This window comes from Schistosoma haematobium, chromosome ZW (assembly GCF_000699445.3).
Source record: "Schistosoma haematobium chromosome ZW, whole genome shotgun sequence".
Classification (NCBI taxonomy): domain Eukaryota; kingdom Metazoa; phylum Platyhelminthes; class Trematoda; order Strigeidida; family Schistosomatidae; genus Schistosoma; species Schistosoma haematobium.
Genome location: NC_067195.1, coordinates 75,149,477 through 75,221,565, shown reverse-complemented (window position 1 = coordinate 75,221,565; position 72,089 = coordinate 75,149,477). Strand labels below are relative to the sequence as shown.

At 35.1% G+C, this 72,089-nt stretch overlaps 5 protein-coding genes across 7 annotated transcripts; 3 read left to right on the top strand and 2 right to left on the bottom strand.

Annotated features, from left to right (window-relative positions):
• Positions 1 to 14,910: 14,910 nt before the first annotated feature.
• MS3_00004396 (uncharacterized protein) lies at positions 14,911 to 24,907 on the bottom strand (the record flags this gene model as incomplete). 3 transcript variants are annotated; one of them, XM_051212306.1, is made up of 4 exons in its annotated part: positions 14,911 to 15,278; positions 20,129 to 20,236; positions 24,100 to 24,390; positions 24,869 to 24,907. In XM_051212306.1, 3 exons carry the CDS (start codon positions 24,337 to 24,339, stop codon positions 15,054 to 15,056), a joined length of 573 nt encoding a protein of 190 aa, XP_051072478.1. In that variant the 3' UTR covers positions 14,911 to 15,053. The 3 variants fall into 3 exon arrangements, with proteins under 3 accessions (XP_051072478.1, XP_012797862.2, XP_051072477.1); XM_012942408.3 differs by having other exon boundaries at positions 24,100 to 24,381; positions 24,869 to 24,892; XM_051212305.1 differs by lacking the exon at positions 20,129 to 20,236 and having other exon boundaries at positions 24,100 to 24,381.
• Positions 24,908 to 26,921: 2,014 nt separating this feature from the next.
• MS3_00004395 (uncharacterized protein) lies at positions 26,922 to 28,365 on the top strand. The gene has a single exon (XM_035729684.2). The coding sequence runs from the start codon at positions 27,250 to 27,252 to the stop codon at positions 28,033 to 28,035; it is 786 nt and encodes a 261-aa protein (XP_035586220.2). The 5' UTR covers positions 26,922 to 27,249; the 3' UTR covers positions 28,036 to 28,365.
• A 1,686-nt stretch (positions 28,366 to 30,051) lies between these two features.
• NPDC1 (neural proliferation, differentiation and control, 1) lies at positions 30,052 to 55,675 on the bottom strand. Its single transcript, XM_051212304.1, has 7 exons — positions 55,213 to 55,675; positions 52,741 to 52,857; positions 49,512 to 49,628; positions 47,925 to 47,991; positions 46,829 to 47,002; positions 39,407 to 39,503; positions 30,052 to 31,122 (listed from the first exon to the last, which is right to left on the bottom strand). The coding sequence occupies exons 1-7, from the start codon at positions 55,391 to 55,393 to the stop codon at positions 30,808 to 30,810; spliced, it is 1,068 nt and encodes a 355-aa protein (XP_051072476.1). The 5' UTR covers positions 55,394 to 55,675; the 3' UTR covers positions 30,052 to 30,807.
• Positions 55,676 to 63,568: 7,893 nt separating this feature from the next.
• MS3_00010492 (uncharacterized protein) lies at positions 63,569 to 64,651 on the top strand. Its single transcript, XM_035734343.2, has one exon. The coding sequence runs from the start codon at positions 63,576 to 63,578 to the stop codon at positions 64,452 to 64,454; it is 879 nt and encodes a 292-aa protein (XP_035587873.2). The 5' UTR covers positions 63,569 to 63,575; the 3' UTR covers positions 64,455 to 64,651.
• A 1,787-nt stretch (positions 64,652 to 66,438) lies between these two features.
• Positions 66,439 to 67,754, top strand: MS3_00004392 (uncharacterized protein). The gene has a single exon (XM_051212303.1). It carries the CDS (start codon positions 66,582 to 66,584, stop codon positions 67,383 to 67,385), a length of 804 nt encoding a protein of 267 aa, XP_051072475.1. The 5' UTR covers positions 66,439 to 66,581; the 3' UTR covers positions 67,386 to 67,754.
• Positions 67,755 to 72,089: the final 4,335 nt, after the last annotated feature.

The following is a 72,089-nucleotide window of genomic DNA, read 5'->3' as shown; positions in this document are numbered from 1 at the left end:
TGCTCCATAACGGGGGTAACACGCGTAATTATCGTAGTAAATCGTTACATAAGTCGAATAATTGAGCTAAAATGTAAACTAAGCATAACATGTTTGGAAATGCTCGTTTTTACCTGACTCTCACAACGAACGTGTGAGATAAATAAAGTCTTGAAAACCCACGTTCACTCTTGAACTTGTGTTTATGTCTACGGGAATTGATTTATAGACATTTTAACTGAACGTTTATCTGATAAATCATGCTAACTACATGTTTTTGTATCCAAAAAAACCATCTACACTATACTTTTCTAAACAATATAATATACAAATTACGGTTTATCTGTCTTGATTTAAAATGCGCTGATTCCAAGATGAAAATTAAATATCTTACAAGAGGTTATTTGTATCTCGTGAGTTTGTGGCGGTCAATATTCGAAATAATTCTTAAACCTCGTGTACTGCTCGTCCTGATAACCGTTACTAGATAACGTTCAACGGTGTATAAATCAGAAGACGAACACCAAGTATTGATTACGTTTATTATCGCACCACACCACCACCACAGATCACTAAAGCCAAATGCACACGATACAAGAATGATATGCTAGTACCGTAGGTCAAGTGAGCAAGTGAGTCAATGATCAGGATTAAAATATACATACACATATACATTATATACATAGAAAAATGAACCATTTAAGCGACTAACGCTAAAGCTAGCAGAATGAATATGTGCTTAGGCTGTAGACAATGCTCAAGCATACATGTTCGTGCAAGTGCAACAATAACAAACGTGCAATGATATAGATAAGTTGTTTCTGTTGTACGAATGACTCTGTCTGTTAAATAAGTTAATGAACGCGCTTAACCAAATTAAATGTGAAAAAACTCAAATGTATGTGAGCTGCTATAAGAGTTATATTATAAAAATGATTACACCGTTTCATTGTTAATATTCTGTCTTCACACGGAATTACTCATAAAAGTATTTGTGAACGATGTATTGATAGAATTCATATTTTAAAAACTGATTTCCTACTTCAGAATTTAATAATAATTTCTATCAACATGAAATGAAGTGACTTTATGAAACTTAATCATGATACTTTTAAAAATCATTCAACTAGGTCACAATCATAATAAGTCAATCTACATTTGATATTTCCACAATAAACATACAAGCAAAGAACATCAAATAAACTTATACTTCACCCCATTGCACAAGCAGGTGGCTATCAGGACTCAGTAGCCAAGTAGATAACGCGATCTCGTTGAAACGAACAGTACTGGGTCCGTGTCCCGCATTGAACATCATATCTGGGATGCAGGTACATCGAAATGCCGAGTCCCAAATAGGACGAAACGCACATTCTGGATTCCACTGTCAGCCACCATCCATCTTCGCTTCTAAACAAATCTCAGTTAATAAATGCTTTAGAAAATATTCGACTAAAATAAAACTATCATTCGGACAGTTGATTTTAATGCTAATACCAAACAGTATAGCTATTTCACTTCGAGACTGAAGTTTAACGAATATTTGGTCAGACTTTTCAAACAGAATATTCGTTTAAACAAAAAAATTATAAAACACTGGATAATTGAGACGATAAATTTCGAATACAAACATACTGATGACTCAAATGTAACATGGAAATAATCACCTCTCAATATTGATAAACAGAATTTTAAAGTTATTTTACAGTATGTGATCAAGAATGATTATTCAGATTCAATAGAATCAAGTATCCATTCAATGTTTTCATTAGGAAGGAATGAACAATAATAATCTAATAATCTAGACTAACAATAATTAAGAATAGTGTTTTATTTCATAACCCTTAAACTATAAATATCATTGATGCAGTCGAACACTAAATAGACAAATTTCACATTTTAAAGTGAGAAATTTGTTATTCAGCAACCATATCACATCATATTCAATTGAGACATGAATTTTTAAAAGTCAATTCATTCAAGGAGTTACTATAGAGGAGTTACTATTAAATAAGAACTTTCGTCTAAATTTGAACGAATGGTTTCACATTATTTGGGCGTCGAGTTGACGTGAGACATTAAAGAGGAAGAATGTACTTGTTAAATATCAGCGAAACAATTCGAAGTAAATCCAACGTTTTGCCTGGCAATCTGGTCCAAGCTTTTTCAACGAAAATATAATCAAACAACAAAATTATTAATAGGAGTTACTATTATGTATTAATAATTATTATCAATGATAATCTGTATTTACTTCATGTTTATCTGATTCCCACCTCTTTGATTTTCACTAGTATTCAAGATAATGATAATCTATGAAAAGAATTATTATTTTTTAAATGGAAAAGAAATCGCCATAAATTTACTCATTAAAAGATTCCACAAACTTTCAATCGATCAAAAATGTTTGATCGTTAACTGTGTTTAAAAATGTGTCGATACAAATTGACATTTTTTGCTAAAGACAAATTTCCACAATATACCATTTGTCTCCAACTGAAAATATCTATCACCTAACTCTCGTGTACCAGTTTGACTGTGAATTGACAAAAAGAATATCAGAAGTTTTCAAAACTGAGATTTTTCACGGTAAAAGTGAAATACTACTGATACCTCTTAGTTTACAACACGTTAGTCAAAAGTATAAGCTTGTTGTGAAAATATGTTTTCAATTGATGACATTTGTTTTATCATTGCAGTTGTTGTGATTAATCACTTAAATCACAAAATAAACCACTCTGATAGCACAGTAGTAATTGTAGGAAAGCCTTTTCCTACAGACAAAAATCTAAACTGAACCCTGTGATCGACGCAAGTCAGAACAAGTAAGCTATTTGGCTTGATACATGTGAGTCTTTCCAATATCCCTTTTATCTGCACACCCCTTTGTTTGGTTCGCTGTCTATCTATCTAGTAGTCGTATTCCGTTTTTATATTAATTTATAAATATCTTAAAACACACTGACGAATAGACACTGTACAGTTTGATCTCATTGCAGTACGATACGGATTAGACCATTCTAATCTAACCTTGGATTTAATCCACTAGGAAAAAAATTGCTGGACATCCTATTGCCAATGCAATGAATATTCTTAAACAATTTCTGGTGATTCCAAGTGCAAGTGTTTATATAAATGCAATTCCATTACAAAGAGGTTGTAGTGGCTGTGCTTCGTCAACCAATCACCCTCGTAACCGTTACCATATAATCCTCAACGGTGTTTAAAATCAGAAGGCAAAGAGAAGCAGCGACTACAGTTTTATTAGCGGATAACTCAGAACACAAAGCAGTGAGGCGAATGAGTGAGTCAGAGAACCGAGAGTGTAGAGTGTAAATGTACATGTATGTATAGGGAAATGAACTGATCATCGAATCAATTAAGCAACTAATAATAAAGCTAGCAGAATGAATATATGCGTAGGCGGTAAACAATGTTCGAGCATACACATTTCATACAAGCATAACAATAATAAAGGTACAATAAGTTGTTATGGTAAGGATGACTTTGTCCGCTAAATAAGTTAACAAAAGGGCTTAACTGAGTTAAATGAGAATAAACTCAATTGCATATGAGTCGCTATAAGGTCTGATCCTGATGTCAATTTCAAAACTCCTATTAATCCAGTGCAGTTGTGTTCATTCACTCCAGTTGTATTTCATTTCAACCGTGAATCAATTTATGTTTGACGACTAGTAAAAACCTGGAAGCACTAGACGACCGTTTTGTCCTAGTATGGGACTTTTTAACAGTATGCATCCATAATCCCGCACGTGGAATACGAACCCAGGACCTTCGATCTCATTGTTGTAATTGTTTATTAATACTATCCATGTTAGTTAATACAAGTACTTAAACATGTATTCAGGAACATTTGTATTCTAATACTTACTTGACTCTATTTTTGATTATCAATTGATTAATGTGAATTATTCAATCCATTGATAAATTTCACTTCATCAACAACTTTGTGTAGGGTTAGTTATTTTCACTAAAATAAGTTTATCTACCAAATAAATTCAATGAATAAATAAACCATCAATTTGATCTATAAGAAAAAAATAGTAATTTTTATTTCTTTTAAAACGTTGGATTTTTTGTTAAGAACAATTTACCTCATTGGAAATTAATTTCTAATTTATGATGATGATAATAACAATGACCAAGGAAAACATAAATTAACTAGAAGGAAGAAAAAATCAATTTAGTTTATTGAATATATAAATAAACACTAATTAATTGCATAAATAGTGTAAACTTAAATGTTACTTCAATGATTTAATTTTAACGGAAATTTAACTATTCGAAATTGGATTTACTGATAATTCACAGTTCCTAAAGATTGTTTAAATGGTTTGAATTATTTTTTCTGGTTAGCGTTTGTTTTTAGCGAGTTCGTTTTCTACGAGATGGGGTCGCTAACCTCATGCCCAACCCTCCTCCTTTACCCGGGCTTAGGACCGGCAGTAACTCTAGAAGAGCTACAGGCGGATTTCCTAAATATTGTACTCACATTAAAAAATTAACGTAATTGATAGAATATGAACTGACTTTCAGGTTATGGCCTGAATAGTATTATTATTATTATTATTATTATTATTATTATTATCATGGCATTTGTTCCATCCAGTTATTGTAAAAGAATAAAAGGTTATTGTTACTTTAATACATGAAATCGTATATTTCTGTGTAAGGGTAATGACTGGTTAAGCAAATATAAACGCGTTACTTATTAACAATATTTTCTGTAGATTAACTCCGTAGAAAATTAGATATCCTAAATCGTTGAAACAATGAACTGTTAACTAATAAGTTGGGCGAGACTCTAATTTATGGACGAGCCAATCAGAAGCGTTTTAGAGATTTCAAGGTGATGGCACCAACTTCAGTGCTTAATGCTAACGTACGTACAAAACGTGATAATTGAGCGGCTATAATAAATAAAACGGCGAGACTGTAATTTGTGGACGAATCAATCAGGTATAAGATAATAAATCTCGGATTTTAACGCGAAAGCCTTTCATCGATTTGGCTAAATAAATTTCTGACATTATAGCTGATGTCAGTTCGTTATGAAAACCCCACATATAATTACTAAGGCAAATTACGATAATTATTGCGATAAAGAGAACACTGTCTGCAGCCATGTACTACAATATATACGGATGTTTGGAGAGCGTACAGACTCTTACATAGGCTTGGTTATGTGCATCGTGTGGTTATCCACAAGCAGCATTTTGTGCACTCAACAACCGGAGTGCACATAAACAATATTGAAAGTAAGTGGTCGAAACTGAAAGTGTTTTTGAGACTTTATCATGGCTCTAGAGGCCGACTATACCGTAGCCGTATGGATGGTAACCTCTACTGCATGCATTACGATTTTAGAACCTCTGAACCTCTTTCTAACCTTGACAAGTTTTTGAACCACGTAAAAGAAGGGTATTCACTTTATTTCCATGGTTTCGTATAATATATTTTTACTCTATACTGACTGTTTGCTGATTGGCTAATATTTCTCAAGGTCACTTAAGATTAGTTCAAAGGTCGTCCACAAACTATCCTTCAAATTGAACCACCTCTGGATTAGATGGCAGATCAATGAATGTCAAGATGTTTGCCGAGCCTGGTCAGAATTAGAGATAACCAACTTGTATCAGTCACTTGTACACCATAGACAGGTGCATTTCTTAGTGGCCCTATTATTTATTTTCTAGTCTTATAAGAACGCCCTCCTAATTTATGGACATATTAGTCATTTAACCTCTTTTCGTTATTTTTGTACACATATATATGAGCAGTATTAAAATAAGATATGGGGCACAAGACCTTAGTTTTCTAGACATAACTACAATTTTATTGGTTATTCTGTATACATTTTTATAAATACTTCTCAACGTTTATTCGTATAAATATAGACGTTTATGAGTATATGTGCATATTTGTTGGGCTACATTGTAACATCGAAGTAGGTACCTTATTTTTTATTCAGGATATTTTTAATGTACATGTACGACGACACATATATGAACATGCTTCCATTCATTTATGTACACACACATCCCTGTGTCTGACTGTTCGATTTTGACTGCAGAATAAGTTTGTTTGAAATAAACTTTATCCAATCTGCAGCGAATAGCATTAGCAACAACCTAACATGGGAGAGAACAAATCAAATTCTAGCTGAGGATGAAATTAGGAAAAGATGTTGGAAGTGAACAAGACATGCGTTTCGGAAATCATTAAATTGCATTACGAGGTAACTTGGAATCCTGAAGGGGAACGAAAAAGAGAAAGATCAAGCAATACATTTAGCCGGAAATTGGAAGCAGACATGAAAAGGATGAATAGTAACTGGAAAGGATTGTCCAGGACAGTGTTGGATGGAGAATGCTGGTGGGCGGCCTATGCTCCCGTAAGATGGGTAACTGGCGTAAGTAAGCAAGTACTCACTCTACAGGGCTAATTGTAATAGTGGTATTTAAGTGAACGGTACGAAGTAATAAGGACAAGTTAGTAATAAGAATCTTTCAGGTAAAAACTACCGAGGTCTTTTTCCATAATATATATTTAGTAATATTATTTATTCCTCACAGTTACCAAGGGAATCGATCCATATGGTTATCACGATAGGATAAGCCAGGCCAAATATTAGTCTCGAAGTTTAATTCCGACATAATCTAGGTCACATTATTTCCGTTCAACCTCAATAAACTGACCATGCATGTAAGTCACTCACATCGGTGAATTACAATAGGAATAAAGGCCAAATAAAGCAACCTACACTGGGTGAGCGAGCTGTATTATTCTGAAGGAATGAAAACTTTAAAAACTGTATGCATTTTTAGTACATAGTTTCATTCAATTAGTTCCCTTTATGAATTCAAATAAAGTCAGAATAAACATGGATGCAGTACATAGTTATATAGTTGAAAAAAGATAAATTATGGATAATAATTTTGGTTATAAATCAAGTGGCACATGACTTGTTTTTTCACCGTTTCAAACTGACAATCAGTACTTACATATAACCTCACCAAGGGTTAAACCCAGGATCTTCAAGTTCTACACTTGACACACGTCTAATGATCCATATTTCAAAATTCAGTCAGTTCGTTGTATAACTGTCAACAGTGATATTTGTCTCGACATCACCATCATTGAACTGAACTGATCATGACCACTCATCGAAAATTTGAAAATTTTATTCGAACCTAGTCATTAATAACTGCATAATTGTTTTGAATGGCTGGAGCTCTTGAAGGATTTTCAGTAAGTACTCAGATTTCATCACGCACTAAGATCACACTTGTAAAACGTCTCAGAGAACTCTCAAATAACCTTAATTTTAACCTTAATTTCGATAAAGAAGTTAGGTTAGTGAACTCGTAAATAATTTTTTCAGACTGGCTACTTAAGTTACAGAGCATCAATAAAAACTCAGACCGGATGTTTAAAACCAGTTATACTAGCATCGGATCACTAAAGAATTCCCTGCCACAAGAGAATTACGGTAGTAAAAAAACACCACAATATGTCTACCTTATATTGGGAAGTCATGAGAAATAACAGCTGTTTTTTTAAGCTTAAAAATATGCATAAATGTAGAATACTTCATTTGAAAACCATTAAAACTTGTAAGATATACATTGTGAACAAGAAAGAACAGTTGTTTATTTTAGATGGACTGCAATAAAGTAACAAAAACGTTATTCAACCAGTTAGTAGTTCACTCAAGTAATCAGTCAAATTTGCACTGTATCAAATAATGTACTATCGACGTGTGGAAAATGTACGCGTTTCACTGTTTATGAAATTCATAATGAAAAGCCTACAATCAAACATTTCAATGTAATGAACTTTGAGAACTTCCTCTTCAACTGTTCTGTGATTTGGTGATGATCACGACATAAACACGAACCAGACACATGGTTTCATTACATCTTACATCCATGTTCACAATTCCCAAACACTCATTCGACTATTTGATTATGATCTATATTTTCAATATGTGTGAAATATTGGTATGAGAGTTTTTGGTTAGCGCTGGATGAGTATTAACATGTAGGACTACTTTGGCTTCCTTGCTTTTCACTAACTGTTCTGGTTTACAATAATTTCCAGCGAGCTTCTTTGTTGTATCATACAATTGTTTCATGTTCCCTTTTCTTGCAGCCTTTTCCGCCGTCATTGCTAGATCTTCCACATACTTATTTTTGTCGATTCTGATGCTCCCCATCACTTGCTTGTTTACTTCTGTGTATTCAGCTTGTGCCTTGGCTTTTTCTGCTCTTGTTCGGCTGATATTGATTGCTGCCTCCCTGTTCCGTATTTCTTTGGTCTTATCCAGTGTATCAACAGCGGTCCATTCCTTGTGATGGTGCTTCTTGTGGCCCAGAACCTCATGACATGTTGAAGTGTGTAGCGTCGGTTACTATGTTAAGCCCATATACCTTATTCTAGCTTTCGGATAGCCCATTCTATTCATTCTACTGGAGTCACATTCTGACCTTGTTAATTATTCGCTTATCAATTTTGATTGTTTTTATATAGGCGCGTAGGTGTGTGTACACTTCTTATCCCATTACTCATCACATGTCTGTGACTTACTTTTGTGTAACTATAAATATTGATTAACGCTTGGTTAAAGGGGAGTTGGCTTACCCGCCATCTCCACTGCGCGTCGTTTTGCTTCGTTCTATTCCATTCGCTGTACATACAAAATATATGTATTCAAAAGTCCATTCTCGTTATTTGAGTTATTTAATTCCATTATTGACTAACGCGATTTAAGTCGACGATTATATACGTAGATAGGCGATATATATATTTCAACAACAATCATCATTACGATCACCTTGGAGCCAGATCCACGGGCCACTAAAAAGGAGAGCCCTTTGGACAACATCGTTCGATCTAAATGACGATTAAATAACGGGCTTCCACAAGTGATTGTTTCCTTCATTCCTTTCCCGTTGTTCTCCATAATAGTTATATCTCCATTGAGCAAATCATGGAAGGCCTGGAACCTATTGCTGAGGATTATCTTGAGTTCTCTGAGTTTGTCAGTATCCCGAAGAAAAGCCGTACCAAACTTTTGTGTTGTTGTCCGCCCCGTAGGCCAGTGCTTCTTGAGTTTCAGTTTCATCTTGGCGACCAGCAAGTGATGATCTAAGGCAATATCATCTCCTCTCTTGGTTCTCTCATCCTCCATCGTCCTTCTAAACTTTTTATTGATGCAGATATGGCCGATCTAGTTCTGTGTAGTGTGGTCCGGTGAAATCCTTGTGGCTTTGTGTATGTGTTTATATGGGAATATGGTTTTGTAAATCTCTCACCATTTTCGTTCTTATTTCCCAATCCATGTCGTCCCATGGTGTTGTCCAATCCAACCTTGACATTTAGGTCTCCCATCAGAATGGTGAGGTCCTTTGTTGGACATTTCTTAATAACTGACTGGAGCCTATCATAGAATTGATCTTTAACACCCTTATTGTAGTCGTTGGTAGGCGTATAGCATTGGATGACTCTCATTGTAATACCCTCTTTCTTTGTTTTGAAAGAAGCTTTGATGATCCTGGGTCCACGAGATTCCCATCCTGTCCTATTTTGTGCTTGCTTGGATAGCATCAATGCAACTCCTTGTGTATATGGAGCATTTCTTCTTCATAGACGGAGTATAACAGCTCCCACTTCCATGAGACAGCTATTATTAATTCTTCCATTTCTGTCTGTCATGTATTTAAAAACACATTAATTTTCTGACGGCTAACTAATGACTGCAACCGATAAACTTGACCAATTAGTCCCACCCCAGAGTGAAATCTTGAAACTTGATTCTCAATACACTTTAGGAATTCAGGTGTCAGACACGATGTTTTCTACCAAAACTGGAGTACAGGTTTTTCGTCTGACGAATCCCATGTAGGACGAAACACGGGTGATCGAGTTTAGTGCTGACCACATTATATTGGTGCTAACATCTGTTAGGCCACTAACTTGTACTAGTTAACCTGCCTGTTTTCCCTTCAGACATGTTGATACTTAGGTATGTGCTTACATAAAAGGAGAATCCAGTATAGAATGTCACAAGAACAACAAGTATTATCGAGATGTAACGTTTATTACATGAAATTTGAAACCGAAAAACGAACAATCAACATAATTAATGATTGATAGTAATCAAAAACCAAAATTATTGGGTCGAACATTTCTTCACAACAATTCTTTACTCTAACTCTTCCCCACTTCCCACGATTACTAATGCATGAATTCGTCGTAGCAATACACAGCATATCAGTACAAATGAATGATAATTTAAGAGAAAGAACCGAAGAGTATTTATGTATAGGTGATATTTGTAAATGATGATTCTTAATATAATGGATGTATTTTGTTTCGCTTTAAAAAGGTATCGACAATTAAAGCAATATTGTATTCTTAAGTATAGTAGTCTATATTGAAATAATTTGTTGTGTTATTTCGCAAATTCATCAACATAAAATTTGTTTTCAACTATACACTGTCAAAGCTATTCAATTGAGCAGTATATAATTATGATAAGAAAACTACGCGTATGCAGTAATGTAAATCAATTATTGTGCTTGGGAAGTATTCGGTTGGGTTTATTTTATGTAATGTCAGTAGCAAATATTTTGTAAGTATACAGTCAGACGAAATAATTATCTTAATTTTCCAATTTGATTTCATAATGACAACGCAAACATTTTTAATATTTGAAATATAAGAAATTAAATTTCGCCAATTCATTACTGTCTACTTTATGCCTTATAGTTCACCGTAAAGTAACTTAATCAACTTATTAGTGGCATGTGCTGTACTTCTTAATTTTTTAATTAATCACATCAGAAATCATTTTCCAAATAATTTGATTTATATGTTAAACGCATTAGAGGGACACTAACAGATTTTACACACAGATTCGCAATAGGTGAATATGTCAATATCAAAGCCGAAACAGGTAAACGTTTCAATAACTATTATCTTCGAAAAGTAATTAAGATATAAGTAGTATTAAGTGCTAATTAACAGGCTCATTTTTGACATATTAATTTTTTCGGTCGACTAGACTGCTAAAAGTGAACGAGGTCAACTGTATTAGCTGATAGTTAGCTGTAACAACGTTTAATTTCGATGTAATAATTAAAGGTAATGAAAATGAGTTATGGACGTTTGCATATACTATTATTAAACAGATCAGTATTCAATAAGAACTTTCGTCTAAATTTAAACGAATAGTTTCACAATATTTGGGCGCCGAGTTCATTTGAGACATTAAAAAGAAGAATATATTTGTAAAATCTCAGCGAATGAATTTTAAGTAAATCCAACGTTTCGCTTGGCAATCTGGTCCAAGCTTTTTCAGTATTCATTAGATGAACCATAAAAAAGTATTACTAATATATGGGCTATAATCACATTATGATTATTATTTAAAACAATTAGTCCCTTTAATAAATTTCGATAATGCAATGAGAAGACGAAGTTTATCAGCATTTGTAGTGTTATACAAACGCCTTCAAGGACGTATACTAAGGTTTATTAAAGCCTTGGCTATACGAAAATTGAAACCCCCTTTATGTGTTCAAAAACAATTTGTCCTTACACTTAACCTACCCTGGTAATACTGATTTATTATCCAGAGTGGTAATCACATTTGTTTTTTTTCTGTGTACTTTAATATTTTTCCTTTGTTATGACTTACCCTTAACCTGTCTAGTTGACCTTTTAATTTTCATATATAGATGTTCTTAACCAGTATATGTGTGATCAGATTGTTCGAAATGTATTGTGCAAATATATCATATAATTCTGATGAACTTCGTCTTCTCATTGCATTATCGAGATGATTATTATTCTTAAATGATTATGTAGCATATTCAATAGGGCTTGATGTGAATTTATCAGTGTTAGTTCAGTTGATCTTAGCCATAGAAATACTTGAGTTGTAGCAGTAAAATGATCTTAGTATATAAGTTAATGATGACAGAAAATTATTAAGCTTTAGTAAACAATTTAATAGTTGAACTCATGAGTCAGTTAAAGCTAGAGCACCATTAAAAACCTGGAAGCACTGGACGACAGTTTCGTCTTAGTATGAGACTCCTCAGCAGTGTGCATCCAGAATCCCGCACGTGGAATACGAACCAAGGACCGTTCAGTGCTTCAAGGCTTTCCATGCTGGTCTAGCTTTGATTGACTCATGAATTCAACCATTAAATTACTACAATCTCCACAAAACTCCTTTAGTAAACACTTAAAGGTCAAACAACATTTTCATCAGTACTGACTGAATTGTATTACCTAGGTAAGGAGTTCACAGGCATTGATAATGAATATAATAACAATTTCATTTAATTCACAGTTAGCATAATGAAATAAAGATATTGCTTATCGATGAATGCTAATACAAATTAGCCTTAGAGCAGATAATAAAGGTTTTGTAATTATACAGCTGAACATATTATTATGTTTTCATGTGTGAAGGACACAAGCCTTAGTGCATGTTGCACATGTACATGTATAAGATCTGAGAAAAATGTGTACCATCGGATGACTGTGTTTTATATTCTGCACCTTCAGTGAAACGGATATGATGCATATGTACCGATAATCATGTCCAAATAATACTATTTATTACATGCAGGGAAAGACTGTAATAACCTTGTCAAGCATCAGTGTTTCTACAGTTGAACAACATATGGAACTCAAAATAACTATCAATCAACATCAAAGTCTGAATCTTCAATACAAATGGAACTGAAACTCGGAAAACTACTATAATTAATTGTCTACACAACATACTCATTGTACGTTGTCAGCAACAGCTCACTATAGGAGAGAACAAACCAACTTCCAGTTGAAGAGGAAATCAGGAAAGTCAATGGTACATACATTACGGAAATCATCAAATTGCATCACAAGTCAAGCTCTAACTTGGGATCATGGAGGTAAATGAAAGAGAGGAAGACCAAAGAACCCATCGTGTCGAGAATTGGAAGCAGACATGAAAAGAGTGAATGGCAACTGGAAAGAACTGGAAAGGATTGTCCAGGACAGATTTGAATGGAGAATGGTGGTGGGTGGTCCCTTCTCCTTAATAATGGGTAACAGATGCAAGTAACGAGTTAATATAACCTTAACTGAAGGCCATACCACTGTCACCACTTATTATTCCTAAATATTTCATTCGTACGGTGTAATTGGTTTCCTGTAATCACAGAATATTACCTGACGATTTTTTTGAATACATAACAACAATCTCAATTTGGTTACAGAAAAAGGACGTAACGGAACAAATGCAACCGTAAAACTAGTTCATAGACAACTGACGTTAAACGCAATGACGGCTGAACTGTCATCGAAAATACAGAAAATGTATATGGAATGCGAATGTCAGTAATTTAACGACGCAATTTGTAACGAATTAAAAAATAAAAATCGAAACCAAATTATGCGTGACCTCAAAAGGGCCTTGCGTCGGTCTCGTGGTTCCGACCACACAATCATTTCTCTTCCAGGGTTCTCCACCTCCCTGTTCCCTCATTTTATCACCTTATAGAAAGAAAAACACGTTAGATTCTTAGTTGTTAACTGAAATATGAATGTACCATTTTATCGTTGATACCAAGTTTTAGTACGGCCATGCCTTCCATTGCAACTCCGTAACCGCGCCACATATTGGCAATTGAATCAGGGAATTTTGGTTGTGGGTCCTAACTAAAAAACAATTGAAATATAGCATTGCAGTGACAGGCAATCTGAGTTCATTCTTCGGCAGTTTTGCTTGGCGGTTGAGCAAGATGGCGTGTCACACAGTTCGTTGGTATGAGCATCTTCCATGTTGTGTCATTATATTTTCCCGAGTTTATAAAAACATCTTCATTAATTAGCGTTGTATCCAAATTCGCATTCGTTCGATAGTTAGTAATAACTATCTGTTCGACTCATGACATTTCTCCATTCATAGAAGTGGAGTCTTCGATACGAGGTCCAGGTGCTGCGGATAACGTCAACTATGTTTGAGACATCCTTCTAATGCTTATAGAAATGGAAAACACGAACAGCGTGATGGCAGCACGTCGCCCTTCCATAATTCCTGATAGCAACTGGAACTCTCGAAACAATACCTCGTGAGACAATAACGTTCGTAATTTGGATAAACGGCGATCACTTGAAGAATACTTACATTTTATATCACTTTCCAGAAAACAATAACCAATAATTACCATTTTAAAGCTAATCATCCCACTGGACAGAATGGGATGAAAAAATCTAATGCAAAAATTCAGAAAAAACCGTTCAATAAATGATATTCGGTTTGGTGACCCATTTCCTAACAAACTCCGCACATATTCACGAGTCCAACTTGGTAGACTCAATTGACTAAGGCCTTTATAACTAGCACCAGTCAAACTGAGAAACATACGACCAAGTAATTCAAAGCAACAGTCCGATCAAATATTCCTTGCTTCCAGAAATTTAAAACGGGTCCTCAAATTATCGAAAACAATATTCTGCGAGTAATGTACGATAAACGCATTTCGTAAAAACTCACGATTTAACAGATTCACATAACTGGAGAAATTATTCTCAAGAGGTATCGACGAAATGTAACGTCAAAGGCAGAGTCCATTGTGACCCACTTAATCTAAGATATAGATATGTCATTGAAATCGCTAACCGATTAATGTTAAACCAACACTGGACGGGACTCCTCAGGAGCGCGCACCCACGACGACGCACGCGGCCTCTTAACCTCTACACAACTAGGCTGGCATTCAACAGTATTAATGTTTAGCATCAATCAATCCGCGACGTTGTACACGAGCTTAATCTTTAAATCCACCCACTTTATTTTACTCACACTTTTGTCTAAAGCGCTTGAGTAACTATTCACAGAAGACAAAGTTAAACAGAAAACTAAGTTTATTTTAATAACGATTGCGAAAAAAAAATACCATAAAACAAATGACGTCTTAGTAAAAAGGTCACACCAGTGCACTACTATCAGTATCTTCAATCTCGTCACACCCAGCATTCTGTTGACAGTTCTAGAAGGGAGTTGCAGCCCTGTCTGATAAATATTTCGCCAATCTCGGTGAACTGGCTAGTAGATTTTCTCTATGTTTATGGATCTCAGGATACTTGCCAGTTAGAAATTCTTTATCCAGATCAGTCACATGGTCAATGACAGCAATCAGAACTAAGTCGGCTAGAGTCACTTTATCCCCAACAGCCAGCTTGCCTGTGGACGCTTTCAGAGATTCGCAGATAATCTAGATGAATGTTGAACAAAAGAATGCACAGTTTAGTTAATTGATAAAAGTCTTCATCACCTAATTTGTCTCATTTAAAAAATAACAGTTTCGTCTAAAATGACAGTGGATAACGACATTCACTATCAACCTCAGTCAATACTTTTAAGAAATATCAAAACAAATGGCTCACCATGTAAGTGCCCAACTTTTACTACTTTCTACTGACGATCAAGATTTCCCACATCCTTATTTAACCTGTTTGTTTGATGAATGTACAATAAGTGCATGACTTTCCGACTCTCCAGATTTCTGTCTCATCACAAAGCTTATCGGAAATTCAAACTACCGCTTCTACCAAGTAACTTATCTTGATTGATACACATTTTATTGTCAGATGTGTAGTGTCCGTTCATATTTTGAGCTCACACAACCTATTCCAGCTTCTGAACAGGCCGATCTATTCATTCTTCTTGAGTCGCATCTTGTTAATTATTCACTTGTCAACCCCGACTATTTTTATATGGGCGTATGTGTGTGTACGCCTTAACCTACTCATCACGTCTGTAGCCTATTTTTGTGCGACTATAGATATTAATTAACGCTTGATTAAATCGAGTTGGCTCACAAGCCTTCTCCACCGCGCATTATTTCGTTTCGCTTCGTTCCTTTGATCGTCCGCCTGGATCAATGATTGTACAAAGTAGACGTATTAGAAATCATTTCTCGTACATGAATTATTGTAATTCTGTTAATCACAAACGCGAGTTAACTGGATAATTATATACGAGGATAGCCAGGATGTATATTTTGACAACAATCATTCATACAATCTAATTCGAGTCAGATATAGGGCCATTAAAATGGCGAGCCTGACGTGATATTTTGAGAATCTATCATATGAAACAGGAATTGCAATGATTCCTTCCCAAATTCATACTTCTCCACGTTAATCTCAACGCATTGTCCTTGAAGTTTCGTAAACAACTGTCGTAGATATTTTTCCATAGTAGCGCTAGCTACTAGTATATCATCGATATATACATATACTCCTATCAAACCTCTATCGACCTGATCAATGAATCGCTGGAAGGTTTGAGCTGCATTAGTTAATCAGAAGGGCACTCACAAACATTCAAATAACCCAAATTGATGTGGTAATAAGCCCTAACAAGATCAATCTTTGGAAAGATCATGCCACCTTCCATATCGGTAGTGATGTCGTGGATGTGTGGCACCGGATATCTATATGCCATAGTTTTTTTTCACAGTAGTACAAGGAGGAACCAAATACATATGGGCCGCACAAATCTCACTCGATATGTGTGAGGGCTGTGATACTGCCCAGGTGCCAAAAACCGAAGCAGGTGGTTTTCTTAAGGGGCCACTCCCCGAGCCTTCGACCTGAAAGCCTGATCCACAAGGCAGTGGAGCATCGTAAGGAGATGTAGTCCCATGGAAACGGGTGACCAACAATTGGTTCATACGCCATTTGTTCCCGCAGGATACTGGAGCCCATGTGCACCATTGCTTTTGGATCCGGTTAAAGTGCCGGACATTCGCATTTCGCCCTCTCATTTTCGTAAACAACACCCTAGCAGTGCGAGGTGATAAAGAGACGTGAGGAGGGTTAGTCGTGGAGACAAGAGAGGTATTAGGAGGTGTAGGAAGGATTTGAATGTGACCAACTTGGTCTCGTGTGCTGTTACGGGTATGAGGGCTGATATCACTTCCCGGCTGCCCACACCGTGGAAGGGTATTTCTTGAGGAACCTGAAAAAGAAATCGGATTAGTGTTGGTCTTAACGACCTGGGAGCGTGACCGCAAAGCCCAAGGAACAACTGCTGAGATCGGTCGCGCACGGCCTTTTCGTGGGAGGTTTTGAATGTGTTAGTTCCGTTTTTCAAAGAGCCTTATCGCCGAGACGAAAATCCGTGAGGTAAGGTGAGGTGTGACATTTTTAGGGTCGACCTTTTCTAACCTCGTCCTTCCTTGTGGGAAGGCAGCATCGCTGCAGATGCTAGTTGCCCGAAGAAAACACCTTACTGCTGCCACACTCCTCTACAGTCAGCAGTACGACTTCGCCCTCAGACCTTGAGTTGAGTGGCTGCTTTTAGTCTTACCGTTTTACAATCGACCAGCCTGCCATGGTAGAACCTACAGGAAAATATGTTCCAGCCAATATAGCTCGGTTGTATCATCACGATAGGCTAGTCCGACCACCGCGTCAAGGTAGCAGCTATCAATCGAGCTATACTGGCTGGAACAATCGTTCCTCAAGGTCCTACCATGCCATACAGGTCGGTTGAAGAGCGGTAAGATTAAAAGCCACAAACCCAAGGTCCCAATGTATATATGTATTCATATCCTCTTATTAGCTTTTTGCTTTACTTTGCTGTGTCCTTATATGATTCGACTGGAAATTTGCCTATGTAACTGCTCGCAAATACATGTTCGCCTCTACTTCAAATTCGTTTGATGCCCTTAAAGCTTTGTGATCTGCGCTATCCGCTAATGAACTGTAGTTGCTGCTTCTCATTGCCTTTTGATTTCAAACACCGTTGAAATTTATATTATAACGGTTATCTTTATGATTGATTAACGAAGCAAAGCCACAAAAGTATGTCTAAAGCAGCATATAAGTAATCTACGAGTAACGCTTCCGAGGCAATATTAACACGGAGTGAGACGAATATTGAGTGGTCACCAATTGGATGTTAGCAGTTCAGGAGTGGACATGAATAATGTATTCGAAATTTAAGAATTATACCAAATACTGATCGCCACATATGCATGTTTGAGATACACTCAACACGCCAACTTCACTCGCTAACATAGCTTACTGAAGATGTGGATATGCTAATTCGTTCTCATAAAAACCAATGTGGATTAAAATAATTCGGAGTGATTGGATATAAGCGGTATAGAAACAGACTGGTAATATCGTAATTCAGTTGACAGCCAAACGAATATGTAAGCTTCGATAATGCAATGAGAAAACGAAGGTTATCAGAATTATGTGATATAATTACGCAATACATTTCGAACAATCTGATCACACATATACTTGTTAAGACATTTTTATGTGAAAATTAAAAGGTCAACTAAACAGATTAAAGGTAAGCCCCTTTATGCGTTCAAAAACAATTTGTCCTTACACTTAACCTACTCTGTTAATACTGATTTATTATCGAGACTGGTAATCAGATTGTTTTTGTGTACTTTATTATTTTTTTTATCTTTGTTACGGTTTAACTTTAATCAGTCTAGCTGACCTTTAAATTTTCATATAAAAATGTCTTAACAAGTATATGTGTGATCAGATTGTTCGAAATGTATTGCGCAAATATATCACATAATTCTAATAAACTTCGTCTTTTCATTTCATTATCGAAATTTATCAGAGAGACTAATTTTTTCGAACATGTAAGCATTAATACTAGCTTTATTCAATTGTGTATTTTTGTACAATATAGAATTCTCAGCACAAAGTAATTCAACACGTTTCCTTTTCTTATTTCTTGGTCGACCCTTGCGACAAAGATTGAGTGGTTGCCAGTTAATGTTAGCAGTTTAGGAATCGACATATGAATAGTGTACATCTGTTTCAATGCATAATGCCAGCAACCAAAACGTCTCTGACTGGGCTCTTTTGTAACTTATACAGCGAAATGTCTTAAACTTTTCACAAACGCACCTGGATAGGTTATGAGACTTACAGGCATAATGATGCGTTAAAACAAACAAAAACAGACAATGTATGACTTCATTTGTCCTACAGATATACTACTAGATCCGTAAACGCGATCCTGACGAGCATAGAGTTTACGTGAAAACTACAGTCAGAACAAACACAACTTGGCTTTAGACCTTATCTGTTTCAACCAGTACTACGTGCCTTATCGAAATGAATAAAATTATGAGTCACATCAATATAGTAGGATAATAATGTCTTTCAATTGGTAGGTCACATGCGACAGGGATAGTTTACAGACACATCAGACCAAATTGGCGTGGTGGTCGCTTAAACAACGATTTGATTGGTTAGTTATAGACATAACTGACAGACAACACTTCGATGTTGAAAGCTTGTATATGAGGGTGGTCAGTCTACTTAAGTTATGTGATCGTCAGTTTCAACACTGATGACTTTCAATAGGACCTGTCTTCATGTCCATCCAGACTATGATTATCAACGAAAATTGAAAGCCTTTAATTTGGTAAGAACCACAACAAATCGTTTCCGATATAATCAATACACACAATCAGCTTACACCCATTAAAGCCATGTTGTTAATACAAACATTAATCATAAAACGAATAATACGTAGGGCTTTTAGTCATGTCGACGCTAAAACGTTCTTGACTTGGTATAGTGTTAGTGTTGAGTACTGCATACAAGCGGATAGCCCCTGCTTAAAAAAACTGTTTCTGGAAGAGGTTTAGAGAACAGCAACTAAACTGATTCCTGGAATTGAGAAGCTTCCGTATGATGCTCGACTGGCCAAGCTAAACCTTTTCCCGTTGTCATATTGGATAACTAGAGGCGACTTGATTAGTTTTTAAACTGCTTAGTGATAAATTTGCACCTGGTATGTCCTCAATTTCCTAGTCTTCCAAAAACAAAGAATTTACGAGGACACTCCAAAAAAGTTCATAAGCCCAGAACAAACTACTTGTCAGCTGACTATCGACTTTACCATCTAATCATCAGCGAGTGGAATTCACTACCTCAGTACGTGGTTGAGGCTACATCCATCGACTCATTCAAAAGAAAGTTGGATCAACCGAGAGACCACCATTGCCAAGACTAACACAGGCCATTAAGCCTCCTGTCCTTTCCAAACTGGAACTATTTTAAAATAACTTACATCGAGAAGAACTGGTACTTTGCCGTTCAGTATCTCTTTGATTATCTTCTGTTTCTCTTCTTCTGGCTTCATCAAAGTTTTGTAATATTCATGTTCTAGATCTTCAGCCTATGTTTAGTAGACAAAATCAAAAAGTTAATGAAAATATGAAGTAAAAGTATAATATAGTGACGACTTTGGGCGACTCATCATTCGATCAGGAGACACTGGATAGTTACAAAACAATGAACAGTTAAAACCAATAAAATAACAGTGGAATAACATCCTTGCTCTGAATAAAACAACCTTCACATACCCAAATATTATTTGCAGAAAAGGTAAGACTTCACAACTACACATTAGGAATCGAACTAGTGTTTTGACTAAGGGTTGCCACCATGTAGAGTTTTCATCACTACATAATATATGTGATATCATAAAATGTGCTGAATTAGGTATTAAGAGAAATGATAGAGTTTTGAGTTGGATTTACAAATTACAATTGTGGTTTTCCTTAGGAGCTGTTTATTTATTTATTTGAACATGTAAAAATTGACACAAGGCGGCACCAAATATATATGCACTACACAGTTAAAACGGAGGTTGCGAAGACTTAGAGAATGGAAGATGAGTATAATAGCAAAGAGCAACAATGAATAGAAATTAGTGTGTGGGAATGAAATGATAAAAATAATATGGGCAGTGCGATGAGAAGACAAAGGTTATCAGAATTGTGATATATTTGCGCAATATATCTCGAGCAATCTGATCACACATACTTGTCAAGACATTATACATGAAAAACAAAAGGTCAACTAAATAGACTAAAAGGTTAGCGGAAAGAAAGATAATGATGAAGTACACAAAGTCAATGTGATTACCAATCTGGATAATAAACCACTATTACCGGGACAAGTTGGAGGTAAGAACAAATTGATTTTGAACAAATATAGAGGGTTTCCGCTTCCGACTGACTTGATATCAACCTTACGACCAGTCTCAACCAAATGTCCATCTTGATCTCATTAGAACATCTGGATTCATTTGTTTTTGTAACCATTTAGGTGTGCTCATGCGCCCTTATTTGCAGCTCACGATTAATACTCCCCATGTACGTGATTCCATACATACAAATAAATTGACAGATACAATAGGATGTGCAACAACCGTTTACATGCTGTTTGGGTTTTTGGTGAAACACAAACCTTGACTTTCGATAATGATAAGTTGGGCTGCATAAAACGTTCTATTGATAGCTTATTTTAGTTTTCCTTTCAATATGAGACTATTTGAGTCCCTGCTAAGTGATTAAGTTATGTAAATTCTTTTGTGTGTGGTTAAATCGTCGCAGGACTACCCATAGGCACGTTAATCTGTCGATAATATTAATACCACTACTACTAATGACTAAAAATAATGGGAGGCAGTCCAGTGAAGAAAGAACTTCAATTACTCCCGCCTTAATGAAGTGTAAGAAAGTTACAGCAGGATCACCACTGCGTCTGTTCTGAGCCACGTGAGATAATGCCTCAAGACCGTGCTGCGCCATCTCTAGGTCAACAACCTACACGAGTTAACCTGCCTGTTCTCCCTTCAGACACGTTGACACTTAGGTAAGTACTTACATAAAAGGAGAATCCAGTATAGAATGTCACAAGAACAACAAGTATTGTCAAGATGTAAACAAATAAAGTGAAACACGACGAAGTATTTTCCAGTGGTGAAGTGGATGGTTCTCAGTGAACAGTCAGTCAGTCAGCTACAACGTAAGACCAGGCACACATATGCATCGGTCCAAGTTGCCATACCTCATTAACACAACAAGATGGACACCGGATTCATAAAAGTAGTTAATTCAGAGGTGGTAATATATAAAAGAAAGATTGCAATAAGGATATAGTACAGGAAGGAAGAATAAGTTGGTAGAAAGAAAGATATGATCGATTTTAATCTCTTAGTTTAAGGAAAGACAAACAGTGTTTACACCGACGCCATTGTGATCGATTCTGAGCCATGTCACCAAGAGTCTCCAACCATTGGTTAACATTGTCACGCGGACCCCAACCAAGTAGTCTGCATCTACCAACATGACTCAGACCAGAAGTTAGTGACTTCAAGCACTGATGCCACGTTTTGGTTTGGCCGCCCCTAACATTCTTCCAACCATCTCCAGCACCGGTTAGCATTGCGCATCGTGGTAATCAGTGTTCAGGTATACGTAACGCGTGGCCCAACCATCTCAGTCGATGAAGATTCACAACCTCATCAACTGATTTACCATCATTCCCTAATACCCTGCGTCTAACCTCACTATTACTTACCCGGTGATACCAGCAGACGCCAGCAATATTTCTACGGCATCTGTGGTCAAATACTAGTAGCTTACGAGTGTCTTCTACTCGTAATGGCCATGTTTCGCTGCCGTAAATTGAAACAGAACGAACTGCCGCGCAGTATACTCATCCTTTTATTGATAGACGGATATCTCGCGTTCGCCATAGGTGACGTAAGTTGGCAAAAGCCAGGCGAGCTTTCCGAATCCGAGCTGAAATTTCGTCAGACACCAACCCATTATGGCTGATCAGACTTCCAAGATAAGTGAAGTTGCCAACACGTTCGGCTACTTCACTCCCTATCCTTAGTTCAGGTATTGACACAAACCAGTCCTGAAGCAACAACTTGCATTTAGAGGAGGAGAAGCGCATTCCAAACATTCTGGCATTGTTGCTCAGTGCTACCAAAAGACCCTGCATTTTATCAGCGTCTTCACCAAACAGGACTATATCATCTGCGTATTCTAAGTCGATAAGCTGACGTCCTGGAAGGAGATCAATACCCGAGAATTCAGTAGATGAGAATGTTATTTCCATCAGTAGGCCTATGATGAAGTTAAACAAAAATGGAGAAAGTGGACAGCCTTGACGGACACCACTTGAGGTTGCGAAAGCAGATGACAGTTCGCCATAAGCTCTGAGTCGACTGGTAGTGTTCGAGTAAAGAGCCTTCACAGGGTTTATGTACTTCTGGGGTACGCCTTTCAATGACAGACACTGCCACAGAATCTCGCGGTCTACCGAGTTAAATACTGCTTTTAGGTCAAGAAAGACCACCATTGTTGGACGTCGATAAGTATGCCTATGTTCTAGAACCTGACGAATGGTGAATATGTGGTCGATGCAGCCACGACCAGGTCTGAAGCCAGCTTGATTCTCTCATGTTTGCAGTTCACAAGTCTTAGTTAGGCGTCTGATAATTATCGAGGCTAGCATTTTGGATACTATATTAGGTAAACTAATTGAATTAGAGGTGGTCTTAGTGATCTGAGAGCGTGACCGCAGTGCCCAAGGGACAACTGCTTGAGGTCGGTCACACACAACCTTTTTATGGGTAATTTTTGTGTTAGCTCCATACTTGTTGCGACCTTACCGCCGGAGACGGATATCCGTGGGATAAGGCGAGGTGTGTATTTTTAGGGTCGACCTTTTCTAACCACACTCCTCCTTGTGGGAAGGCAGTACCGCCGTCACGCTGGTTGTCTGAAGGAAACACCTTACTGGTGTCACACCTCTGTACAGTCAGCAGTACGACTTCGCCTTCGGATCCTAGGTTTGTTGCTTTTAGTCTTACCGCTCTTCAACCGATCTGTCTGACCTTAATGAACGGTTGTTCCAGCCGGTATAGCTCGGTTGCTTCATCACGATGGGCAAGTTCGACCACCATTTCAAGGTAGCAACAAAGGTCGGGAGTGAACACTATTACGGTACTACAGATAAGTAGTTTATTTCTAATATTCCAATTGGTAGAAAAGTTCAGTCTTAGTCACTTTTTTTTAATAATTGGAATATTTCAAATTTATCATGATTTTTAGTAATCACAACACATTAGTTACCACTCGCCTATAAATTTAAACTTCATTTATTGGACGCAATAAGTTGAACTCACCGGACTCCAACAGCATAAAATTCCACCAATCAGTAAAACGCTTAACTCACCTGACCAATCAACTTCTCAACATTATAATACTCCTCTTCTGTTCCTCCCATCATATGATGCTTCTTCGCCATATACCGTGCAATAGCCAAACTCTCTACCATCCATTTCACGTGCCCATGATTATCGGTGATTTTCACTGCAGGCAATCGTCCGCCCGGAATAGTTGGTTTGATTTTCGGCCAATCTTGGAAACTAATTCTCTCATCTTCATAGTTCACACCAGCTGCCACAAGTGTCATCCGGATCGATTCAGCTCGTCCGCGTCCGTTAAAATAGATAACCTATAGAAACTACAGCTTAGTGTTTCACATCACTTTTCGCTTGAAAACAGTTCCATTTTCCAAGTCCTAACCACTTCAGAAAACCCATCATATATAAAACATAACTGTTCCATGGATTACATATTTCTGAAATATGGACCAGATGGATTCACTCTCTAAAACCCTCTTGGTTCTCGCAGCAAGTTCACAGGCAATCATAACATTTCCTGAAATACTGAACCTAACTTTTCTTAAAACAAACACTGGGCGATTACTATGTGACTATAATGGTTGTACATCATATCAGAACTCAGTCTGAACACGTAACTTAGTGGCTTGATGAGGTGAAAAATCACTGCTAATTATGTGTAAAGATTTACTGTGCAATCGATATGACTCAGTATTTACTTTCATATCGCGAATAATATTCATTCTACCAAATACTGCAACTGGGAACCTCAACAAGACTCGAAAACCCACACAAGTAGCCTAAAACGACCAAACCAACCTTGATGTGATCACCAGTCATCATACAGTCAGACAGAACAATGCGAACTAACTAAGCAGTGACTTAAATAGTTATCTGGTAAATAAATCCACCAATACTGCATTGTCTAAGCTGTAAATATTTCATTTCTATTCGCTGATCCATTGAGTGTCTCATTGGCTGTGAACGAGTGACCAATAAAAATTAAGCAGACAAGCTTAACAGGACTCATTGAGCATGTAAACCGTTTCCAATGATGGTTCATTTAATATACTTTTGCTTATTTTATTGATAATATACGTTAGCAAACGGATTTAACTAAGGCTATCATGTTAGGATAGTATATCCATGATCAAGACATCTGAAAACAAATTAACACTAAAGAACCAATCGACTAACCTGATTTCATGAAAAAAGTATGACTTCAATAATCAGCAAACGCGAAAATGTTAAATATAGCCTAGTTGATTGGACACTGTTTATCCTAATAACTTATCCTGATCAAGTGATGTTTGTTTCCGAATAATGCCATAATTATGTAGCTGTGAGTAGACAGACTTCATTAAATTCTTAACATCCTGCTTAACAATATCATATGCATCTTTGTGATCTCAGGCAAAGTTCTCACAGTTATCGGTAATATTTCCTAGAAATAAGTTGATAAAAAAACGCTTCATTTGGCGATTTAAAATGTCATGTACATTTTTTAAAATAATGATCACAGTAGTCTTTCACTTCACTAATTTTGTTTCAGTCGATACTTGATTGATTCTCTCAAAAGTGATTGGAGTATACAAGTTTTCATTCCAATCCATTGTGGTGGCTACCCCTTAGGTTTGTATCTAAGTCTAAAAGATGGCATCCCACGCTAACTCATAACACTTAGTGACTCAGGTGTTTCGGTGACTATTGATCAGAACCAACAATCAACTGGTGGGGTTTATAGAGAGCTATAGTTCAAGCAACCAGCTCATCCAGAGAGAAGTCGAGTGGATTTATTCCATTCACAAGATTAAGCTTTTATCCAGGTAAATGAGGTGTACTGGACATTTAAAGTTTCTGTTCGTGAGCCTCTTTTTTCAACTCGGTCATTTTCTCGCATACCCATTCCAGTGAACTGTATATCCTTCTATTTAGTTGTTCTGTAATGACGCATACTATCGATTACTTGAGGATCGATTCAAGCACAGTATGCTCGAATATTGCACCAAATAGATCAACACTCAATATTAGGAATTTTTCGACCTCAGTGAATCTATGGCATAAAACAATTACCGTCCATTAGGTATTCTTATTCACTTCCCACTTAGTGAAAATCTATATGAACTACCATACAACAGTGGCAAAATTAGATTCATCAGAGAATTAACAGAAAAATACTTAAGTTGTCTTAGTGTCCTAACAAGAGGTATTTATGATGATCAGAAGTATTCGAATTCATGTAAAAACCAGGAATTCCCGAAATGGTGCAATTTACTCTAAGTAGAACTAGATGAGAACAAATGGACGTGTAATATTAGGAATTCGCAATCAGCGGGCCATCAAATACGGAAGAATCATTAACTCATACAAATACCGCAGTACGCTTTCACAGAACCAAATCAGCAAGTTACAAACATTCGACTTCAGAGGTTTTGTCCAGATTTCATACTATTTTCCCACACACAACTACATCAACGTATGAAAACCACTGAATAGTATTACATGTATTCAGAGATCACTCAGTGATCAATAACAAACATGATAAGGTATGCGTTTAATATGGACCAGTTTAAGTCCCTAAACGTTACATGTACTTGGTGGGAGGAAACTAATGATAGTAAAAACAAAGAACGTAAACTAACTGTTGGGGACGATAGATCCCCAAAACTCAAATTTTGTAATTTACTTATCGATTAAATGTGCAGATAGGTCAATTGATGAACTATCGATTAAATGTACAAATAGGTCAATTGATGAACTATCGATTAAATGTTCAAATAGCAGTCAATTGTTGATTAATGTTCAAAAATCTTCCATGACAATATCGATTGTAAATATTTGTATAAATACGCTTGACTTGTATGCTTGATCTGATCTGCCTGCCTGACTTGTTATCTGCTGTTGTCTGTAGAATACACTTTCTACACCTTACCCAGACTTCTTGATCGAGTTAGCAGAGTTGGGGACAACGGACCAGAATAGGCTATCGAGTCGCTGAATCATTGATCCTTCGTTCGTTCGAGTAAGACGCATCAGTAATCGCATTCAAGCAATAACGAAGCATAACAATTGGCGACGGGGTAAAAAAAAAGAACAATCCAAAGTCAGCCTTCAGCATCCAGATTTGTCATCAGTGTCCTTCAGCAACATTGGTCATTAATCAAACAGTAATTTTCATTACCGGTGCTGAATAAAAAAAAATGACTCTCCCTTCCGATCGAGTACAGCTGCTATTTGAAAGACAGTTGCAGTTTTTAGTCAAATTACGCACGCAGCTGTTAAATCACTCATGCTTTGGAGATGCAACGGAAGTGGATGGATTGATCTCTCAACTGCACACAGAGCTGGAAAATGTTTACAGCCCCAATGAATCCCCGATAAACCGTATTTCAAACGGTACAACAGTCACTCAAGATTCGCCCAGTGGTCCAGTCCTCTCCATTCCAGAAACATGCCCGGTAATGGACTCAAACTCCATTATCCCCAAAACAGCATGTGCAGACGGTGACTTATCCAGCTCACAAACACACTCCCTGGTAAATGCTCATAGAATTGTCGCAATAACCACCCATGAAACAGAAAACAAATCGAGCAGTACACTGAATACAACTTCTTCAAATGGTTCTCATCAGTCTGCGACAGATGTTTTTGACAAATCTTATTATCAAGATTCTCTTTTACCAGAAAATATGTCAGATGCATCAAATGATGATCAAAAACTTAATACAATTTTGATAGATGCTAATTACCTTGATGATCCATTATCTACAAATAAGATTCCAAATAAATTTGGTCACAATATTTCAGAAGAATTAAACTTCGAACACCTCATATCAAGTGTCGTTCAGCCTCAAGACTTAGTCACTTTCAGTCAATTCTCTGTTCAGTGCGATAAATATGTCTTAAATAAATTCAAGTTAATTATAACGTGGGCATATGAAGATCCAACACTGTTTCGTGGGGGAGGATGGACCTGGAAAACTTAAAATCCGGATATCAACTCCGGATCTTCTAAAAAGGGGAGGAGTGTTGGGGACGATAGATCCCCAAAACTCAAATTTTGTAATTTACTTATCGATTAAATGTGCAGATAGGTCAATTGATGAACTATCGATTAAATGTACAAATAGGTCAATTGATGAACTATCGATTAAATGTTCAAATAGCAGTCAATTGTTGATTAATGTTCAAAAATCTTCCATGACAATATCGATTGTAAATATTTGTATAAATACGCTTGACTTGTATGCTTGATCTGATCTGCCTGCCTGACTTGTTATCTGCTGTTGTCTGTAGAATACACTTTCTACACCTTACCCAGACTTCTTGATCGAGTTAGCAGAGTTGGGGACAACGGACCAGAATAGGCTATCGAGTCGCTGAATCATTGATCCTTCGTTCGTTCGAGTAAGACGCATCAGTAATCGCATTCAAGCAATAACGAAGCATAACACTAACAACATCACTATGTATTTGGTGAACGAAATGACAAATATGGTTGGAACGGAACATATAAAATTCAGGAAGGGTAAGTATAAACTGATAATGAAATTTGGGATCTGGGGCAAGATGAAATGTCAGTATCTCTGTACCACTGAGATTGACGTCAAGTTACGTCACTTAAAATCACCAATTATAGATTTCGTTTGTGGTGTGGATGTAAATCACAGCAAGGACAGGCCTATGTCATTCCTTTATTTTGCTTTGTCACTTTTCTTAGACTACTTCAACGATAAGCATCATAGCAAGTCAGAACATTCGTTGACTAAGCTTGTGTAGCACTTTTTCCGGTGATTTCACTCTATTCATAGTACCATCAATCAACTTACCACCATTTTTACCTGGTATCCTATGCCTTATTTCAACACTATTGGCCTAGTTATCCAACCGACAAAGCTTCAATTTATTTATTTGAACATATAAATATTGGTGCAATAAGGCACCGAATACATCTGTGCTACACAGGTCACTTGATTTGTGTGTGGGATGTGATACTGGCCGGGTGCCAAGACGGAAGGAAGTGATTTTCTTAAGTGGCCACGCCCGGAGCATTCGACCTAAAGGTCGAACATGAATGCCACTTTCGTAGGCCAATTCAAATGTCAGCCCACCGTAAGTTTTGATTCAACTAATGGTTTATAAATAAAGAGAGTCCAAATGATATTCGTACTTATTTAATGCACCTTTCAATACATACTCTTCCACAACGTCTCTCAGTCGACAGAGTTGAGTGTCAGTATCATGTCAAGAAAGGTGGTCACAGTCACACTCTAGTAGATATGCCTATGTTTCTGAATCTACTGTATGGTGAATATCTGATCTATGAGCTCAACGTTGGTTCGGAAACCCATCGGATTTCTTCGAGTGTCCTGTCATTGAGCTCTGAATGAATGTGGAAAGGTTATGGAAGCTAACATATACTCAATGGAATATGTAGTATCGTAAGAAGTAATAATAAGTTATTCATCAAAATCAATAATTTTCTATTTTTTCAGAAGACACTCAACTGCAAGATATCATCAAATTTAATTGTATTATTTAAAAAATGTAAGGTCAGATTTTTAAAACAGTGTCAAGTCGTGTTGCGCATACTTTGTTCCAATTGGTTCGTTGTGAGACCGCCAAAAACTAACTCATGGATGTTATAATCCAATTAAGCATAGACTGAAAACGGAGTTGTATACTCACATCAGCTAGTCATTTAAACTAGGTTTGATTCATGGTAAGAATATGAAATAAAATTACGTAATGATGGTAAGATGTAAAATCTAAAAGAATTACGAAACGAATATGAATATCCTACTCTAACCGATTTTTTACCACCTAAGTTCTCTAACCATTGATTATGATTATCGTGCAGATGTCAACCAGAACTCTGGATCTCCTATCACAACTCAGTCCAATATTTAATGACTTCATAGACCTATGCCATATTCTCCTTATAGAATTCACTGTTATCAACTACTAACTAGTATCAATTGAATTATGAAAATGAAGACAAATCCTGTGGAATCATTTATTCTATTTGAGAAATAACATTCAACTAATGATTACAGGAGACACACAATTTCATGGTAGCAAAAAGTGGTTTGAAGTAACAAGACGAATTAAACCGAACAACAGATTACTACCTATTACAAACAAGAATCTACACGGAGATGCACGCATATACACACAAGAACATTGATGAAAAGTGATGTAAGCAAAGATAAACCAAACAAACAAACAAACAGCACAATGCGAGGATGATATACTTGGTACAGTATTCAAAATTTAGAAAAATAACTGGCTTTTCGACAAGTACTTTAGAATGAATAAATTTTCAGTAAACTTTGAATATGTAGTGTCTGAAAATGTATGAATTTTGATAAAAACGAAAATGTATTGACATGTTTAGCACGTTGTTATCTGTGACAGCAAACGAAATGATAAAAACCTCTAATCATGATGTATAAATATGGGAAAAGTTTGTATCCTGAAGGGAAAAATAACGTCTCCGGATAAATCTATTACAAAGAAATTATGTACTTTACCATACTTCAAATGTGCTTCGAAGACTTCAGTGTATACTGGATGACGTTACAAGTGACCAATGATACTATTTGTTATGTTAGAAAATGATATGAATGATTGTAGAATTTCAAAAGATTATCTAATCTGTTACACAAATCACATTAACAGACGACATGCAAAAACACAATGAAAATAATAATTAGCATTAAATATTGGAGTTGATTTAATTCTCGTTCCACAACAACTTATTTACTAGCTGCATGTGATTTCTCTGATTGTATCAGTGTTGGTACAGTGGTTGTAGTTGTAGTGATCAATGTTACTTCTCCGTTGGTGGTGGTATTTGTTGTTAGATTACTAAACTCGTCGGCAAATCCATTATTGACACAGTCACTAATGTGCTCATCTAAATCACTGCAACCAATCAATTCACCTGAGCTACCACTTGTATTCAACGCTTTCTCTCCACCATTATCATTATCAATATCGTTATTATTCTTTTCATTATTATCGTTATTATTATTATCAAAGAAAGGATTTTCGACTTCGATTTCACCAGTCTATTAAAATAAGTAAGTATTAAGAAGGAGCAATTTAGTTTAATTAAATTATCTCAATGATAATTTGACAGAGTGTGATAGAATTTTGAAATCAACTGTTATGAGTATTCAATGGAGTTGGAAGTTTTGATTAGATAGATACAGTAATGTCTCAACCAAGCCAGGTGTCTTCAAATGTTTTACAATATGTAGTAAATGAAACTATTTGATTTATTTCTTATCGGTGTAACACTTATTGGATTAGTGTCGTTACTATGTCCTGTTGTAGGACACCAAGTTGTCTAGTTCAGCTGACTTCTTAATGCGGTAAACGAGTGGCATGGCGTTTGTTATTGTCAAATACTATTTTTAACAGTTGATCAGTTACAACTAGGACAGACTCGATAATACTATGAAGTAAAGAAATATCGCTCTTGCCTTAAAGCTGTGGCAGACTAAAAATACAATTATCATATATATAGTAACAAACATATTAAATAATATTGTATAAAATTAGATAATGATACACAATCTAGAACTACACAAAAAAAACTTTTATGTTCCTTGTTAATTGCTGGGTATGGAGTGTTGGATGGGTCATTAAGTCTACAATTATAACGTATAATCAATAATTCTTAAGTATAGCGTATAATCCAAACATACTATATATAATTCAGTAATGAGAAAAATATGATCTGTGAGCGCATATAACAGTTACATTAATGATCTGTCAATATGGCAACAGAGCAAAAAAGAAAAAAATAGTGGTATAATATGGTATGATATTGAGAACAACGATCAGTATACCAAAAAACGGAGTGTAAGTACCCAAAACGTTCAGGGTCATATGTAAACAACCTTTTTTATAGTCAGTAACTATGATTGTTTAAATCAAACGGAATTATGAAACGTGTGAATAATAACGAAAATTATTTGAAAAAATACGTCTGTTGTGAATTCTAATCGAGTCTATACAATCTGGAATCTGTGAATATTTCAGAGTATGAGAGCGGAGATGAAGACGCACCTTGAATTTTCACAATGTATTTGATTGATAATCAGCCAACGAAATACTGATTTCAATTATTCAGTAACAAATAGCGTTTAGTGCCCGTAAGATGTATAATGTGAACAAGAAAGAACAGTTGTTTATTTTAGATGGACTGCAATAAAGTAACAAAAACGTTATTCAACCAGTTAGTAGTTCACTCAAGTAATCAGTCAAATTTGCACTGTATCAAATGCTGTACTATCGACGTGTGGAATATGTACGCGTTTCACTGTTTATGAAATTCATAATGAAAAGCCTACAATCAAACATCTCATTGTAATGAACTTTGAGAACTTCCTCTTCAACTGTTCTGTGATTTGGTGATGATCATGATATAAACACGAACCAGACACATGGTTTCGTTACATCTTACATCCATCTTCACAACTCCCGTACATAAGTCTAAGATAATTAGCCTTTTAAAAAATGATGTAAAATATCATTTTGAAAACACTTTCTCAACCAATAACATACTTGACTCATTCAAGGAACATTGGTATTAAACAGGGAAACAAGTTACTTTTGTACAGCAAAAGACTACAAGATCTACCACCGAAGTCAGAATCAGTAAGTTGGATCATGATAAATAGTGTTTACCCAATCATTGTAAACAATAAATGTGTATGCACATAGACCACGTATCATCTAAATCTGTATTTATTGCTGAAAATTATCGTTCAGATTGTGTTGAAGAATGAAAATCGGAATCATTCAAGAAAAATGATCTAAATCACAATTCACAAACAATGACATGTAATTCCAATAAACGAGACAGGGATACAGGAATTTGTGAATTCCCACGTGTCCGGAACCTCTTCAGTGGTTTCATAAAATGAATATACAACAGTTCATGTCACATAACTCTCCAATAAAACATGTCCACATATTATTGATCGGATTAATTTCAACTCGAAAATCAATAATCTATGTTTGATTAGCCATCAACAAGTAACCTAATGTTAAGTAAATTCACATCTGAGCGTTGCGTATAATCATTCATTTTTGTTGGTACATTGAATGAATTATCTGACTTTTAAAGGTTTGAGTATTGTTTCATGAGAAAAAAACAAAATGAAAATCACTCGAATATATGTGTATTTTCGTGTTAGTCCTACTAATTAGTGTCTTATGATTAAACAAGGTGTCTTCATACCGAATAATCAATACAATGTGATGTCAAGGTCAGAAGTACAACTTGATAGTCTGATGTGAATATGCCAATCGGGGCGAACAATCGTTGCTCGTGACAGGATACGTGTCAACGAAATTGAAACCTAATTGATAGTTGAAAGAAATGTCGTCTGAGTTCCACCAAGATCCATATTATTTTTCAGCCTAAACTGATCACTCTGCAACGATCTGCTACTATTTACTCGAATATTGCTTCTCAATACACTAAATTTTGGTTAATGTATATATTTCGTCTCATCTAGTATGTGTAATCAAAACGTGCTTACTCGAATGATACTAAATGATAGGTGTTTGAGTGACTCGAAAGTTAATGGGAAAACATGGAATCACTCGTTAAAAGTTATGACTCGAAGTTGAGGAGATGAACAGTTCTGATAAGGAAGAATCAATTCAGTGAAAATGACTACTTTCACTTCTTTCGGAAAACATCAAAGAAGTATAGCATGGAGCTATGTAACAAATGCGGTTTGGATTAATGTCGATGACTTGATGGAATTAGAATCCACTTTGTTCTTCATATCAGTCATGTCAACAGCTTTTCACATTGTCTTAACTATCTAGTATGAGAAGCACAATTAAATAGGATAACAGACACAAGCAGAAGAGCTAATTTGTTAGCCGTATAATATATTGGAAACTATTATACGTGCGTATGTACATTTGAAGCAACTGACACCAAAATAGTAATAAACGTTAGAAAAACTAAATATTGCTGACCATCATAATTCATAAAAGAACAATTAAACCCTTCTGAATAATGGAGGTGTCGAACGTGACTTTGTTCACAAATGAGAAACTGATGAGATGTAATTGATTGAAGTTAAAAGACACTGACTTCTTGATTTTGTCTGTTCTCATTAGTGATAATTTCGTGATGGACATATCAAATTACTATCAATCAACTGTTATTTTGGTGACACAACGCGATCAATAATGGTCACATAAAATGGAAATAGATTAGTGACTGTTGTTTATCCACTGAACACTCATTTGACTAGTTGATTATGATCTATCTTTTCAATATGTGTGAAATATTGGTGTGAGTTTATGCATCACGAAGTAAGCGCTAACTTGGAATCCTGCATGGATACGGAAAAGAAGAAGACCAAAGAACGCAGTGCATTGATAATTGGAAGTAGACATCAAAAGCATGAATAGAAACTGGAAACAACTGGATATATTTACCGAGGACAGAATTGGATAGAGAATGCTGGTGGGAGTTCGATGCTTTACGAATAGGTGTTACAGGTGTAGGTAAGTATGTAAGTGATGATAGTTTGCTGCAAATGTTAAATTTTCATGCCAGTTTTTTTGGTCTAGTCGTGAAGTACTTGTCGCCAAACTCGGGTATTTTTGTAGGTTCGCGTAGGCGCACCGTTGAGGATCCTCATACTATGACGAAACAGCTTTTATGTACTTTCTTGTTTGCAATGGCTGTCTAACTGAGATCAGTCCGTGATAAAGTCTATGAAAATGAATGAAATGAATGTCCATATTTCGAACGGGTAAGCCAAATTGAATCTTTCGGATCGAGTGAGAGCCGATCAAGTGTAATTTAGGCATTATTTTCTCTGATAATACTTTTATTTTTAGATATTTTTAAGCGAATTATGAATTTAGGTCAGTCAGTAAACCATGTACAAACATTGTATACGTCTTAGTTTGGTTAATTTACCGAAATCTTTCTTTGCAGTTTGTGTATTCACCGGTAAATAAACAGAGTAAAAGCCTCAAGGTCATACGCAATGTTTCTAACTTACTATGGTATAACATAATTTTCTTTTAAATAAACACCGTGTGACTTTTTGTATAACATATTTGAAACTACACTCATATTATTCTGTTACCGGTTATAAATTACTAAAATTATCGTAGTTTTTTTATTGACTCATTGTTCTTGTTCTAACAGGTCATAATAACAATTCACTTACTGGTTTCTGATGTAAATTTATCAACCGTTGAATTTTAGAATTCAACTAATATAAAGAACGAGAGTACAAAACCAAACTGAAACTTTTATCAATAAATAAATAACTCCGGATAGAAACAAAGAAAAAGATTTTCACTGTTCTAATATTATTTACCTCCGCCTGTAGCTCTTCTAGAGTTACTGCCGGTCCCAAGCCCGGGTAAAGGAGGAGGGTTGGGCATGGGGTTAGCGTCCCCATCCCGTAGAAAACTAACTCGCTAAAAAAACGCTTACCAGAAAAAATAATTCAAACCATTTTAACTCTGCCCTGAGAGTTAGAAGGTCTTCATTTAGAAGAATTATGACGCTTCATGGTGAAAGCCGAATTCCTTCGGAAGCCACGAGGCCGATGCCCCTTCTAACAACCAGAGCAAAAATTTTTATAGGTACATGGAACGTTAGAACAATGTGGGAAACCGGGAAGACCAGCCAAATAGCAACGGAAATGAGGAGATACAACTTGGCAGTACTGGGAATCAGCGAAACCCACTGGACTCAAGCTGGACAGAAAAGGCTAGCTACGAGAGAGATGCTGCTATACTCCGGTCACGAAGAGGAAAATGCTCCACACACACACAGGGAGTTGCTCTAATGCTGTCCAAAATAGCACGAAATGCACTTGTAGGATGGGAATCCCACGGATCCAGAATCATCAAAGCATCATTCAAAACAAAGAAGGAGGGGATCTTAATGAATATTATCCAATGTTATGCACCCACCAATGATAGCAACGACGACATTAAAGATCAATTCTACGAGCGGCTGCAGTCAATCATAGAGAAATGCTCAAGAAAGGACCTCACCATTCTGATGGGAGATCTAAATGCCAAGGTCGGAATAGACAACACTGGATATGAAGATATTATGGGACGACATGGACTGGGAGAGAGGAACGAAAATGGAGAAAGATTTGCAAATTTGTGTGCATTCAACAAATTAGTCATAGGAGGCACAATATTTCCACACAAACGTATACACAAGGCTACATGGATCTCACCGGACCACACTACAGAGAACCAAATAGACCATATTTGCATCAAAAAAATTCCGAAGGACAATGGAAGATGTGAGAACCAGGAGAGGAGCTGACGTAGCTTCAGATCACCACCTAGTTGTAGCCAATTTAAAACTGAAGCTAAAAAAGAACTGGACAAGTGGACAAACAGCAATACAAAGGTTCAATACAGCCTTCCTTCGAGATACTGACAAACTCAATGAATTCAAGATAGCTCTCAACAACAGATTCCAAGCCTTTCAAGATCTACTGAAGGAAGAAGAAACCACCATGGAGGACAACTGGAAAGGCATCAAAGAAACATTGACTTCAACGTGTCAAGAGGTTCTGGGCCTAAAGAAACACCATCATAAGGAATGGATCTCTATAGAAACACTGGACAAGATCAAAGAAAGGAAGAACAAGAAGACAGCAATTAACAACAGCCGAACACGAGCAGAGAAAGTCCAAGCACAAGCTGAATACATAGAAGCAAACAAACAAGTGAAGAGGAGCATTAGAGCCGACAGGAAGAAATACGTGGAAGAATTAGCAACGACGACAGGAAAAGCTGCTAGAGAAGGAAATATGAAACAGCTCTACGATACAACGAAGAAACTATCAGGGAAATACAGTAAACCAGAGAGGCCGGTCAAAGACAAAGAAGGCAAGCCAATCACTGAAATTCAACAACAGCGAAACAGATGGGTAGAATACTTCGAGGAACTCCTGAATAGGCCGGCTCCAATGAATCCACCGAACATCGAAGCAGCACACACAGATCTTCCTATAGATGTCAACCCACCAACGACGGAAGAAATTAGAATGGCCGTCAGACAAATCAAGAACGGGAAAGCAGCAGGACCCGACAACATACCAGCTGAAGCACTGAAATCAGACGTCGAAGTAACCACAAGCATGCTTTACCCTCTATTCAAAAAGATTTGGGAGGAGGAACAAGTGCCAATGGACTGGAAAGAAGGACACCTCATCAAGATTCCAAAGAAAGGAGATCTGAGCAAATGTGAAAACTACAGAGGCATTACACTACTGTCAATACCAGGGAAAGTCTTCAACAGGGTGTTGCTGAACCGGATGAAGGATGCAGTAGATGCCCAACTTCGAGATCAACAAGCTGGATTCCGAAAGGATCGGTCGTGCACAGACCAAATTGCAACACTACGGATCATCGTCGAACAATCAGTTGAGTGGAACTCGTCACTATACATCAACTTCATTGATTATGAAAAGGCATTCGACAGTGTAGATAGGAGGACATTATGGAAACTTCTTCGACACTACGGAGTTCCTGAGAAGATTGTCAATATTATCCGGAACTCATACGACGGACTACAGTGCAAAGTAGTGCATGGAGGACAGCTGACAGATGCATTCCAAGTAAGGACCGGAGTCAGACAAGGCTGTTTACTCTCTCCCTTCCTCTTTCTTCTGGTGGTCGACTGGATTATGAAGACCTCGACATCTGAAGGAAAACACGGAATACAATGGACAGCTCAGAACCAATTAGACGATCTGGACTTCGCAGATGACCTAGCCTTCCTATCACGTACACGTGAACAGATTCAGATAAAGACAGCCAATGTAGCAGCAGTCTCTGCATCAGTAGGCCTCAGCATACACAAAGGGAAAACCAAGGTCCTCAAATTCAAAGCGGAGAACAGCAATCCAATCACCCTTGATGGCGAAACTCTGGAAGATGTAGAATCCTTCACATATCTGGGAAGCATCGTCGATAGATATGGAGGTTCAGATGCAGACGTAAAGGCGAGGATTGGCAAAGCGAGGGCCGCATTCCTACAATTGAAGAACATATGGAACTCAAAACAACTTTCAACCAATATCAAAGTGAGAATCTTCAATACGAACGTCAAGGCAATTCTACTGTATGGAGCTGAAACTTGGAGAACTACAACAACCACAATCAAGAAAGTACAAGTATTTATAAATAGCTGTCTACGCAAGATACTCAACATCCATTGGCCGGATACCATCAGCAATAGCCTTGTGTGGGAGAGAACAAACCAACTTCCAGCTGAAGAAGAAATTAGGAAAAGACGATGGAAATGGATAGGACATACATTACGCAAATCGTCAAACTGCATCACGAGGCAAGCTCTAACTTGGAATCCTGAAGGGAAGCGGAAAAGAGGAAGGCCAAAGAACACATTACGTCGGATAATAGAAGCAGATATGAAAAGGATGAATTACAACTGGAAGGAGCTGGAAAGGATTGCCCAGGACAGGGTTGGATGGAGAATGCTGGTGAGCGACCTATGCTCCTTCACGAGGAGTAACAGGTGTAAGTAAGTAAAAAGTAATATTATTTACCTAGTTTATTTTTATATAAACGTATGAGTAGCAAATTATCATTATTTCTGATGATGATGATGATGATAATGAAACTTTTTCTATAAATCAGTCTTGGAAGTTTGACTAGAAATTCTGTGATGGAAAGCGAGAATTATCATTCGATACAGATGATTAACCATACTTTCAGTTCACTGTAGAAGCGCAACATGTAAAACTTTTTTATAGTGATAATCGGTTAAACCTTTTTTGCTCAAACTAGATGTAAGCGAATAGTATTTACGAATCTATCCATTTGATGATTAAAGCTTCTAATAAACCTTAGTGCTATTTGTAAATGACTTAATATACCTTGTTATCAATGTAAATTAGCGATAGAATCAATGTGTGTTTTTTCAAATTCAAACACATTTCATTAGGTGTATATTAAACATTGTATTCCGTTTTGAGGTATAAAACGTCTGTTTTTATTTAGTAAACGATATAATAACTTCATTCATTGTCTTTGAAAGGTTTGGTAATTATGGATAATGCTAAGGGGAGGTACACCGTATTCTAGAGTATTTATACTTCCTTGATGATGATCTACTGGCGGTTTTTTTTTCTAATAACATGAAACACATTATTTGCCTTCACTTAACTTTATGATGTTTCTAGAATTTTTAAGTAATTATTTCAATATTTTAAGAAACACCTTAAATATGGTGAACAATGGATTACTTAAATCCTCAAGTGATATATCAACAAAATGGTAGAGATGTGACTAACTTACATTAGCGAGCCCTGGACATTCATAAACTGTGAAATCTCCCTCATCCACATCATCTTCACTGTCATCCTCATCACTTATTCTAGTATGATCATTAACTCTGAAAAAAACAGCAGTACAGAAATAATGAGTTATTGAATAATTTCATAAACAAAAATACTTTATTTCATTTTGGCTAGATATATATTCGCAAACTACATTATCTGATACTATGATAGATGATTATAATTAATTATGCTGTGGTTAGTTTTTAAGACGGTAAAAAAATTTCTTTTCTCAATCCATCTTCCTAACTGTGAAATATGTTGTTCTATGTGAAAGAATGAGGTGAAATTAATATCACTGGTTATTAATACGTAAAAGGTTAATAAAAAACGGTATTAGCCACCATTTCTCTAATAATGAGCTCTAATAATGTAAGGTGTATTAGATTACAGTCAATAGAAAACATAGTATTATTAATTGAAAATGTACGTATGAAAGGGAATCCGTTATGTTACTGAAGAAGAGTTAAGGACAAATGTATTTCTCAACAATCCTTTTATCTACGCTGTTTATAGTAACTTTTCATTAGTGAAAAGCAAACGCTGGGAATATGGAGGAGTGATATCAAGTCACTTCATGATTCATGATTTCATCAGAATTAAAAGTCTTATATTAGGTTTTCATGCCGGTAAGGCGACCGCCGAAGTTCGTTATATGGTCGAAGTCATCGTTAAAGTAGTTTCTATTTGAGTTCATGAGTTAATTGAAGCTAGACCACCATAGAAAATCTGGAAGCACTGAACGGCCGTTTCGTCCTATTGTGGGACTCTTCAGCGGCGCGCACCCGCGATCCTGCCAGCGGGCTAAGAACCTAGGACCTATCAGTCTCGTGCACGAACGACTCATGAACTCAACTATTAAATCACTATAATATCCACAAAACCTCTTTTTGATAGTTTTTATTTATTTATTTGAACACATAAACATTGGTACAAAGGGGCACTATAATGGATTGATAATGGGGATTCAATCGACCAGTGCTGCCTCAGCCCAGGAGTTTAGTGCGAAACTAACGCCAGCAAAACTAGACGTAGATACCACAGGGTCACTGGATAAGCGCATGTGAAACAAGCTTTCCGAAGCGACAGATAGAGAGAGAATTTGTAGCACTTCACTAGGTTTCGCATAGACAACAGACATAAATGTTGAGACTTTCTAAAGACATAACCAACCCTATCTGTTTTCCGATCAGCATTAATGCGAGAACGTTGAAGGTGGCCAGTTTGAATGTCAAACGTGGTCTCAGAAATACTGTTTCAGTATCCACAGTCGGTGGTCAAAGAAGAAGGTAAGTTGAATAATTTCGAGTCTGTTTCCTTTAGGGCACAAAAATGTGAAAGTTCAGATTTTACTTACCCAAAGGTGGTGGTCGGCTACTGGACAGTTCTTCAAAGGAAGCTACGTCATAAGCATGAGTGTAATTCTCTATCTTATGAACATAATTCACGGATACGAAAGCTGACGAATTCAGACAAGGCAAAATTTCCTTTGCATCACAACAGATTTTTTCAAAGCAGTGTTATCATGAAGATTAAGTGCATAAATCTCTGATCCACTGTAAATTCAGCTAATTTCCTATGGCAGAGATTAAGTGATTGATATACTAATGTTTAAGTGATAATTATTTATGCTTATAAAGTCGCCACAACTTCTGCTTGAAGTTCAATGATACGAGAATTTAGTTTGAGCTTTTAAAAACGGTTAAAAACTCCTCTTCTATTACTCAACAGTTTAAGCTACATTGTTTACCAAACAATTTTATTGTCATATAGTTAAATGTGTTATTGAGAGACAGTCTAGATTCAGCTGAGTAAAAGTTTCATTCCGAATGATTTAAAGTACAAAGAGTTTATCAAAATACTTACTGAAGGAATTTTAGGCATTTTTAAATTAGATTCGTTTATGAACATAATGGCTCAGTGATATAATGAACAAAGAAATGATCTAAATTGTAAACTCTCAAATGAATTGATTCATAAATGAGTAAACGATTTGAGGTATCCGAATCTGATTTTTATTAGTTTTTATGATAACTTTTATTCATGTTTATTTTTTGTTAAATACTTTATATAGAAATGTGCAATTTTTTAATATAAAATGACTTCTGTTTTATTGATCAGTTATTCTGTTTTCTGATATCGTTCATAGTAGAGTTGAGTTAGCTGTTTGCATTTATAAGTAATTATTGCTAGGTCATATTAATCATATCAAGAGAAGTAGTCGCTTGCACATATCTTGGAATTCATACATACTTTTGTCTGTCCTAACAGTACAGTAGTTGATAAGACTTAGTGTTCTAGTTCAGAATGTGTATTTTATGGTTCATCAATGATTGTATATAAAATATGTGATGAAAGCCTAATGTAAGGTTATATAATCTTTAATAGTAAGCATTTTACGATAATCATAAACTTAGATAAGCAATTACGTGATATTAACAATGTGGATGACATATTTATTAAAACAATGAGAATACGGAGTTCATCCGAAAAATGTGATGTATTTGCGCTATACATTTCGAACAATCTGGTCACACATATACCTGTCAGGGCATTTTATATGGAAATTAATAAACATCAATTAAATGAAAGTTCTCGTAAAAAAGGTAACAAACGGGAGTGAAACAATTTTACATCGTATAGAAAGAATAAGAAATTGTCGCAGTATCCTAAGCTACCGAATGACTTAAGGATTACCAGGGTAAATTCAAAGTTACGACAAATTGTTTTTGTACACATAAGGGGGGTTTAAATTTATGAATAGCCAAGGCTTTAATAAATCTGAGATTTAGTCCTTGACAGTTTCTAAACAACTTTTTAAAGCTGTATTAATGTCAATTTTGTGCCCCGTTTCAATTATATGTTGCGCTATCGATGAACTTGGTTTTCTACCTCCCACGTTGATCGGATCACTTAGTAAATTGTATTTACCAATTTACATGTATGTGTGGAACATGTATATGGGGAGGAGTAATCGAACAATGCAATCAAGGGTCATTGAACATGTGCCTAGATGGCTTCAAAACCAATTAATGACAATTAGTGTCCTTTTTCTTGTTTAATGTACTAAATTATCTGTTATCTGTATACTAACAATGTTAATTTATGTTTTAAAACCGATGGAATATATCAAGCCAAATAGCTTATTGTTCTGACTTCGGCTAAGCTAAAACTCTGTGCTCGACAGTCTAAGGAACAGTTTAGAATTTTGTATGTAGTAAATTATTTCCTACAGTTAGTACCTAGCTATCAGAGTGGTTTATTTTGTGATTTAAGTGATTAATCACAACAACTGCAATGATAAAACAAATGTCATCAATTGAAAACATATTTTCACAACAAGCTTATACTTTTGACTAACGTGTTGTAAACTAAGAGGTATCAGTAGTATTTCACTTTTACCGTGAAAAATCTCAGTTTTGAAAACTTCTGATATTCTTTTTGTCAATTCACAGTCAAACTAGTACACGAGAGTTAGGTGATAGCTATTTTCAGTTGGAGACAAATGGTATATTGTGGAAATTTGTCTTTAGCAAAAAATGTCAATTTGTATCGACACATTTTTAAACACAGTTAACGATCAAACATTTTTGATCGATTGAAAGTTTGTGGAATCTTTTAATGAGTAAATTTATGGCGATTTCTTTTCCATTTAAAAAATAATAATTCTTTTCATAGATTATCATTATCTTGAATACTAGTGAAAATCAAAGAGGTGGGAATCAGATAAACATGAAGTAAATACAGATTATCATTGATAATAATTATTAATACATAATAGTAACTCCTATTAATAATTTTGTTGTTTGATTATATTTTCGTTGAAAAAGCTTGGACCAGATTGCCAGGCAAAACGTTGGATTTACTTCGAATTGTTTCGCTGATATTTAACAAGTACATTCTTCCTCTTTAATGTCTCACGTCAACTCGACGCCCAAATAATGTGAAACCATTCGTTCAAATTTAGACGAAAGTTCTTATTTAATAGTAACTCCTCTATAGTAACTCCTTGAATGAATTGACTTTTAAAAATTCATGTCTCAATTGAATATGATGTGATATGGTTGCTGAATAACAAATTTCTCACTTTAAAATGTGAAATTTGTCTATTTAGTGTTCGACTGCATCAATGATATTTATAGTTTAAGGGTTATGAAATAAAACACTATTCTTAATTATTGTTAGTCTAGATTATTAGATTATTATTGTTCATTCCTTCCCAATGAAAACATTGAATGGATACTTGATTCTATTGAATTTGAATAATAATTCTTGATAACATACTGTAAGATAACTTTAAAATTCTGTTTATCAATATTGAGAGGTGATTATTTCCATGTTACATTTGAGTCATCAGTATGTTTGTATTCGAAATCTATCGTCTCAATTATCCAGTGTTTTATAATTTTTTTGTTTAAACGAATATTCTGTTTGAAAAGTCTGACCAAATATTCGTTAAACTTCAGTCTCGAAGTGAAATAGCTATACTGTTTGGTATTAGCATTAAAATCAACTGTCCGAATGATAGTTTTATTTTAGTCGAATATTTTCTAAAGCATTTATTAACTGAGATTTGTTTAGAAGCGAAGATGGATGGTGGCTGACAGTGGAATCCAGAATGTGCGTTTCGTCCTATTTGGGACTCGGCATTTCGATGTACCTGCATCCCAGATATGATGTTCAATGCGGGACACGGACCCAGTACTGTTCGTTTCAACGAGATCGCGTTATCTACTTGGCTACTGAGTCCTGATAGCCACCTGCTTGTGCAATGGGGTGAAGTATAAGTTTATTTGATGTTCTTTGCTTGTATGTTTTTTGCGGAAAAATCAAATGTAGATCGATTTATTATGATTGTACCCTGGTTGAATGGTTTTTAAAAGTATCATGATTAAGTTTCATAAAGTCACTTCATTTCATGTTGATAGAAATTATTATTAAATTCTGAAGTAGGAAATCAGTTTTTAAAATATGAATTCTATCAATACATCGTTCACAAATACTTTTATGAGTAATTCCGTGTGAAGACAGAATATTAACAATGAAACGGTGTAATCATTTTTATAATATAAATCATGAAATAAAAATCCCCCCAAACGCGCTAGTGCGGCCAAGGGCCTACTCGAAAGGCTCTCACATGGCCACGCGTATACATTCACTGGCAGCGAAGTCCTACTCACTGCCTTAACGCGGTGAGGGTGTTGTTTACTCAACTGAGAGGAAGAAAGTTAATGTCCGGCACTTTAACCGGGTTGGTGTATATGGAGTATCTAGCTAGGGGATTTGGAGAACCCTGATTCCAAACTATTTTTGCTCATGGGCTCCAGGATCATGAAGGAAAAAAAGGTACATGAACCTATTGTTGATCACCGGCTACCATGTGACTGAATCTCCTGACGTTGCCCTACTGTCTTGTGGATTAGGCCTTCAAATCAAAGGCTCTGGGTTCGGCTTCCTAAGAAAATCATCTGCTTTCGGTTTGGGCACCCGGGCTGTATCACAGCTCTCACTCAAATCAATGATAGCTGCTACTGGCCTCGTTGTTATTGTGTGGCGTATATGTATTTGGGTTCCCCCTTGTAACAATGTTTATGTGTTCAAATAAATAAAAATAAATAAGTTTTTCATCTTAGTTAGGATCAGCACATTTTAAACTAAGACATATAAACCATAAATTGTATATATATTGTTTGGAAAACTACAATGTAGATGGTTTTTTGATACATAAAAATATAGTTAGCATGATTTATGTGATAGAAGTTCACTTAAATTAACTATAAATCAATTCTCATAGATATAAACACAAGTATAAGAGTGGACATAGGTTTTCAGGATATTGTTTATCTCTCATGTTCTTTGTGAGAGTCAGGTAAAAACGAGTATTTTTAAACACTGTATACTTAGTTTACTTTTTATCTCAATCATTCAAATTATGTAGCAGCTAATCGACTAGGTAGATTTGTGATATGGTCAGTTTATGTTGAATTGATTAGAGTGCGAGTGACATATGAAACTGATCTTTTTCCAGTCGTCTGTGACAGTTAATCACATCTTCAAAGGGGTAATTATATGACTTAGTCAATTTCCATTTATATATATTAGTTTCTTTTAGGTATCAAATAAATCCTCACCTATAGTCTTTGTGTGATTTTTTACGTAATTCGATTCACGATTTCTAGTAGTCTGAACCTTAACAATTAGGTATTCAGCACACACAATAATTATTTAACCATCCATATGGAATGGATTACAAATTACACATAACCAATATATTGTTTAATTACATGCTGTACATAGTTTGAATATTATATTGATTGTTTGTATAAAGCGATTAAGCTATCGTGAGTGATGTGTAAAAACTGATTGAATGAATTCAATATTGGTTTTACATTTAACTAAGCAAATCTATGTTAGGTGATACTTTTTTGTGACTAATTGTGGTAAACATGTGCAAAGAAAAGTATAGATAGAAAATTTTACTTATTGATCCGACACGGAATCCTAATTTTATATCAACTGGAAAATCCTTATAGAACGAGGAAGAGTAAAATAACTTTAGTTTGGAACTTCTTTAAAAGAGGAAATCTCCAAGCCAGATCAAATGGAGGAATAGGTGTTATAATGAACAAATTGTAAGTCAATTACTGAAAGTTTTCTGGTAGACTTATTTGAAATTTTATTAATCCCTGAAAAAATTTTTGGATCCTAACTTAGTACTTTTGTTTATATTCTAGTGAACTTACTCTTAAAAGTGATACATTTCTATTGGAAATTTAACATATAGAGCTCTTAAACTAGCAATCGATGATGACTTGTAAATTTGTGATTATATTCCAAAGTTCCGCGTTCCGTTTCAGTGTTCTTATTACTCGATCTCTGTTCAGGTGTCTAGAGTTCTTAATTTAAGCAAAATCTAGAAATTATGGGTTTTCAATTCTTTTGAAATAAGGACTTGAAATAATGAAAGATGATTTTAAGCGACTTTTTCATCAAGACAGAATAGTACCTTAAATTTATTCATATTCTGAATTAAAATTATGCACTATTATGTAAATTATTCAGCTAGTTGGTGAAAAACATGATCAAATGTATTCATTCATAAAATATTACGTTCGGATCGATTATGAAACGTGTTATCATTATTGTCTTTTTTCACAATAGCTTTCAGATATATTTTCTTATCACATATCAAATGTATGTGAGGTATATAGTTAATTTGTAACTAAACTTAAACCATTTGTGATCATAAAGAATAAAGTAATCATAAGACTGCTATTTGTCACAAACCTAATCTCGTAGACAAGATGCTACTGGTAAGAGATCCACATAGATTAATTTAACTAGATAGATTTTGATTAAAATATTAACATTTTTGACTAACTTTTCTAACGCTAACATTTGTTGCTTTTGATGTTGATAGTGATACATTTGTGCTGATTGTGCAAGTTTACGATCATCCTCCGAATTAAGTGACAGCATTTTGTCTGGTAAATTTGAATTCTCTAATGTAAATTCTTCATCTTGACTCAAGCGGGTTTGCTTCCATAGTTTACGTCTAGATTGGAAAAGAATAAGATAGATGACAATAGTTACGAATAATGGTTAGGCGAACAAGTGTAAAATACAATTTCAATTAATATTTTATTAAAAGAAGTTAATTTCTTGATAGTTTAGGTCTTGTAATTGACGGATGAAGTATATTTTCATTTCACTGATAACATATTTACGGAATTTATATGTAAATATTAATAAAAGTATAAACAAGTTGACTTAGTGTTGATAAAGTCGTGAGTCGTAATTAATGTAGTAGATTTTGTATTAATTTATTTGATATGATTTTGCTTCAACGAAATGTGCACATGAAATAATTTTTCATGAAAACATATTTCTGCAAGAATTAGTTACCAATTGAACAAAATAATAAAATAATATACATGGCGTCAATGATCGTCGAATTCTACATATGTCCAGAATCTCAATGTTACTAGTAAGTCGAATGAAACTTTATGCAACAATGTATTTTGTGTTTATCATTTGGATATAGTCAATAGAATGCCATCTATCTTAGTTTCATATAGTGCAGATCACTACAGTTTCAATCAAATATCAATTAATAGTCTTTCGTTTATTCATACATGATTTTATTAGCTAAAAGAGTAAACATTTTATTACAAATAAATATGATTTTATCTTTAAATATCAAGATATTGGTGGGAAATCACTGCTTAGTTAATTATTTGAGAAGTTTTATTTCTAACATAAGTTCATTTTAACAATATGTAACGAACTAGTCACCATCTCATTATATTGATCTTATTATTATCATCAATATTGATGTACAACATCATTGAACTTATGATAATGTTGTCTAAGTTTCAAACCTATAAAACCTACAATCAACCTAGTAAACACAAAGAATGTTTAATGAACAATCGTAATAAATCAAAACAGATATTTTTAAATGTTACAAATCTTACTTCTGATAAGCTGTACCTATTGCTGCTATCACCAATACACCCAATGCTGCACAAACTGAACCAATGACTAGAAAGTGAATGTTTTTTTAAAAAAAAATAACAACGACATAATTACAAACTGTAATTCTTGATAATTTCTAGTTATTAATTTAATATTAACAGTTGAATTCACGAGTCAATCTAAGCTAGACCACCATTGAGAACCAGGAAGCACTGGAAAGCCGTTTCGTCCCTATATGGGGCCCCTCAGCAGTGCGCATCCATGATCTTGCATGCGGAACTCGAAACTAAGGCCCTCGGTCTCTCACGCGAACACCTAATCTGGATTAATAAACCCTTATTAGTCAAACATTTGTTTATTCTCAACCTTTTTCGTTAATTGTTGTAGTAATGTGGTGTGTGCTACTTATATCGACATAAGTAGTATATGAAGTTAGCCAGAAACCAAAATGTCTGGCAGCAGAGAGACAAGAGGACCGAACAGCAAAGAATGGAAACAGAATGCAATCTGTATGCAAATGCAAGGATAATAAAGTCTGAGTCGTTTTGAGACAACTGATGGACATTTTGCAAATTAAGCATTTACTATATGATTGTTAGATTTTATTAACAAGTCCTGTGATTCTGTACCAAGCACATTCGATTGTCCTTAACCGTGTTCTGTTCACTACATTTGGTGTCGCTGCCAATCAGTAGAGGGGAAGGATGCTGTTCTGCCGACGCCGTTGGGGCATTCCGGTGCGGAGGGGTGGCGTCGAGTGGAGTGTTCTGCCAGGTGGCGTTGGATGTGGCAGGTGTTGTCGGTGGAGAGGAGCAGTGGGACGTGCGGCTGCTGGGTGGACATCGGGTGTAGATAGCTCAGCAGGCCGGTGGAGCGCGGGTGTTGAACGTCCAAGGTGCCGGGCGGATGTTAGCCTTGCTTACAATAATTGATGAGGCCCTGAATGCACCCTTCCTTCATACTGGACACAACCAACTTTCATCACATAATTAATTGATTTAGAGAAGAGTTATTTACAATTTCGAGACAATTTACATATCACAGACTGATAAAAGTAATAGAATCATTGAAAACAAGCGAGAACTGGGTGACAATTATGTTGTTGCTTGGATCTCCACAGTAATGAACACCTATAATGTCATTCGCTAACGACAAAATACCATCAATTTTAGTAAAGCCTCTATTTTCATAATACGTTAACCACAATGAATCTGACTTAATGTTCTCTAAATTAGATGAGAAATCGTTTGATAGCTAATTTTTATTTCATCACTGAGCTTAATACTAAGTATTATAATCTCCATATAATTACTGTCCTCATTAAGTTTTACAGGTTTTAAATACCCTTTTTTCGTTTTAATTTGTTAAGTTTTTTTCACTGTTTCTTAAATCATTGCGTATGTATTTAGAAATGTACCTTGCTTGTTTAAACTAATCTTTGTTGATTTCTATCACAATAAATGTTCTTTTGTGTAGTCGGAGCTGGAAGAGAAAAAAATTTGTGGGATTTAAGCATAGGCCCCACAAATTACTGGGTTGGTAGTAATTATTATGAGTAAGGGAAATAAATGTCCCGTTGTACTCACTTGCAGGTTGCCAATTCATATAAGATCGTAATCCATTATTTTGTAGACCACTTATCGCTTCAAAAGCAGGTTTAGCTCTCATATCACGATTTATTATATCATCAGAATAAACACTTGCTGTAATTAAAAAAAGTTGATTCAAGAAAGTATTATTAAGTGGATAATAATTTAAGCATAATTAAAACGGCAGCAAAACAGAAGGAAAATGTATATCTGATCTCGAACTTAACATAAAATATCGTAAATAATTTCTAGAGTTGGCATACTGTTAAATTAAATAACATGCTCAGAAAGAAATATTAAGTAAAGGAATTCGGACTATATTTTCAAAGTTGACATATTACTTTAGTATAAAAAATATTTCGTAGTTCAGCAACTCAGTAAAACTGGTTCTGCAAACTTTCTAGGATTACTGCTGGTCTTAAGCCCGGGTAAAAGTGGAGGGTTGGGCATGAGAAACATATTCTGCAATGTAAAAAGGAAAAATTCTAAAAACAATGCCAATCATAAAAAAGCACTTAGGCCATTTACAATCTCTCCTGGGTCTTCATATAGAAGAATTATGAGGCCCCATTGTGGAATCCGAGATTCTTCGAAAATCATGGAGCTGATGTCCCTTCTAGCAACCAGAGCAATAACTAACATAGGTACATGAAATGTTCGCACAGTTTAGGAGACAGGAAGGACCAGTCAAATGGATGGGTAAATTAGAAACTACAACCTAGTGCTGCTCGGAAAAGTGGAACACATTAAACGCAAGTTGGACAGAAGGATCAAATTCGGAGCAGGTACTGTTGTGTTCTGATCATGAACTAGAAAATGCTTTGCACACATATACACACACACACAACCAGTTGCATTGCTGCTCTTCAAACAAGTAGGGAATCACAATGAGTGGGATCCAATGTTATGCACCCGCTAATCGTAGCAGCGAATATGATGGAGACCGGCTTTATGAGGCTGAAGTCGATCTCAGAGAACTTTCGAGGAAGGCAACTGAACATCCTGATAAGAAATCGGAACACCAAATCTGAGATGGTTAACGCCCAGTATAAAGGCATCATGGAGTGATATGAATGTGGGGAAAAGAACGAGAATATTGAGAGAATGAAAAATCTATGTGCTTTCAATAACACAGTTATACATAGCAGCATTTCCACTCATCAATGCACATGTGAGGTTACATCGGGCTCACAGGGTCACACTACAGCGAATCAAAATGGTCATATTTGGATCAATAAAAAGAAATAAAGACTGTCAATGAAAAGCGTGAGAACAAAGAGAGGAGTTGAAGTAGTTTTAGATCATCACCTGGTTGTGGCCAAAATGAACTTGAAGCAATAGAAGCACTCGACAACTAGAGAAACAGCATTACAAAGTTTCAATACAGACTTTCTTACAGATACTGACAGACTCAACGAATTCAATGTACAACTCAACAAAAGGTTCCATAACTTACAAGATCTACTCAGGGAAGAGAAATCTACTTTAGAGGACACTTGGAAATGGATCAAAGAAGCATTAACCTCAACATACCAGGAGGTTCTGGGCCTCAAGAAGCATCATTATAAGGAATTGACCTCTGTAGAAACCCTAGACAAGATTCAAGAAACGAGGGATAAGAAGATAGGCATTAACAACAGCCGAACACGAGGCATACAAGCAAGTGAAGAAGAGCATTAGAGCTGACAAGCAGAAACACGTGGAAGATCTAGCAACGAAAGCGAAAAAAGCCACAACAGAAGGAAATATCAGGCAACGATATGACAGGACGAATAAGGTAGAAGAGAAATTTGGTAGATCAGAGTAACCAATCAAGAACAGAGAGTGCAAACCAAGCAGTGAGGATTAAGGGTAGTGGAACGGTTGGGTAGAGTACTTTGACGAACTCTTGAGTAGACCAGGACCACTGAACCCACCGAACATCAAAGCAGTACACATCCTATATATAATTCTGGACCAACAATAGATGTCGGTAAAGTTATCAGACAGATCGCGAGTAAGAAAGCAGAATGATCAGATAGTATACCAGCTAAAGCGCTGGAGTCAGATTTATATCTAAGTGCAGAGAAGTTCCACGTTCTCTTCAGAAATCTATCCAGACAGTTATGAGAGTTCTTTATTCACATAACTTTGGTTATTAAATTGTTTATTCATTCACGCATTATACATGAAATCGTTTCTTTTATGTATCGATAGTTGGCGAGAGAGTTTTGTTGTTATTTATGTATTGAACGAACTTTGAGATAATAAATATTCAAACAATTTCACAATTTCTCACCTTGGTACTCATATACACATTACAAACTAAACTGATTGACTATAGTTCTTAGTTGCATTATGTTTTTATGACCTAATTGAAAATAACGTAAATGCAGCTTACGAAATGGGAAATGTTCCCTAACATCGAAGTTATGTAAGTTAAACTTTTTGTTTTCATAAACATTTGGAATGTTAAGTAAAAAAGTTTATACTATTACTAGATAACTGTCTAGTTACGATTTCGTTTTCTGTAAACTTGTTATATTTGAAATAAAGTTTTTAACCATGTATTAACCACCATTGGTGGATACTTACTCATGGTTTTATTACACTACTTCTATACGAAACTTTAATTAAGAAAATGAATCACGATTGAATATGATAGTTATTAAATTAAATTAATACGACATGAATCTGTTTGTTCCTGAGTATTTAGAGTGTTGAATACGCGCATATATGACTCCTTCCCATCAGGCTTCAGTAAGTACAGTTATCCTATAATTTATTCCTACCACGTGCTTATTACGTGCATGGACTACTCGTGTTTTGTTAAATAAATCTACTGTCTGATCTATGTTCTGGCTCTCCCTATATTCATAATAATAATAATAATAACAATAATAATAATAATGATAATAATAATAATAATGCATTCTGAAAATTACAGAAATCATGGTGGTTTACATGCATGATCAGCTTGACATACAGAATGATTTGTTTGATCATGAATCGTGTACCTGAAATAATGTGATCCCAGTCTGAGTATAGAGCATCGATTAAGTATTCAGTCTAGTGGTGGTATAAATTCGGGCACGGATCGCATTATCATATAACAAAATCATATTGTGTTAAGTGAAGATATTTTAAATTACTCATTATATCACATAAATGTGCATAAATGCCACATAGTTTATTCTAAATTCTACTCTTAGGTACTATTTAAAAGAAAATAGACCAGATAACTTACGATTTAATTCACTATCAAAATATTCTAAGAAAGGATGGTTAATGTTGCTGTAACTGATAATTCGATTTAGTTCATCGAGTTCCAAATTACTGCGATCTTTCAGTGCCCTTGAAATACCTGGAAAGGTTAAAAAATTTGTTGTAAATAGTTAGTTTGAACAGTTTATTGATTTTCAAAATAAATACTTAAATCGGTTAACAAATTTTGATGCGGAAGCCATCGCAATCCATGTTCACAAACCTAACCTTTGCATCCAAAAAAAAAAATTGTACAACCACTTTCGCTGCCTTGGCTATCGGTATAAGGGTGCTTGCGGCAGAACTATTTTCATACTCCTTCCATTTTTTTTAACTTGGTATTTTTGAATTTTATGTTTGCATCTCTTGATTCTTACATAACTACTATTCTATTGACCATCCATTAAAATATTTTGTTCCTTCTCTTTTTCATATATTATGCAACGTAGCAACTTCTTGATTTTCGAATAATTACTTTGAATATTATTAATCCTCTTTCTTCCAATAACTCAATGTTAATTTCACTATGTAATTATTACGTAACGTATCCACTCGATGAGTATTATTTCATTATTGCAAATTTGAAGTTTGTTTAATTATATGAATATCTGCCCAGTGGTTATGTTATCTTGATTAAGCTAACCGAAAACAAAATGTTAATCCGTAATATTTATCCTTCAGTTTTACACTTTACAGTTGTAAGTTGTCAGAAAGTCAATATTTAATTAATTGACTCTATTCTTTTATATATTTGTACTTTATAAAAAGGAAGTGAAAGTTGACTGTGTATTTAACTGACTTGTAATTTTACCTATGCATTACTATTTCATCCTCATCATGAGGCAAGCGCTTACCTGGAATCCCGAAGAGAAACAGAAAACGGGAAGACCGAAGAACACACTACGTTGGAAATTGAAAATAAGTATGGAAAGGATCAATAGCAACTGGAGAGGATTGCTCAGGACAGAGTTGGATGGAGAATGCTGGTGGTTGGCTTATGCTCCTTCACGAGGGGTAGCAGGTCTAAGTATGTAAATCACTATTTCAGTCACTTTCTATTACTATTTGAAACTTAATTCGACGTGTTTTAAAACAAGACAACCGAAAAAAGACCAGATGTCACTGAATTAATCAATTAATCCAAATGACATAACTGATTCACACATAAAAATTATTTTCACAAGCTATAAAGCATTTTATATTAAATTTTGATAAATTATTTTAGCTTGTTATTACATCTAATTATAAAGTAAACTGTAACCTTAAAAAAGAATAACATGGAACTGAAAAATACAAATACTTTAACATGTATACAATACCATAATGCATGAGTTTATTTTCTATGAACTGATTACAGATGACGAGTTATCTAAAGTCAAAGAATTTTACTTATAATTGTTTCCCTTCACCTTAGGAGTCTTCTGTGTTATGAACTATAGACTTTCGTGGGAATAAAACTTATGATCTTCACTGATACGTCACCCAGCTATAGTTTTAAGAAAATTTGGAAGCTTTCTTCATTACCACTGACCTCGTTTGTTACTCTCATCTTAACTACTTAGTCCTACAGCTTGTGACTCTTTACCAAACAAAGTTGAGTGGACACTCAAAAATATTCTCAGTTATGAAGTCAAAGAATATGTTTTTTTTGGTAAAATGGGATCAGAATATTCATTTTGAAGTATTATCAAACTGTAGCGAACAGTCTGTATTCAATCGGAAGGAAACAGCATTAGGATGTTTCCTTGGTTTGAATTATTTTGGGTCTCTTGTGATTGGGCCGTAATGACAGAAAAGCAATTGTGTGACCTCTAACTCTAGTCTTGTGGTGAATTCTACTTATGTATGTCGACATAAATAGCATGTGACACCAACCAGAAGTGAGGTACCTGGCAGCAGAAAGTCGTGAAGATCGAATTGAAGAAAACGGGCATAATTATAAAGGCAATGAAATTTGAGACAATTGCTGGACGATTTTCAAATGAAGCATTTATTGTATGGTTTTCACACTTTACTAAGTAGCTCTAGTTTTTCGTTACAATCCGATTATCTATTAGTTCACCCATATTGCCAGTAGGACTGGTGACCTGTTCGCCAGTTGACACATTGACAGATGAACAACCAAGACACCAACAATTATTGGTCCTCGAGTCCCTTCTGACCCAGTGGCCAATCAGAAGATGAAGGTAGAAAGTAGGTCAGTTCTTTGTTACACTCAATTCAACTATGACTCAAAACTCATAAACACATAAAGAAAATTAAGAAATTACTATAACGGCATAACTACTCCATAAGTGTACGTGAACTGAGTAACACGTTCGTCATAATTTAACAGTAACTTAAGAAAGGCACAGAGTACAGCAACAGTTTATACATCACGAAAAAGCTTAAAAGCAGGCGAATACAAAAATACAATGTAATTTAAATGATACAGAACTAGTATTTATTAACTTACTATCATAGCTATATGGAGCTTCAAATTCCTCACGTTTTTCTAGCCACATTGGTAAGCCTTCTGATAGAAGACCAGTATCAAATCGTTTAAATTGATTAAAATATCCTCTCCGACCATATGTTAAATTGTAGTTGATAACGATAAAAAGTGTAAAAATTATATATTTAACAAAAGGAAACATTATTGACAATATGGGCGCTTCTATAATTTATGCATATCACATTCACTATAAAATAAACTCCAATATTTCATAAACAAAATGAGAGAATAAAATGGCTATTATGATTTTTATCTTTAATTTCGTTACAACTTAATCTTTATTCTTCACTAAATCTCGAGGTCAGTAAAGAGTTTTATATTTTCGTTCACAATGTTTCTAAGCCGAAGTAAATCTTCGAACAAAAAACAACTCAGCAACATCAATGAGAAATATTTCCATGTTATGTTTAGAAGTCAATCCCAATGAATGAGAGGAGATTTGAAGGTCATGTTGTATTAAGCCAATCAGATTCATCTCTACCCGCCTCCAAATTTTTATCTACCCATAATGTTAAAGTAATAGGACCAGTGAGTAGAAGTGAGATAAATTCAATACTATGATCCCCTTCATTCTAGATTTTGTCCAACAAATTTATCAGAGTTTTCATATATTATCTTTCCAACCAACATCATTGGGATTGTTGTGAAAATTTGTTTTTATCAACTATACTTGTCTATAATCCAATTAAATTACCTTCGTTTCCACAAAACTGAATGAAATGTAAAATAATATATATATTCTGAAAGTAATAATTACAGAATTCACTCCAGTTTACAGGTATGATCAGCTTGATATAAACAGTGACATTAAATGTAGAGAACAAACATGTGATATAAGATTATTTTAAGTTTACTAGTTCAAAAATTATTTAGGTAGTACATTTATGACATGTAGCAATGAAATGCATCGACCGGAAAAGTTCAATTTTCTTCAATGTAGACATTCTGTTGATGTATGAACAGTGCATTTAAGGTCATTTTCTGCACCATAATGAATTGATTATAAACACCAACAACTAGAGAAAATAAAAAAGAAAGGAGAAAGCACGGAAGAACAAAAGCAATAATTACTATGATAGATCAGTCAGGTCTACCAGGTTATTTTATGATATACTGTTCATGTTAGATATTATTCAAATTGGTTAAAGTTACAAGGGACGGCATTAGTGTAAAGTAACAGCGACTAAGGTGGTTTACCTAGGAAATTCAGTGATAATAATGTTCAAACATTCAAATTTCCTATAATCTCACTTGTGGAATAAGATATACAGGTGTAAGAACATATAAATCATTTCGAGAGAAGTAAGTATCAATGGAGCGAACAAAGAACGGAAGTGACTTTATTTCATGGATAGATTGCGGTAAATTATTCCAGAGACTGGATAATTTACTGGTAAAGTACTTCATATAGAGAGATGGTTTAGGATGTGTTTGTCTCACTAATGACAAGGAGTTAAGCATGCTGTAACGAAGAGTTACTGTATTTTGAATTACTTTACTGAATGTAAGATAGTTTATTAGGTGTTTTGAAGAAAAAAGATTAGATTTAGTTTGAGTCTCCTCTTCCATAAAGGGTCGAGATGAAGTTTAATACATCTGGAATTATAACCCAAGGTACGATCAGTCCAAAGAATGCGAGTTTAAATCGCCTCTAAACGGATTTCAACCTTAATTGATACTTTATGCGAACAGTAAAAGGAATAAAGGTGGGGTATTCTTGGAATGGTCGAACCCATACTTTATCAAAATACGTGAATCGTTGTAGAGGTTTTGAAACATGCAACCCATAAACCGTTGGGAATTGAAGGTCTGTTTCGAGACCTGTCCTATGAAGGACAAATTGTAGTAGTATCTAAGTCCACTACTGTATGTAGCTTAATTAACACATTACCATTTATGGTAAAATCTAAGTTGGGTGATGTATTACCGAAACATATCTATCCACATTTAGTCGTGTTAAGTTCCGATTGTCATTTTGAGCACCACTGAGCTACCTTTTTAGGCTCCATGCTGATGCAATTTTGCATATTGTTCGGCTGATTAGGAGAAAACTAAAATACTGCTTTAAGATCGTCTGCATATAGGAGTGACTTACCCCCACAAAAACATTAACAAATATCATTGTCAAAAACTAAAATGAGCAAAGGGTCTAAGACATTACGTTGTATTATATCACTTCTGACAAGGACGGAGTTCGACAAGAAAGAATTAACTTTAATTATTTGATATCGTTGGCTGAAGAAGTGATCAAACCATACAAGCAGAAGGTTTCAGAACCCATAAGAAGCTATTTTATCTATAGGAAGTTGGTGGTTAACCATATCGAAAGCTTTAGAAGTGTCAGATTATGGTACTAAGACAAGGTATACGCGGTTACGTTGAGTAAAGAGTGAATTAAAGAAATCAAAGTGGCAGGTCATACAAGATCGATTTTTAAGAAATCCATTTTGAGAATGATTGATAAATTTTTCAGCAAGCAAATAGTTGGAGAATTCGTCACTAACAATTTTTTCTATAATGCTAGAGGTAACTGGAGTAATATTTGTGGGCTGATAATTGTACATGTCAGTCTTATCTCCAAATTTTTTACGTGGTATGATATGTGTGGTTTTCCAACAGAGAGAGAGAGAGTGAACAGCTTTAGACGAAGAAGTGGAATTTCTAGTCCACCATATTTGTGGCGAATAGATGAAATCTCGTTTACTCCATCACCACTTGAAACCTTAAGGGAGTTTATAACTTTACTAATTTCTAGGTATGTCAAAGAAATAGATTTTATTAAGTTACTAGTCACAAACATGACTTTGGAAACAGAGCCACTTAGGAATTGATTATTGCTTGTAAAAATACCACTGAAAAGATATGTAATGGTTTTAAAGCCGTTTATAAAATGTCATTATGCCGGATCCATAGTATGTCTGTATTTTGAGTTGGTTTAACGCGTTTATTGAAAAGGAGAATTAAGTTTTGTACTTTTGAGCTCTCATTAAGTGCCAACAACCGCTCATTAATGACTGTTAACTTGTTCTTTTTGTTAATTTGACTAAAAGTTATAGTTATCTGTGTAACTGCCGTTAAATCGCTTGATTTGAAATGACGTTTCTGCAGCGTCTTGATTTATTACGATATTTAACTGGCATGAAAAAGTCGCTAGGTTTACTAACTCTGTACTTTATACAAGATGCACAGAAATCTAAACAAGATCTAGTGATGGCATCCATGAGACTATTACATGAGAAGAAAGTATCCCAATCTGAGAATTTAACCAGTGAGCACAGGAGCTCCTAGTCAGCATGCTTATAGTCTCCGTATTGACGGGATTTTTGTGTGGGTCGGTTATAAGAGGATTGATAAGGAGAGCACAAACCACTATTTTATGGTCACTGCTTTCAACTTCATTGTACATTTGTACAGATGGTTGGATGACATCTCAATTAAATATTAGATCAAGAATATAATAATACCTTATTGGGGTACTGTTATGATTTCTCTTATTACGACCCAACCACTCCCATTGCTTAGTAATCTTGAACACTACTTCACTCGACAAGCCCCCTAATAAGAAAACGGTTGAACAAGAACGCATTTATATCTCAAATAACAAGGGTGAACGGAAATATGATTCACAATAAGAAAAACGTTAGTATATTCATAGATTTTACATAGGAAGATTCTAGAGTCTTCACCAAGTATCCATTAGGGCTGATTGGATAAGATATAGCCAATCAGTGTGTCCTAACACAATCCTACACGAAACATACTTTAATCCAGTATATATCCCACTAACATCTCCCCTTTGAGCAAATTCGTAGGATCTGGTGTTAGTGTTCACCCGCGACTGCGTGACTGGTCTGTGCCTTCGATTTGTCCACCTTCTAGGCAATAAGGAAGTGGTGTCACTCTTTGCCTGCACAGAGAATGATCTGTCTGTTCCAAGGGTTTGGATTTCAAATGTGTCCAGAAGAATATTAATATGTATTCCATGTCGGGTCTCGTTGCTGGTGATCAAAATTGTTTTCAGTTGGTTGGCGTGACGCGCCCAAACTTCTGAGTCAACTGACAACTTGTAAACCACACTACCGTTCTTTGCGCGATTCAGCCAGATATTCATGTAGGATGTTTTCCACGATAGTTCATAATAAGTATTTTTGACCCACCGTGAACAATCGTCTTTGACCTTCATGATGTTGATTGAATTACTTCTCCATCGATGTTACGTTGAGCCTGAAGAGCTTGCGTAGGACGAATGGCATCGAAATTTGTTATTATTTTTTTCCAAGTAAAGCTTCTGCTGGACAGACCCAGTTAATTGTCTGAGGATTAGGTGTAGAACGATAGATAAGCAGGAAGCTCTCTACAATCTCTTCGGCGGTCCTCTCTCCTTTTGGTTTTTCGCAGAGCATTTTTAAATGTACCAACAAACAGTATTACTTGGTCATTAGATCTGGAAAGGGGTGGAGATGCTCGGACATGGTTGATTCCGTTCTGCCGACAAAATTCTGAGAGGATATCAGACGTGGAATGTGTTCCATTTTCAATAACTAATAATCCTGGAACCCCTAAACGACTAAATAGTTGAAGTAGTTTTCTGAATATGCAGCTTGCAACTGGATATTTCATGAAGAAAATTTCTGGCCACTTGCCGTTTGCATTAACTACCAAAAGATATGTTGGTCCATGAATTGGATCAGTAAAGTCCAAGTGTATACGCTACCATGGTGACTGTGGTATTGCCCATGATTGCAGCTCTACTTCCCGCGGTACTTTCGTTGTTAATGAGTATTTGGTACATTAAGGGGATAGCTGCTTTTACGTGACGTCTTGCGTGAAAATGTTCAAGATCTGCTGGTTAGGATTATGACAAGTTCGGCAAACAGAAGGCAGTCATCGATTACTGAGAGTGATAGTCTGTATTCTTAAGACTGGTGAAGCTCCGTGAAGCTGATCTTCGAGGGCCACCCTTCTAATGACACTACAGTGTTTCAATTGGAATCTGCTACTACACACCTTATTTCTGGATCTACTGCTATGGAGGCAATGATCATGTCCTCCGGTCCAGGGTGTTGGACTCATATCAATCGGGAGAAAAAGCGTCGGCTTGATCTATAATATTTGTTTACTGATACTTGATGTTGAATTCACAGCTCAGATGCATCGTTACCCGGTGCTGTAATCTGTTAGCCGTATGAACAGGGATTCCTTTCTTAGAACCAAAAGTCACAATTTAAAGTTTGTGATCTGTCAATAAATTTCAGCCGTAGAGCATTTTACGGGATCTTTTAACATCACCTGTCTTTTTTGCAAGTATCGGAGTGTCCAATCATTAACATGACACGTTGCAGACACTGTTATTGGGTGTATCCATTATTCCAATTTTTTCAGTATATCTAGACCAAGGAGATCAAGGTTTGGCCGTTTTGTTAGATAGTATATTCCTTTACAGCTAACTCCACTGAAGAAAAATTCACACTGTAATTAGCCAACAACTTTCAGCACTCCTATTGATGCCTTATTAGTGACATTCTTAGATGGCTTCATTGGCAGTTTTCCAAGCAGGTTACACATTTCGCCGACGTTTTATATTTTACAGGTGACTGGATTTTGGCGCAGTATGGGTGACTGATCATATGGGATGGGAAATATAGTACACCAGAGAGACCAGTCAAGGACAAAGAAGGGAAGACAATCGCTGATATTCAAGAACAGAAGAGCAGGTTGGTGGAACACTTTGGAGTATTCTTGAATAGATATCAATACAACACACATAAACCGTCCTATAAACGCCACTCCACCAAAGATCGAAGAAATAAGGATGGCCATCAGATAAACCAGGCGTGGGAAAGCAACAAGATCTGACAATATACCAGCTGAAGCACTGAATTCAGGTACAGATGTAACTGCAAAAATGCTTCACGTTCTATTCAGGAAGATTTGGGAAGAGGAACAAGTGCTGACAGAATAAAAAGATGGATACCTCATCAACATAACAAAGAAGGGAAATATCAGCAAATGTGAGAACTATAGAGGCACCACACTACTATAAGTATCAGGAAAAGTTTTCAACAGTGTTGTTGAACTGGACGAAAGATTCGGTAGACACACGATTCCGAGATTAATAGGTTGGATTCGTTAAGGATAGGTCGCTCACGGACCAAATCGTGAGTAGCTGAAAAAATGGTCAACATCATCAGGAATTCATACGACGGACTACAGTGCAGAGTCTTAAATGGAGGACAACTGACAAACACATTCCAAGTAAGGACCGAAGACAGACAAGGCTGCTTACTCTCACCCTTTCTATTTCTCACGATGGTTGATTGGATTGTAAAGACCTCGATATCTGAGAGTAGGGGAATACAATGGACAGCATGGACGCAATTAGACGATTTGAAATTCACAGATGACCTAGTTAGCTGAGAATTCTATATTGTACCAAAATATAATATTGAATAAAGCCATTAATAATAAAAATAATAATAATAATAATAATAATAATACACTAAAAAATGCAGGTCAAGATAACCAGTGTAGTAGCAGCGTCTGCATCAATAGGCCTCAACACACCAAGGTCAATAGCAAGATCCTGAAACACAACACGGATAACACCAACACAATCACATTTGATGGAGAAACTGTGGAAGAGGTGGAAAGTCACGTACCTCGGTAACTTCATCGATGAATAAGGAGGATCTGATGCAGACGTAAATGTAAGTATTGGGAAAGTAAGGGCCGCATTTCCTACAGCTGAAGTATATGTGGAACTCAAAACAACTGTCTGTAGACATCAAAGTCACGTACCTATATTGTTTTTTTATCGCCATTAGATTCATTCGCCTTGATGTTTCCGAATTATCTCGGATTCCTCTATGATGCGTCCTTAATTTGTCTAGTTGAAAATCCTTCAACTCCCAGGGTGAAATTTCAATGATTTATGTTATTTTTTCTGGTTAACGTTTTTTGACAGAGTCATTCTTACGGCATCAGGTTGCCGAGCCTATACCCTTTGCTCTCTCTTTATTTGAGCTGGGGGTTTGCTGTAACCCTAAAAGTGTTATTGGCGAAATTGTGCTTGAGTAGTTTTCTAATTATTCTTGCTTATTCAATCGTGCTGGATTTTATGGGTGACGATCATACTACTTACTAATTAAAAGTAGTTTGAATAAACACAATCATTTCTGCACCGCATTTGTAAAACTTTTAATCTTATTATTAATAGTTTACAGACCAATTTTGAGGTCCCTTGCACAGTTCCAATTAAGTTTGACCCATTTTACTTTGTTTAATATCTTTTTTGTTTATTATGAGAGAATTTACCATTTTAAAAACTTAACACCTTGTTCGTTTTCGTTAACCTCTAATATCTCTTCTTGATGTAACGATAAAAGGGCTTTCTTACTTAAAAATACTGTGATTCCTTTCTTATTTGGTTACTCGATAGATCTACTTATAATTTCAATTTGGTTCTTGTTTTCTAAGTACCATACAATTCAAGGTTTTTAAATTCAATGCATTTTACTCATTTTCCGCAATAGTTTCATCTATTTGAGCTGTCTTTTATTTCAGGATTTTAACGATTAAAGCAGTCATAAATTTGTAATGGTCTTGTGGATTCAACATACGACAGAAAATCACTTTAACTTAACGTATGACTACCTAAATATTTGAAGAATTACATTTCGTTTTCTAACTGACGATAGTTAAAATGGATTTATCAACCTAGTAATCTTCATTGCATAGACGAAGAAATTTATCGGTTGACGACGTATGATCATTCAAAATAGTTATCTCTAGACAAATGCTTTAACTCAACAGATAACCAGTTCTGAAATTCAATTAAATTATCAGTTGTTTTATTTGGCTGTCATATAACTTATTAGATAGTCAAATAAATATACTCATTATATCATCAGCTCAACCGAGTCTTATTGACTTACTCCGAATTGAGTTGAATTAAAGCGACTAAAAGTTTTGGTTATTAAATTGACTTATATATAAAATAATAAATATAATTGGTTTGTCAGCATATTTCATTTTGAAAAGCATAGAAGAACTCATTCAAACAAAAAAAATATTGAAATTTAATAAAAACCTAATTAGCATATTTGGTATAGGCTTCAAACATCATGATATGTTATTCAGAATATTGAACAGTTGAATAACGATCAATAGTTCATCGCATAGTATAGAAATGTTTACGAGGTTGTAATCTATTTCAATATTTGATAAGAGAATAGTTTGATTTGATAGTTATAATCACAGTGAATATATATATATATATATATATATATATATATATATCAGTGAAAGATATAAAATTAACAAGAATGAATTGGGTTTTAAATGTTTTGCAGATGATGATACTAGGTTTCTCTCTGTTTCCTTACTGTTCCTCACGGTCTTATAAATCAAACAATGGGCAGAATCATGATTATGTTACAGTTGTTTCACCGAAATTCAAGACACAGATTGACAAAAAGTCCGAATATGTAACTCAGTTAAAACAGAGAACAACATTCAACACTGACAAAGATGATGATGTTTCTGGAAAACATTCAATAGATAACGGAGATTATGAAGACCCCTTCAGGAGACCAGATCTTAATTATTTTAACAGCAACAATGATTATGAAATTAATAATGACCAATCCGATGTTAGGGAGAAAGATCAAGATTATGCAGAATCCGGTTACATAGACGAAGAGACAATGAAATATGAAAAAGCGATTCAAAAACAAAGTGGAACTAGTCAAGTGTTTAAACACATACCTAAAAATAGTATTACGAAATATACTGAAATTGATAGACCACGCAGTTTCAATAACAAAGAAGTTTTAAATAATAATGTCTTTGTCGCAAGCGATTACAGCAACACCGATTTAAGTGAGCTACTTAATAAATATGCTGAAGATACTGACCGAAATTCCAATGCAAAGTTTGATTTGAAGAATTATGATGTTGATATGGACAAATTGTTTAGGGAAAACATAAAGTCCAATAAAATAGAGAATAAATACTATAGCGATAAAGTACAAAATAATCATCAGAAAGAAAATCACCAGGAGAATAATATTAATAATAATAATAATGATCGGAGAACGGATTCATTGAGCAATAGGAGACGTCTGCAAAGTTTACAGCAATATAAAAATATTTACGAAGTTCCTAAAAGAAAGAAACTGAATTATCATGTGAATAAAGAGTGAAATGACAGTGGTAATGAGATGTTTGAAAACTGCTTCAAGAGTTTTTACTAAAATCAAAAAATCATCAACCAATCAAATTATTCAAAAACAATCCTGTGTAATGATAACATCATTATTAAGAGATTATACTAACTTTCATAATGTAATCACAATTTTCGAATGTCTGTCTTCTTTGTTTAAAGAAATGATATGAAATAGTTTTTACAACTTTTCTCAAGTATATTTTCAGTGCCATAGGCTTTTCATCTTGTTATAATTAAGCAGGATGAATTCCAATAGAAATGTTACTAACAAGATATTTTGACCTATTTAGAATGATTTTACTGAATGTAATCAGTAAGAATATTTAGAGTCAAGCTTCACAATCATCGCCATTGACTTGATAAGATTATCTACATCTTTCAGCTAAGTGAAATACACCTAAATATTGAAGTCTAGATGACTTAGCACCCAGTAACTCTAAACATTGCTTGACAGATGACCTGCGGTAAAACTAGATAAGGCAGTGGATTATTAAATGGCAAACTGTATGAGTTTATCTTGATCAGTCATGACTTCTTGAAGATAGCCTTTTGACCAGATGATATTTTATACAATGCACTGAGATATTCAAATGAATATCTTGATGAAGACTTATCGAAGTTGATCCATAGAGCTCCCTCAGTATCGAAGTGCAGGCACGATGATGGTTAGTGTTCATACTGTTACAAATTTAGAACCAGATTTTCTATAGTTGAAGAGATCCATTGTTGATGACAGCTGATGAGCATAAAATCTAATTCAAACAAGAAATTTCCCACGTTTAGACGTTACACTTCATGCTACAGTAATGAATAGATAAGGAGCTTCATTCTGAAGCACCAAGTAACATTGTTCTATGGAGAGTCAATCAGGAATAACCAAAGGTCAGTCGATGGCAACCAGAATTAACCTAAAGGTTAAGCGCATTTCATTGGGGGCAATTTCCTAAGGATAGAGTGGTATATATATATATATAATGAGTATTTGTACATTTCATTTGGTAGCCCAATAAACTTTCTCGTTTACTCTTATGTTCTCGCTCGAATAGTAAGTTGGGGTGTTAGCACTTATAACACCGTGTATCAGTATCAGATTTCGGACACCGTCAGTCACAACATATTGGACATAATGTTGATGTAATGTTAGCCGTAAGATGTACCCACTGAAATCCATCTAACCTGCCCCAGTCCATCGGTATTTTGAATTCTATATATTATATAAGCCAAATCCATTTATATAGACAAACTTTGCCCATGTATCCGTATGATGTTGATACGATTACTTTCTTTACCCTGTTTATTTAATCAGTCGAATGACCCATTCCAAAAAGGTACTTTTATTTTTAACATTTTTTCTTATTCTTCCTTTCATACTTTCATGATCAGTGTTATTAATTGACCGGTTGACTAATGCTTTCATTCCTTATAACATTCATTATTTTATGTTACACAACTTGTTCCAATAATCACAATTCTGTTCTAGATAATTAATCTGTCCACCTTCGGTCAATTATTCGATAGTCAACTGATAATTTGCTTCGGTTTATTTGATAGAACTTTGAACTTTATAACTGGCATATTCGTCTAAATTCTTGAGTTACATTTTTATTCAGTCATTATTATTTTGATAAGAACCCCCAAAGTTCATACACATTGCCAATTAACTCATAATCATACAGTTGGTGTTAACATTTTATCCATGGAAAGAACCTGAGATGAAATATTTCTGCAGGAAACTTATAATTAAAGTAACATCCAGCTGATGAGTCCTAAATAGGACGAAACGCGCGTCCTGGATTCCACTGCTAACCACTATCAATCTTATTAATTGTTCATCTGACAAAACATTAAAAACTCAATAAATTTCATGATATTTGTCGATTTCAATGAATTTCGGAGAGAGGGAGAGAAAAAAGTGTTTGTCAATGAAAAAAAGAAAAAGATTTCAAACTTTATATTTATTAAGTGCATGACAACAATTTAACGATTTTGATTTTTGATCCATCAAAATCAAATAATAATCATTATAACTATATAAAAAGAAAGAAATCAAGTATTTATTCAATAAAATATGCTCATTTATATTACTGTATTATATTTTGTTTAAATGGACATTATGTATTCTATAAGCTTATTGATTTTCTACTATCTAATTAAGATTTATTATTCAGTACAAGGAAAAGTTTACACTACAACATCTAAAAAGCTTCTACCATATTATTATTATATCAATTATCAAAAACCTTATTACTATTATGATTATTATTATTATTCCAATTATTTGAATCAAAGATTAAGTAATTATGATTATTCATTAAATCATTATCTTCCATCTTATCAAAGATCATATTCTAAAATGAATTATTTAATTATTCCTGGAATTGACAAATTTAAAACTATTGAAAGTGAAACAATGAAACATATAAAAGAATTTACTGAAATTACTACAGAACATAAAAAATATGATCATATTTTACCTTTATCTAATGTTAATGATAATAATAATCATAATCATAACATTGATAATGATAAAAGTCAATTTGATATAAATAAGTTTATCAATCCAAATCAGAATAAGATTAATGATTATTCTGTTGATTTATCTATGGAGAATAAACAAATAGAAACTTTATCATCAAATGAAAAGTTGAATGAAATAAATCACCAAAAATATGATATTTCACCTAGAATGAATCAGAAACAAGTAAATAATAGTAATATATTGTTATATAAATATTCTCATAAAGAACAAGATAAAGTAGCTGCTAATAACAACAATAACAACAACAATCCGTATGTGTCAAAGCATGTTGATATTCAATCAAATGAAAAATTTCTATACAATAAACAGATAATTAAAAGTCGTCAATCTTCAAGTTATATTATTCTTCGTCCACGGAAAATAAAGTAGTGATATTGATGATTTTTTTTTATAAAATATATTCACTGACCAATGGTTATTATCATAGTATGCTGAATTTTGGACAGGAACCTGATGTGTAATATTGAGGGTGATCAATGAGTGTAGACAAACAGTCAAATTAACCTACTAATTAGTAAATATGTGATTTCCTTTCTTGTTATTGACTTATTGAGTGTGACTGCTGGTAGTTGTATTGAATAAAGTATTATCTAGTGTTATTTCGGTTCTCTATTCTGGGTTGGGAATCCTGGATCTGACATGATGTGAATAGTCTCATTATCGTGTTAACATATTATCTTAATATACCTTAGAATTGACCAACAGGCAGGATTCCGTAAGGATAGATCGTGTACAGACCAAATCGCAACTCTACGGATCATTGTGGAACAATCAATTGAATGGAATTCATCACTCTACATCAAATTCATTGACTACGAAAAGGCATTTGATAGCGTGGACAGAGCAACACTATGGAAACTTCTTCGACACTACGGCGTGCCTCAGAAGATAGTCAATATCATACAGAACTCATATGATGGATTACACTGCAAAATCGTGCATGGAGGACACATGACAAAGTCGTTCGAAGTGAAGACCGGTGTTAGGCAAGGTTGCTTACTCTCAACCTTTCTCTTTCTCCTGGTGATCGATTGGATCATGAAGACGTCAACGTCTGAAGGGAAGCGCGGGATATAATGGACATCTAAGATGCAGTTGGATGATCTAGACTTCGCAGATGATCTGGCCCTTCTATCGCAAACGCAACAACAAATGCAGGAAAAGACGAACAGTTTGGCAGCAACCTCAACAGCAGTAGGTCTCAATATACACAAAGGGAAAAGCTGGATTCTCCGATACCACACAGCATGCGCCAATCCAATCACAATTGACTGAGAAGATTTGGAAGATGTAAAAACCTTTACGTATTTGGGCAGCATCATTGATGAACAGGATGGATCTGATGCAGATGTGAAGGCGCGGATCGGCAAAGCAAGAGCAGCATATTTACAACTGAGGAACATCTGGAACTCAAAGCAACTGTCAACCAACACAAAAATCAGGATTTTCAATAAAAATGTCGAGACAGTTCTACTGTATGGGGCAGAAACCTGGAGAACTACGAAAGCCATCATCCAGAAAATACAGGTGTTTATTAACAATTGTCTACGCAAAATACTTCGGATCCGTTGGCCGGACACTATTAGGAACAACCAATTGTGGGAGAGAACAAACCAGATCCCAGTGGAGGAAGAAATCAGGAAGAAGCGCTGGAAGTGAATAGAACGCACATTGAGGAAAGCACCCAACTGCGTCACAAGACAAGCCCTCACATGGAATCCTGAAGGTCAAAGGAAAAGAGGAAGACCAAAGAACACATTACACCGAGAAATGGAGATAGACATGAGAAAAATGAACAAGAATTGGATGGAACTAGAAAAGAAGGCCCAGGACAGAGTGGGTTGGAGAATGCTGGTCACCGGCCTATGCTCCATCGGGAGTAACAAGTGTAAGTAAGTAAGTAAGTAAGTAAGTAAGTAAGTAAGTAAGTAAGTAAGTAAGTAAGTAAGTAAGTAAGTAAGTAAGTAAGTAAGTAAGTAAGTAAGTAAGTAAGTAAGTAAGTAAGTAAGTAAGTAAGTAAGTAATACCTTAGAATGAGAAAAATATTTTAAATCAAGCGTTCTACCAGAACTTATAATTGTTTTTGATAAATCTCTCGTAAGAATTTAAACTGCCTACACGGAAATACATACATTAATCAATACGAGCTGAGATCAGCTGAACACACATTAAAAAAGGCTATGAAATTCTTTAAAATATACACTGATATCTTCTCTTTTCTCCATGGGAATACAATGCTATCAACCAATATGTCCCATCTTCTGATCTAATGAAAATGAATGAAAAAATTTGTCAGTGGCTTAAATGCGAAGTTTCCCTTGTTGTTCCGGACAAATCCTAACTCAAATAGAATAAAAAACCATCGTAAGCACCTACCCGGGTGAAAAATACTAAACATACTATAATAGTGACTCGAAATTTACTTTGGCTGTTTATCAGTTCTGTGGGCAGGAAGCAAACCCTGAACTTGTTAGTCTGAAATAATTAATCTTGTGCGTGTAACCATAGCTGTATTCAATACTGAACAAATGACATTCTGTGTTGATAACTTACAGAATATAGCTGACCTACACTTTCCAAAAAACAGCAAACCTGTGCTAATCTAGTTTTTTATATTAGTTTCGTTTAGTCATCAGTCTAATCGAAGATTCACTAGATGACTAGTTAAACTTTGTGCCTCGATTGCGAAAATCACCGGGTATTGGTAATTTCATTGGCAACTCTAGTATCGCTTATGATAATTAGTTATAACATTCATTTTTAATCCTGTAAGGGTTATAAGAGAGGTGGTTTCTGGGCATAAAATGGTTAACATAGAGTGCATTAAATGTGCTCCCAATTGACTTTTTCTGTTTTGCCATATTTCGATTACATTTGTTTATATTTTTTATTGACCAATAAAACTTATGTAATCTGATATGCTGCACTTTGAATCTACAAATGCATATGTAGTCATATTCAAATGAATATGCTTTCAAATCCCTTTTAAAAGACAGTAAAGAAATTTAATTCTTGTGAAAGCTGAACTATTTAAAGTGACACTATTTCTAATTTTAGTTTTGCTACTTACGTAATAATAAGTAGCTAGAAATGCAAATAAAAATAATGAAATTTAGTATAATTGATAAAGTAATCGCCTGTTTTCATCAAATTGGAAAGACAATGATTTAATTCAATTAATCCAAGATAATTAGATACCTACTTAATCTCAGTGTAGTTTTGGTACTATCAAAGTAAAAAAATCTGGGAAATGAGTGTTATGTCTTTGTAAGTATGTTCCTAGCCCACAAATCTTTTAGTTCCATAATACATGAAACACATAAGCCGAAAATGTCCAACTACCTTATCGTTGTTTATTCAAACTCATTTCATTACGAAGCAGAAAAAATGGTTAGGTTATCTATTTGAACCTCCAAAAAATCTGGAAATAAACCATATTCCGTTTGCAAAGTACCGTTTAATTAGAAAAATATATGAATAATTTAATGCGTATATTAAACTCGGACGGTGAGTCGATTCTGATTGTAAGGATGCGAACTTGCAATACAATAAAATAGATACTAGGACGTAATGTTATGCTATGATTCAACATGAGTTTGTAGTCAAGTGATTATATATTTTAAAACAAATTCGATACCAAGACATCCTTATTAAGTAGAATTTCAGTTATTAACTTATCATAATTCACCCACGTTATATTCATCTATAGATTGAGTTACTCACCCGATCAGTATTCTAACGACTAAAAAATAATGCCGTTCATTTTTATATTTGACGGCGAAGTTCATTCTAAGAGGTTTCATATACTAAAGTGATAATTTAGCGACTAGAATACTCCGATTTGAAATTTCGAATTTAATAAAAAAATAGATGTTTAGAAATTCGGTCATATCTTTTGTTGAATTTGGTTTTTAAATAACCATAGAATCCAAGGCACAAGTTTCATTAAGTTTAGGACTATTTATCTGAAATTAACTGTATCTCAGTGTTGATAATCACACTAAGACTTTAACCTGGTACCTATCGCTTTAAATGTTGATGCTATGATAGTTAAACCATCATAAGTCAATTGAACAACCGTTTTATTTGAACTCGAATATTATACGTTAATACATTCATTTTTACCAGGATATATCAATCCTATGGTTGACATGTTACCACTGAAGAACAGTTAAACTCATCATTTACTAATCATATATTATGTCCCATATAGTTTACTACATATAATAATTGACTATTCAAAGCTATTTATTTGATCTGTTAACGTCACCGTAATATAACTTGGCCGTATACATTGAAGAATAAAATAAGGAGTGTTTACCGCTAACTGCTCACATCTCTCTGGTTATGTGGTGGCCTGATCAAAATTCTGAGTCACTTATTTTTTCTTCAAATGTGCAAATATTTCAGTTACCTTCTCTACTAAAGACCTATTCTAAGCAATCACTTTTGTATGTGATACAACTACTACTGCTACTGTATACTACTATGATAGGATAATACGACGGAGACCGAGATTTATACTATTACATGTGTTGGTTACTCAATCAGTAAGCTATACACAAACGTTACATCAGATACACAATTCACGAACAAATATAGAGAACTGGATTACAGGCTAGACAATACGATTAATGGATTTAGTGCCTCGCAGTTTCACTGTGACTTTCACTGTATATGTTGTCCCATCGAATTGGAGTTCTCAATATATATGATTTAAAGACTCCTAAATAACGGTTCATTTTGATAATACTAACATTTCATTGGAAATCTTCATAGATTAAATTTGTTAAAATTGAATGATTTCGACAGTAGAATAAAGCCCCTTCATTTTAAAAACTTGTTGGTACTATTATCAACACCATTTAATGGCAAATATAGTTGACACAGTCTAATATGGGCATAACTTCTTGGAAATATCTAACTGAATGGTCTATTTGCATAAAAATAATACTTAATGTACATAATTCATTTCACTGTAGTTTAATGATTACACGCAACTTCTTTATACTTAGGTCACATGGTTATATTACTTCTCATATTGATTATGTCCAACTAGTTTTCTGTGTATTC

What these genes read in the sequence shown, in the direction of transcription:
- MS3_00004395 (XM_035729684.2), top strand. Translation starts at nt 27,250, where the DNA reads ATGACTCTCCCTTCCGATCGAGTACAGCTGCTATTTGAAAGACAGTTG.
- NPDC1 (XM_051212304.1), bottom strand. Translation starts at nt 55,393, where the DNA reads ATGTTTCCTTTTGTTAAATATATAATTTTTACACTTTTTATCGTTATC. An exon ending in TTTTGATAGTGAATTAAATC is followed by an intron (nt 49,629 to 52,740) that starts GTAAGTTATCTG and finishes TTTTAATTACAG; the next exon opens with CAAGTGTTTATTCTGATGAT. An exon ending in AATGTCCAGGGCTCGCTAAT is followed by an intron (nt 31,123 to 39,406) that starts GTAAGTTAGTCA and finishes TTATTTTAATAG; the next exon opens with ACTGGTGAAATCGAAGTCGA.
- MS3_00010492 (XM_035734343.2), top strand. Translation starts at nt 63,576, where the DNA reads ATGAATTGGGTTTTAAATGTTTTGCAGATGATGATACTAGGTTTCTCT.
- MS3_00004392 (XM_051212303.1), top strand. Translation starts at nt 66,582, where the DNA reads ATGGACATTATGTATTCTATAAGCTTATTGATTTTCTACTATCTAATT.